The sequence below is a fragment of the Apteryx mantelli genome, chromosome 7 (genome assembly GCF_036417845.1).
Source record: "Apteryx mantelli isolate bAptMan1 chromosome 7, bAptMan1.hap1, whole genome shotgun sequence".
NCBI classification, from domain to species: Eukaryota; Metazoa; Chordata; class Aves; order Apterygiformes; family Apterygidae; genus Apteryx; species Apteryx mantelli.
The window spans coordinates 2,921,342-2,991,774 of NC_089984.1; the positions used below are offsets into that span (position 1 = coordinate 2,921,342).

A 70,433-nucleotide genomic window follows, 5' to 3' on the forward strand; every position below is an offset into this window, starting at 1 on the left:
TGGTGCAAGACTGTTCTTCTGAGGGGTCAGACAGGGCCCTGTGTGGGCTGTAAGGGACAGGATTTGGGAGAGGGGTCCCCCCTGCCCGGGATGGAGAGACACCTCTTGAAACTGCCATCATCTCACTCCTTGTCTCTCCTTGTTCTGCAGCATGCGATCAGGGCTGCTCCTCATCGGGAGCTGCCTGACACCGGGGGTGCCGCTGCCGGGGACCACCAACCCTGGCAAGGCGGAGGAGCCGCTGGATGCCTACGTGAGGTCCATCAGCCAGCTAGCCCAGCCGTGCTCAGTGGGCAGTGAGCCCCTGCGCCCCTGCCGAGCCCCCCAGGCCAGGGCCAGAGGGACACCGAGCTGGAGCAGTGACAAAGGCCAGCCATCTGCCACCTCGCTGCAGGACATCACAGCCCAGTTCAATGGACAGCAGAGCTCCCTGGGCCTCCCCAGTGCTGCTGACCCGCTGGCATGGCTCTACGGGCTATTGGACCCCAAGCAGCAGATGAGGACCCCTGCGTCTAGCCCCTCACAGTCAGCCCCAGAATCGGACCTACAGGCAGCCCCCAGACCGTTCAGTACTGCCCCCAAGCTGGGTGCCCCATCTGTGCCTGGAGAGAGGTCTTGTCGCTGGCAGCGGTCCCACAGGCGGGCAGCCCTGCCCAGCTCTGTCATCAAAGGCTGGCCTGGCCGGCACCAGAACTCATGCTTGCCTGTGATTTATGAATTGTGATGGACTCAAATAAAACTCTGCAGGACAGAGGCTCCCCAGTGGCTCTTTGCCAGTGATCATTTCTGCCAGGGATGGTTGTGCCTGCTGGGGCTCCCTTGGCACATGTCTCTGGTGCCGTTTAGGGATTTCTCCTGCCTCCAGTTCACCCCAGGAGACAAGCACACCCCAGCAGTGGTGGGGAGTGGGTACTGGGCTGGTGCAGAAACATCTGTAATGCCCTCTCTTTAGCCTGGTTGGGTTTGGGATGGAGCTGTAAGTGCTCTGAGGTGCTGGGCCCGTGGGGAGGGCTGGCAGGCGGCTCTGGATGAAGGGAATGCTCAGGGGACAGTCCCAGGGCCACAGCACACTGTTCCTGCTCTCATGGGGCAGCACTTCAGGCAAACAAGGGGAGGCAGCTGCTGTTGCTCCTCTCGGGCTTCCTCTCCCCGCCTTGGGGCTATCTAAGGCCAAGGGCGCCCTGCCAGGCCTTGAGCCCTGGAGTAAACAAAGGATGCAGGTGGGCAGGAAATGTGCTGGGCTCCAGCCAAGCCCACGTGCAAGCCCCAAGCTCCCAGCTGGGCTGGGGACAAACCTCTAACTCCCACCGCTTTCGCACGCTTTTGCAAGCAGGACCAATGCAGGCTGGCCTGGGCTAGAGGTGCATCAGGGCCCTGCAAACTCCTCCTTGTCCCAGGCTGTTTGGCAAGTCAGAGGAGAAGGAGAGTGCTGCACAAAGCTCCCTTGCATGTCTTAGCAGCCAGCAAATCCTTTCTCAAGCTGCCTCCTCCAGAACAGGGCCCTTTATGTCTCCCCAGTGCTGCAGACCTTGGGCCTTGAGTGGGGAGGATCACTCAGCTTTTGTGTCCTGACAACCATACCCCCAGCTGGCTCCTCCAGACGCAACCCACCTCGCTACCCTATAAAGCACCAGGTGCAGGCAGGTGTGAGCAGAGGTCATAAAGCAGAGGTGTCCTGGATTCCCCTGACCCAGACCCAGTACCTCAAGTAACCGGTGAAAATCAAATGGGTCAAGCCTGGGACTTCCCTGTGGTGAAGCCAAGGCCCTAAAGCCAAAGCCGAAGCAGAGCCCAGCTAAATCGCCAGCACACAGGGCACCTCCAGGCCCATTTGACACATAGAGCGTAGCTCAGCATTTTGTCTGCAAACCATTCTGCCACTACTTTTCCTCTTCTCCTGAAACCTAATCCCTTAAAAAGTAACCCTGCCTCCCACTTGGCTGGAAAATATTTAGCCATTGTGCAAAGAGTTCAGCTTCCAGCGGGATATGGGAGGAGATGGCTCCATGTGCTCCCCTCCCTGCCCAGTGGTGCTGTCCTGGTGGAGAAGCTATGTTTCTCCTAGCATTTGCTTGCTGCGCCAGGTGCACTGTGGGACCCTGTGCCTTTGCTGAAGAAGCAGCATAACCCGCCAGGAGGAAATTCTGATCAGGATCAGCCCATCACCTCCCACAGCTGCTTAATCCTCCTGCAGTGGGTGAGAGCTGACTCCAGGCCAGTCCGGGATGTTGAGGCTGGCAGGGGGTCTAACCCTTCGGGCTGGCACTGGGTTTCCAAGCAGCCCAGCCAGCCACAAGAGTGCAGGAAGGAGTCCATCCCCTTCTTCTGCAAGCCCACAGGACTGCAGCCATGCAGGTACCTTGCCTGTAGCTGGAGACTGTGGGAGGGCGGCTGCAACCATCCTGTGCAACTGCAGCAGGAGAAGGAGATACTCTGGCCACCAGAGCCCAGGGCCACAAGTCACACAGGGAAAAGAGGTTCAAAGGAGTCTGGGAATCAAGCAGGCTTCATGTGAGGATCTGGCAAAGACTTTTCTCACCAGATGGGGCCCATATAACAGGGCAGGGAGGTCCCTGCTTTGCTGGGACTGCGAGAGTGAAGCATACCCAGGGAGGTCTCTGCTCATCCTCCATGATGAGCACCGTCTCCTCATTGGTGCTTACTGCTGCATTGGGTGCTGTCTGGGACCAGTACTATCTGTCTGCTGAGCAGACCCTTCCTCTTCCCTGTGATGGCCCCAAACACATGCTCTGGCCAATCCCTGCAGGCCCACAGGTTCCCACACCCCTCAAACCACAGAAGAGTTCATCCCATGCAAGAAAAATCCCCTTCAAACATTTATTTGTGAGAGCTTTTCACTGCTTCTGTCATTTTCCAGTAAGTAGCAGGATGGGAGCATGAACAGAGACTGTGCGTAACAGCAGAAAAACAAGCCCACCCACAGACCAGCGCCGTGGCAGCCCTGAGGCATAGCCAATTTCATCTGGCAGCAACAGCCCTGTGACCCCAGCTGCAGGGTATCTGGGGTTTTCAGCTCCCTCAGGAAAGCACTTAACAGTGGGAATTCCCAGCATATCCACACTGACTCATTGAGTTGTCCCAAGGGATCTGTCCTGTCAGTTCAGCCCCAGGATTAAACAGTGCAGACAAACACTTGGGACTGAAGTAGGATTAGCTAAAATGCTGTCACAGGCCATGCCAGGAGTCCCTCTGGCAGTTGCCCATATCACATCAGTGTCGCTGCAAGGGATGACCAGAGAAGGGCTATGACTCCAGGGGCATCCTGGGGGGGGGGGGGGGGGGGGAGGTTGGAAGCCCTGGGAGGTTTTGCTCCACTTGTCTGTGAGGAGGTGAGAGGGATTAAGCACTGCTGATGTCCCGATCCCTGTCCCCAACAGTCCCCCAGGACAAACCAACATTAGTGAGGGGCTTCCTGGTGCCTGCTGAGCCACAACCCCTGAAATTTATCCTTGCCCCACTGATCTCTGCCTCAGTGGGGCCAGCACTGGCTCTGGGCAGTTTCCTACTCCAGAGTTCCTCTTTGCCCTGATCCTTGGGGTCCTTGGTGATCCCACAAAGAAAGGGGGCAAAGTAGTGTAGGGACTGTTTTAGATTAAGATGGAAGAGCTATATTCACAGTGTGATTGCAGTTTTGGTGGAAGAGACCTCGGGAGGACTCTAGTTCAACCACCTGTCATGAGAACTAGCTCTTAGTGGCTATGGCTTGGCCCAGCTGAGCCCTGAAACCTCCCAGAACCAAGATCTCCCACCTCCCTGGAGACCTGTCCCAGGGCTGCTCCTCTTCTGGGTGCATCCCCTCTGTCTCTCCTTGTCCCACAGTTGAGGGGTGCTTGCAACCTGCCCCAGCCTCCCAATGACCAGACCCTATGAGCCCAGCTCCCTCCCATCTCCTCCTGGGTCAAGTAATCCAGGCCCGACCAGTTTGACAGCCTCTGGGGACCTCACCAGGGTCTCCACATCCCTCTCACACAGTCCCTGATGTGGCTTAACTGTCACATCAGGGCCTTTTCAAGCCCTGCGTGTCCCGGAGCATTGGTTCATCCCACTACTACCCCAGATGCACAGTACCATCTGGACCATTCGTCCACTTGAAATCCCCCAGTCCCACCCTGCACCAATTAAGGGAATCATTGTCTTGGGTGTTGTTTTTGAGAAGCTCTCAGGAAAGAAGGGGGCAGATACTCATGGCTGAAGGATAAGCAGGAAACTGTGACAACAAGCATTTCAGGCCAGCATGACGAAGACACTAAAGGGACAAACAGGGGGAAGGGGAATGTCTCACAGCCTCCTTGTGCTGTCCCTGGCAGGGCTCCCTGGACTGTGGGAAAGGGTCCAGGCTGTCAGCATCTCCCAGCAGTGGCCTGTTCCCCACTAAGCCTAGGGAGCTGGCTTTTTGCTGGGACATCTCCATCAGCTCAATGATTTTGCTGTAGAGGTGCTCAGGGGCATTCATCCCCCACACGAAGTCCCAGTGGTTCCAGTCAGTGATGTTCCTGTAGTAAACAATGTTGGCGATGCGGGGCAGCAGCAGGCTGACGTCCCTCCAGTCAGCTGTCCAGTCCTCACCCCCGGACCACACTGCAGTTGGCACAGGCATCTTCTCTATCTTGTAGGAGGGAGGCGTCTCCTGGAGAGACATGGTCATTCCTGAGAAACCGTCAACCCTTGCAAGCCAACTGCTCCCTTCAACATGGAGGTTGGGACTCTGGGTAAGCCTGGCCATGATTTCAGAGGGACGCTGTTCATGAGCTGAATGCAGAGGCTATGGGTCGTCCCCTGGGCCCTCCACCTCCACAGCATTCACACCTCCCTCCTCTGGAAACCAGAACTGCTGCTGTGGTCTCCTATGTGGCCTCCTACCTGGTAGTACCTGGCTTGGTTTCCACTGCCATAGTCAAAAGCTTTGAAGTCTCCTGATTTCACCGCCTATGAGGAGAAGATAGATATCAAGTTAGACACACAGCTGGGCTGGTGAGCATCACTGCACGGATCTGGTGTTTCAAAGACTCCTTGAGGGACCACATCACAGATAGGGTGCTTGCATGAGATGTTTCAGGCCTAGGTACCACCTCCCACACACTCTGAAGCCAGATTTTCTGCCTTTTTTACAGAGCGACCATTTGATTTCCAGCTCTATGGCTATCCCTAGCTATAAATTTACAAACCAAGGAGTTACATGTGATTTTTAAGTTGCCTCAGTGCTAACTCGCACCAGTGAAAACCTGCTCACTGTCAGCATTTTGGATGTAGGATGCTGTCAGAAAACTTCATGTTAACAAGTTTTTATTCAACACAATTAACATCCTTTCTGCTCTCTTGACACTTCAGGCTCAGAGCATACAGCCAGCAGTGAACCTGTTTCTTTTCAGAATTGCCTTCTGTGCTAGGGGAGAAAACTCAGATACCTACATGATAGTTGCTTTGATTAAGAAGACTTTTTTCCACCTTCCCATTACCTATAATTTGGCTCTGCAAGGAAGCACACCTGGGGTGGGGGGGACTTTTGTGCAACCCTGGCTCACAACAGGGCCAGCATCACAACAGGTTGCTCAGGGTCATGTCTGGGCAGTCCCTGTGGACGGAGATCCCCCACCGCTTTGGGCCTGTCTTAGGGAAGCACCACTTGCATGGAGAAGGATTGTTATGTGCAACTGGGATTTCCCATGTTGCAGCTTCTGCCATGGGCTCTGGTGCTTTCACTGTGCTCCCCTGAGCAGAATCTGGCCCTGTCATGTCTGTAGCACCTTTGGGCAGTGGAAGATGCATTTGGATCTCCTGTCACCTTCTCATCTCTCGGTTGAACTAGCCTAGCTCCTGCAGCCTCTTCTTGTATGCCCTGACCTCCAGCCCCACCATTGTCATAGCCCTGCACTGGACTTGCTCCAATTTGTCAGCATTTCTCTTACAGTGGAGACCCCAGAGCTGGACACAGTGTCCAGATGTGGCCTCCCCAGTGCTGAGCATAGGAGAGTAATCCCTTCCCTTGTCCTGCTGGTTATGCTCTGGCCAATGCATAACGCAGTGTGCGTAACGCAGTGCAATGCAGAAGGACCAAATAACAGGGAACAGGGTAGCTTTTCCTGCATCTGATAGGTATTCTGTAGACTTAATTTCTTAGTTTTCTTTTCTCATAAACTGCTAATGCCAAAGAGTATTGACCTTTCACATCTATCCTGAACACACAAGACTGTTAGTGGAGAGATCAGCCAAGGGGGAAAGCATGTGCATTTAAGCATTTCAAGGAACCTACCTGGACCCAGTGTATTATATTTTTAACAGATGTCCCATCAGGATAGTGGGCTGTATACACATCCAGTCGGCTCTGCAAGGAAACATAATCAAAATATCATTGCTTTTGAAAGGAAGAGGAACAGGAGAAGGACTGTTCACAGACTATATCTTTTCCAAACCAGTAGCTGCTAAATCACACTGTCTAGAGGATTAGATCAGCTTCAAAAGTATAACTTCCGTTAAAAATCAATTGCTCTGACACAGCTCCAGAAAAAGAAATAGTCCATGAGCAAACTCTATCATCTTTAATTCTGATCAAAGTTCCCTGAGCTCTGCCAAACCTCCCTTCTTCCGGGGGTGGGAGACAACTACTGGCAGGTCAGCAGAGTTTGACTCCCTACTTTTGAGTGCAGACAACCTCCCTGAAATCAAAAGGGCTTGGAAGCTGATCTCCTCCTCTCAGCCAAGGAAGGATGTTGGCTAACACTGTAAATGAATTTCTGCAAAGCCTGTGCTCAGTGCTGTAACAGGTCCCTGGGGACTGTAACTGTAGCTGAGCTGTGGGAACCATGTCCTGGCACAGTGGCTGTGTTCAGGACCTTAGTGACTATCCATGGTCATCTAGATTCTGCTTGGGTGGTACTGAGAGCACTGATTTAGAATCTATAGGCAGGTAATGGTGGGGCTGCACATCAGGTGCTCTATAATGCTGCTGGGACATGCAGCTGGTCTCTTGATGATAGGTAGCTCAATCATAGAAATGCTAAGAAGCTAGCTAATAATTCATATTCACTTGGAGTCTGGAGTCCTTTCTTATCTGGGGAGAAATTTATGCAGGAGAAATAGAGAGAGGGAGATCTGGCAGAGAGACACACTTTGCTTTTGCTTCATATGTTTGTCCTTGATCATTTGAGGCAAACAGCCGTGCTAGGCTGGGTAGGCTGTTTCATAGGGAAGAGACAGCCGATACGCAAGCAGAGCTGCAGGGGCAGATGTTGGTGTTGGGCACTCTTGGTTGCTGAGCCTCTGAGGTTTGGCTTCCTCCCAGACCAAAATTGAAGACAGCGGAGGAAAATGTGCATGCATACACACCATATTGAGATTCTTCTCATTGTAGCCACCCAGAAGGAAAAACATGTTAGCGCAGGACTTGTGAAAGAATGAGTAGCTGCACAATTCAGGAAGAAATTTCCACATCTTTGTCATTCTCAAGGACACATCTGTTTTGCCAAGCAGAAGCTGTAAATACAAAAGGCAAAATTAACTTCTCGTATTTCCCTTCCTGCAGCCTAACTCACAAATGGCCTTCCTTTACCTGTGGCTGGCCAGAGATGTGCTTGTGCCCCCATGAGCTGTCCCATGAGCTACACAGTGAGTTGATGTGCTTCCCAGGATACCCACGGCAGTGAAACCACTTCCCATTTACCCTTCTGCCCCTGGTGAGATGTGTACAACTCACTCAGGGATGCACTGCTCATGCTGTATTGATGTGCTCACTGAAGGTACACTAGGAAAATGAATGTGCATCTCTTCTTTCTCCTGCCTCTCCCAAGCTTTGGATTTGTTTTTCGCTGTCATTGAAATCAGCAATTTTATACACAATAAAGCTGATCATTACAAGGTGGCCTGGCCAAGAATTCATTAAGTGCCCCCAGAGAAGGACTGGTTTCAACACCTGAAGAGACTACAGATAGCAGGAAGACATATATTTAACAAAGTGATCATGCAGAAACATGCCTGCACCTGAAATTGTGCCTTATAAATCAGTGGGAACTAATTGCTTTCTGCTGCATCAGATAACTCAGGGATTGTGTCTGGGCACAATACCTTTTCTAACATTCATGTGTTCAGTGGGGTAGAATGTAGAGTAATCTCATACCTTAAGTATCTTGCACTGTCTGTCAAGAAGGAACGACATTTTCATGATAGGACTTTTGGTGTACTTAATTGTTGTTACAGGAGCCAGGGCAAAAAATATTTTGATTTTCTGAGCCAGTTCTGGCATGGACGAAAATGCTATGAATGCTGAGAAAGCAGAAGAGCAAATTTAACAGAAAAACAATCTGTGACTTGCCAATCTGTGTTCAGATGCTTAATCCAAGGGTTCATCTGGAACTTTGAATTAGAAATCTGGGATGTATGACTCTTCCCTCCTTTCTGTTTAATGTCAGTGTAAGAGATGTTCAAAAGGAGACAACCTCTTTACTTCTACAGTTAGATGTGACTGATAAAATTCTTTAATGACCATCACTACCCCCTGCCACATTAGCGAGATGAAGAGAACAGTACTGTCATCTTCCATTACTTGCTGCTAATGGGCACCATGAACGTGAAGGTTGTCTTATACCTATGCTGGCCTGGCTGGTGAAAAGAAGCAGCCTGTGTTTCATCTGAAAGTAGAAGCTGTGACCTTCAATGCAAAATTCCTTTCCTTTTGGTGTGGAGCACTGGCAATTAAGTTTTCTAGGCTGAAGTATAGTAAAATGTCCTAGCTGCAACAGCACCCAGGAGTTTACTAGAAGTGGAGCTGTTCAGAAGTCACCAAGAACTTTTCTATTGTCCTAGGAACATGGTAATCCACCCAGATTTCTTATGGAAACCATGGCTACAGTGGGACTTCTCATTGCAAGAGACGTTCTGATGTTGTCTTAGAGTGTAGGCTCAATGGCCCACAAAGATGGGGATGTTCTACACCTGCTGCTTACAAATTCCAAAATGCAAGTTTTCAAGGTTGTCCTTGAAAAAGGACCTTGAAAAAGGCAGTCTCCTGTGCTATGGAGAGAAAGGTGATGTGCAGTCCTTCCTAACACACCGATAGTGGAGCCCTGTGAATAGCCGACGTAATATATTTGCTTCTGTCCAGTCTTCTGCAGAACAAAGTCGATCATTGCTGGGAGGTCATACATAGCCATTTCATGAAAACTGAAATACAGTAATTGTGCATTAGTTACATGGTAACACCGTAAGACCAAAATCTGTGAATTTTGACCAGTTTGCATTGCTTACATACTTAAGAGCTTAATGTCTGAGGCTAATTTTCCAAAAGAAAAATCTCATTAGCAAGGGGAACTCTGTGCTTGGTGAAACTAAAAAGGATCCAAGGGTATTATTCCTACAATGGCCTCATCCCTCCTTGAAAAGCTTTAGTTTTCCCCTTAACAATGGTTAGCTTCAGGGAAATTGTGCAGACCGTGACCAGCAGTGCAATATACCATTTCAATTGCAATATACAACTCTGAAGACCCAGAGCTGGCTCCCATCAGGGTGCCAAAATCAGCTCTGCTCCTAGAAGATGCTCTTTCTCAGAAGGGGTTGGAGTGCCAGTTCCTGCCCATGTACCTTTCAGCATGATGTGGTGAACCACAGTCCTGTAATAAAACGGGCCAAATTGACCACATGCCATAGCTGCTCATCCGCATTTCTAGTCATCTCTCTATTTCACAATGCACCTATTTTACTAACTTTTCTACTTCAAGCATATTTATTAGCCTGGGAAATCAAGGACTGTTCTTACAATCAGCTCTGGATAGGCAGTGGCAGTTTAAAACTAACCCCCTTGTCTCCTTGAACTGTGTTACTGAGCAGAAAGAAAAATCATTTCCTAGGTGTAGTCACAGTGCATCTCTAAAGAGAGGTGTGAGAGATGATGCATGGAGCCTGAACGGGAAGGAGCCAGTCCACCAGAGAGCTTCTGGTGGTGTGAGTGGACTGGGGCCAGGTATGCTCCATTCACTGTGTAACCCACCCTGCCCATTTTTGGGGACATATTTTCTGTGGCATATGGGTGGCCTCGACAAGATCTAGGAGATGGGGATCTTGCATCACTGCTTGTGGGCACTTTGCTGGAAGGTTTGGCCTGGGAGGTCCTTGCAGAGTCCTGGAGAGAGGGGCAGGTGTCTCCACAGGATGGGTCTCTGCACACAGGCAGCAGCGCTCTGCACTTTGGCAGGGCTGGGCACTTGCAGAGAGATGCTGGCACTATGTCAGAAGGCAGGTCTGCACAGGTACCTCCAATCTCTGTGGGCACATCACTGTGAGATTTGGAGGAGGCCACAGCTAGGGAATTAGATATGCTGACTTGCCTGCTAGGAGGCACCCGCCTCTGCCTAGAGGTTAGTGACAGGCAGAAAAGTTTGCTAGCTTTTGTAATCCTCTCCAGCCTACCTGAAATCCCAGAATTCTTCCTGGTCAGATGAAAGATACTTGTGTCTTCGGGACCAGGTGGTCCCACGACTGTTTCCCAGCCAGACGTCATAGTCAGAGTCTGCTAGTATGAAGCCAAGGCTGTTGTTAGCCAGATTTTGAACCCAGTTGCTACCTTCTCCAAATATCCCATGCTGAAGAAACACAGCTGGTTTGGGGTCTGGATATGAAAGAAACAGCATATTTCATTAAACCAGAATTTCTCTATTGTACTCATGCCAAATTCAGGCCAGTAAAACCTCTGTCTTATTACGGGAAAGCGTCCAATACCCTTACTAATACAATATCTCCTGTTGAACAGAAAATCTGGAGAGAGGGGATCAAAAGAGAGATGTTAAGAAATCTTTCCTGTAGTTGTCTCGTGGTTGTTCCCCTAGTTATCTCAGGCTGATGAGCTGCTAACATTTCAGATCCCACGTGCTCATTCCCATGTGCTCAACACCAAGGCCCCCAGCTGGTCATGGCAATCACGTGAAAGCTCAAAAGCACAGCCTTGTCCCTGAGACAGTTAAATTGCAACAGTCACAAATTTATGGGGAAAAAATTAAATGAGGACCTCTCTTAAGATACTTCTGCACCCTCTGAGCCTCAGAACCAAGTCAATGCTTGTTATCAAAGGTGGTTTCTGTGTTGCAGGCACATTTTTCTCTGCTGGCTGATAAAGCCTTGATTGTAAATCAGAGAAATGCTATGGGTTTGGGATTTTTGCTTTAACAATAAATATTCCTCTGGCCTGATAAGGTTCATCCCTTCCCTCAGATCTCAGGTGGTTGCTTGATATGCTCTGGGGTTTTGCTGGCTTGCTTGTCAAATAGAGCCATACCTCTGTTTCCAGGATTTTCTCTCCCATGAGGAATTCTGTTCAGTCTTACATAATAACCATCATGAGTCAGAACTTCATATTCCTCACTGGGGTACCCTCTGTAGCGGATCATTTGACTCTGAGAGAAGAAAAACAAAGTTGGAAAACTTTACATAGCTGAGATGTTTGTTTGATTTGGAGCGCATTCCTCATCAGTTGGGATATCTTTTTAAACTGTTCGTATGAAACAGAAGTACTGCAGGAGCTGGGCCTTCTGCTTTGTCCGGTGTGTCTGACCCAGCTGATGACCTCTTTGAGATCTTGCTAGACAGAGTGCGCTCCATCCAAATTCCCCACCCAGCTCCAAACAAAGAGAGCTGAGAGGGCAGAATCAGCTGTGGAGAGGCACAGAAATGTCTCCACACCAAATATCACTTTCTGCACTCTTCACCTGACAGAATGGACTGAACACTCAAGAACCTCCAGTTAGGAAAAAAGTATTTCACACAAGGTGTGCTTTCAAAAATTCACAATAATTAAGCATCTCTTCTGCAGAAAAAGATCAAACAATGCGAACTACAAGGAAAAAGGAGACATTCACTTTTGAACTCATGCCAGTGAGCAGTTACTTAAAGAGGACAGAACTGGGCATGGGACCAAAAGGTAGCAGGACTCAGATGTGACATGTGGCACATGAATATGCGTTCTGGAAAATGCTCCAAAAATGAAGATTGAAAGCAGAGGGATTACTGACATCTGACATTAGTAGCAAAACACGTTATGTCTTGCTCAGAGCCAATTTACAGAGCAGATAAGATCACAAGTTTATGTAACTCGCAGAGCTGGGCTGACTGGAAGAACCTCTTGTGGCAATAAGAGAAGTTGTATAGGATTTAGCAGGACTCCTGCAGTTCTACCTAAACTTTTTTAATGTTTAAAATTCAACAGATTGGAAAGTTCCAGTCTGGTGAAATCAAGTTGTGATCCTGCCTACATACAGCTATGCTTGTTTTTTCACATGGTTGGCAGGAGAGATTAATGTTGGCAGTTTTATGCCAAACTCTTCAGTCTGTCTAAATACATCTTCAGAGACTTTCAAGACCTTCCAAGACACCTGACACAGCCCTGAGCAACCTGCTGTAGCTGTGACCTTGGCCCTGCTATTAGCTGGGGTCAGACTGGAGACCACCACCCAGGGTGCCTCCAGCCTAAGCCTGGCTGTGATTGTATGTTCATGCCTTGTAAAGCACTACTTATACTTTGTTCTTTTTAGGATAACTTGTTGGGTTCGTAATTCCTGACTGAGATCCTGCCTTACCAAGGGACACAGAAGAATGCCAAACTGTTTGAACACAGAGGAGAGGAGCATTCAAAATTTTCTGCCCTCAAGGAAGATGTCTGATCAAATACACACATGGGATTACTTCCTTTTCTAACTGATCTACTTATAATTACACTTATTGCTGGGAGGAAGAAGACTCATTCAGGAAGCAGGACTTGTTAATAAAGGTATGGAGACGACATAACATTTTACAGCTCAACAAAGCCAGCACACATGGTGATGACCACAGCAGCCCAAGCCACATACCCTCCATGCCCTTTGCAACCCTCTGTCCCCCAGCTACACATCTGTAAATTTTCAGACTTAGTGGAAAAGCAAACTTCTCCTGACTTACAACATTCATGAATGCCTCTGGATTTACACCCTTTTTCTTCCTGATGATATCCTCTGAGTTCGCAGATGCTTGTATCAAAAGCAGGATTGCAATAAACATCCACATCTTGCATCTGAGTAAAACAGTATGTTTTTTAATAACATTGTTATGAAAGCCTGTCTCTTCTTGGTCAAGCTGGCATAAGTTCCGTTTGTATCCAAACACCATAAATCATAAGCTGGAGGTGGGGAGGAGTTCCCAAATCCAGCTTCTATTGCAGTCCGTGCAAGGCTCTTTTTAATCCTCCACACACACTGAATCTGGTACTATGTAAGACACATTTTTACAATTTTAATGGTAAAAAGAAGACAAACAGCTTTATAATACCAGAATGAAAATGTTGGAAAATGTCAGTAGGTTAAATGTCATATACGTAAGAACGATACTTAAGAATGATACATAGGAATACGTAAGAATGATATGTAAGTATTTAAACTATGCAAGGAACACATTTAGGTTGGCTCAGTTATGACTTTGTCTATACTTTTGCTGTTTTTTTTATTGCTTAACTGCTGCACTCAAAAACCACAATTCACACAAGCATCCTATGTACTGAAACTTATAGAGACTTGTAGGAGACTTGTAGAATTATAAATGTAGCTAGAAAACATCAGAAAGCTTTTGATCTCCTCAGACCTTCCTGTCCTGAGCAGAGATGTATTCTTAATGTACAATTAATATATTACTATATGTGATTTATAATGCTTAGCCAGGCTCTTAAAAGTTAGACCCTAAGTTCTACTCAGTTGCATTAGTTGCAAATTTTTTCACCAGCCAGCTGGTTACCTTCCTTCTTCCTCTTTCTATTTGCTCTCCCATGCCACAAGATGCACCTTCCATCCGAGGGAATAATCCCAGTGTTCACAGTAACTCCCTCTACAGTATTAACGAGAAGCAATTTGCTGAGAAAAGAGCAATCAATGCTTTTTTTACCCACAGAAGGGTAACTCCAATGCAAATCTAGATGAGGAGGAAGAAAATACATTACCAGGCAGAGCCCACTGTCGTATCTGGTCTGGTTGGAGGTATGAATGACAGTGGCTCTATCTACACCAGCATTAAAAAGAGTATGCTGTGTCAGAGCCCTGCTACGTCAGTGGCACGCTGGACCACATCATGAATCCTCCAATTAAACGATGTGCACACTGGTCATATCTTGGGTAACTTCCTCTGCTTCACCTTGCGGTCATGACTTTCATGCTTGCAAAGGATTATATTTCTGAAAGCAGCCAGAGTGGTGCTGCAGTCAGGAATCTCAGCTATGGATTTGCATCTTAAGCTCATGATAACTATAGTCAATGCCACCAACATATTTTCTCTTTAAAGGGTCATTTCTTAACTCCCAGTGACCTTCGAAAATGCCCCGTGAAAGGACTCCTGTGGCAAGGAAAGGATTAGGGCTGCTCTCACTGCCTGTGTAGCCAGCTCTGAGTCCCTGAAAAATAGCAAGGGAGAACAGCATTTATATCTGACTCTCTGTAAGCTTCACAAGGCCTCAAGAACATGCTGATCTCTCTATAGACACACCCAGGACAGATCAGGTTTTATTGGCTGTCTGGGTGGGCAACACTGAGCGATTATACCATACTTTAAAAGCAGCACAGAAAATCTCCACATCCCCCTTAAACTCAGGGGATGGTATCTGCAAATTGCAATTTGCAAAATCTCTGCAATGGTTTCTAGCAAAGCACCAAGGTTAGCATCCTGCCGATGAATTGCAGAGCAGAGCAAAGTTTATACAATGCCTCTATTTTGCTGAAGCTACATGTATTGCACAGAGCAAACGTGTTTGTTCTCCACCCCCATCATGTGATGTTATAACTGCTGCCATTCTGTAGGTATTCAGTAGCCACCTAAAAGACCTGGCTAAGCTTACGGCTGCCTGGTACACTGTTTGATTATACAGTTCCTGAAAGTGGATTAGGCTGATTTCAAATATTCATACCAGCTATAGTCTATGTGCGGTATGTGAGTTATGAAACACGCTCAGCTGTCTCACTTCTACAAAACATGTGTGTCTCTCCATTCACCAGACTGTAATTTTCTATCATCGCCACAACCACTGCCATAAAGGGACTGCGTGTGTGGGCGTAACCTTCCCTATGATGGGTGCGGCCAGACCCTTCCCTGTTTCGTTAGTTTACTTTTGTCCCTACCTCTACTTTAGGCTTTTGAAAATGTCTTCCCGCTCATGTGAGTACAAAAATCCCACTAGATACAAGCTAAGATGGACTTTACTTCTTATCTAAAGGAGGACAATTCCAGTGCCCATCTTAAGAGGACTGAAAAATGCCCTATGGATGGAGAAACCAGTATTCAGTGTGTGTTTTTCTACTTTACCATCAAGTTCCCCTCAACAGCATAGAGACAGACCAATCCTAAGCGGGTCCTATCCCCTTACATCCTCCTTCAGTGGACCTGGAAACAATTACAATCTGCAGTTCACAGTTTCTCAGCTACAGTGAGAAATGAGGAAATGTATCAAATGATCTGTCTTGTATCCATCTTCCAAGTTCTTCATGGTACCAGACTGGTAACCAAGATCAGCTACTGGTGGTACTCACCGCTGCTCATCTCTGGCCATCAGCGCCATGTCTCACTGTGGCCTGAGTACAGGCTGCCACCAAAATACAGGAGGTTCAAGACAGGGTGGAGCTGTCTTGTCACCATATCCTCAAAATGGGTCTGCGATGTATGGATGTATGCCGTGGCAGGGACTGCTAGGTATCCAACATCTCTAAAAAGCAGGATGAAAAGAGAGGTGCCAAGACATGGATTTAACCACTGAAGTTCAAATCTGGGACTGTCAGTTCAAAGCATTTCTCCCATCATTAGCGAGTCTAGTTTCCATCTGCAGAAGTGGCCTCTTTTCTGTGACTCTTTTTCGATGCAGCCGGGCAATAGCATGCAAATTTTTACCAATTATATGAATTTTGTTCCAGGAATGTCTCCAAAGCAGGCACTGTGGGAACCCCCTCCGCACTTCAAATATGCTCTCCCTATATGGTCAGCTACTTCTTCAGCCACTGTCATGTCTGTCATCTTCTACCTCTGCTAGGTACTAGTTTCTGAGTTTGGAAAGGCATCTGAGAATTCTCCAGCATCCTCAGGCCATGGGCTTTCATAGCAATATATCAGCACTGTGGCTAGTGTGACATTTAGCGCCGGCACTTATATTTGTGGTAAGAGCCAGAGAAGCTACTGACAAAGATCAGCTAGCTTTTTACCTAGAAGTTCTTGCGCAGCTTAGTCAAAAGAAGAAATAAAGATGTTAGAGGCTTGTCTAGTTCAAATAGACATTGTAACACACAGGTGCAAGTTTAGGGGGAAAGAGTAATAGTACTGTGATACTGCTGTGAATGTACATTTGACAGAATTGTAAATAAGCACTAGTATTAACCTACAGGGTCAGGATCCCATAATACATAGAAGGGCACATAACTAAATATTAGGGAGACTATCATAGGTACCTGAAAAATTAAACTATATAACCACACTTATGGCATGGTTCTTCAGTACTGCTGTGGGAACTAATGTAAAAAAATCAAGACCATTTAGAAAGGGGAAGATATTTTATTTAACTTTCTAAGCAAGTAGACCGTATCCGTCAGCACTTGCATGCACACTTTGTCAGAAGCACCAAAATGTGTGTATCCAAACAGTCTGGCCAGGGTCACATGGAAGACAAGGGATGCCAGCTACTGAGTCCTCAGTATGCCTTCTGGATTCCTCTTGATTGCAATGACAAACTCTTTCTTGGACAGGTCTCCAATATCCTTTAGGAGTCAAAAGTTATTGTGATGCCATCATTTGCTTCGGCATCTTGTTTACTTCACCCTTCATAAATCTTAGGCAACATTGCTGCCAGGTGTCTTTTGGTTTTGTGTTTGGGAAATCATAAGACTATAATCCATCTTCCTGTTGGGATAACAGGAGGAGAAACAGCCCATAAAATATGCTGTATTTTCATTGCTGTCCTCCTTTTATTAGGTTCAGGTCTCTGCTGAAGAGTCACGGGCTTTGCAGTGCATCATGGTACAAGTAACACATTCCTCAGTGCTTACCAGTTTGACTGCTGTTAATCAAGCCCTTGGCTATCAATGCATACCATTCTTATAACTCTTGCTCTGGTGTTTTTTTCTGGTGTTTTCACACATATATAGGTCTCTAGACCATATGCACAGGATAACAGTAGTTACATTCTATCTTCTACCCAAGCAAAAGGGTAAGAAAGTCACAGGTAGGGAGATGCTTAACTAGCTGTCATCTGGTCTTTGCATCCTCACCAGGGAAAGAGAATATCATTCCGATTTTAGCAGTAAGAGAATATTAACTCTTGTGTAATCCCTGCCAGACAAATATGATTTTCTTTGCAGTAATGTTAGAGAGCCTTGCTCAAGTAAAAAAACTGATAAAGAAAGTTGTGCTGAACTGGTTGCACCTCTCCTAGTTTAAAGCCCCTCAGCTGGGCTGGGATATCTCCAGCATCTCTGATTATGCAGTTAGTAGGGATTTACGCATGGTAGAGTTGCATAGTCAAGCTTGATGAACCAGTGAATTATTTTTACAACACCTTGCTAGAATTATTCATGTAATAACTTTATACACAGTAGTAAAACTGAGTCAAGCAAAGTATAAATATTTCCTAACATGTTGATTGTGAAGTGAGATGTGGTGACCAATGGTTTGTCTCAGCTATTCCTTCTCCTGGGTCTTCATTCAGATGACCCTAGAACAACCCTGAGCTTCTTGTACTTGTCCTCTGAGCTTTATCAAAAAAGTAGTTTGCGCAATAGATTTTTAAGTGTTTTTAAAAACTAAAATGGTTTGTTCTGTTCATGAACAGACCTGGGCCAACTCCCACAAGCTTTCTCTGTAAGTAAAAACTAATATTAATCAAATCTGTTGTAATATTTTTCTTGGGCCATTTTTTCAAAGTGTTAGGGAAAGACTGATTTGGCTCAGCTCAGCCAATGCACTGGTCACAGCTGTAAGACATCTTCATGGAGCAGTAATCTGTTTCACACAACATGGTCCTTGGCTCAGCTAGGAGAGTTGCAGCTGTCAGGAATGGAGACCAACACAGACCTGTAGAAAGTGCTGGAGGTAGTTATACCTAATGATGATTTTGGCTAACCATAATTTTCCATGGCCTTATATCATTCCCATCTGCCTAAAGTACCAATAGATGAACATACAAGTCTCAAGGATCATTTACTTAATCTCTCTTTCAAGCTTTCATCTAACATTCTCAAAAGAGGATTTGGAAATAACATAGGAACTAGCACAGAAATTGTCCATAGTTACTAAAATAAGAGAACTACATGTCGCCGATTCAGTAAAACTCTGGATCTACTCAGCAATGCCAGACTGTTGGAAACTTTTGTCATGCTTACTGTTAAGGATCAAAAAACACGAAAAGGCAGTATATCATCTGACATAACTAAATGAAACCTTATCCTAAATTAACTCTGGTACAAATCAGATTCTAAATGACAATGTAGGCCAGTAAGTTGCTTAAAGCAGACACCAAAGCAATCTCAGTTTTACTTACAAAAATGCAATTTCATTTTTATACATGTGCCTTTGCATAGTCCCCCTGCAGTAAAGACACCACAGAAGAAGTGCTCACCACCTCTCCTGTGCAGAGACAGCCCTGTAAGCTGAGTGTACGCTTCATAAAAAAGGTTGTTCATGCCTATGCTACATTTTTGCATTTGACTGTGACAATAATAGAAAATTATAGGCCAGCAAACATGGTGCAATTACCATATTTTGAATGGGATGTGACACTTTCAAGCCCTTCTCGCCTTGTGCCCCATATGCATGTAGATCAACAATTGCTTTGCATGCGCACATCTGGAGAAGGTTAAGTAAGTGGCTGAATGAGCAATACCCTGCACACCTGTGGGAATATGAACGAGGTTGCTTCCCTCGCTTACATGTGGAGAATAAAGAGAAAGCATTGCTGTACCATGAATACATCCACTGGGATGGTGGAGGCCTGGATGCTGGGCTGTGAAGTCTAAGGGTGGGAGATTGAGCTGATCCAGACCCTGACCTGCAGACTGATGTCCCAGCCCAGCCTTGGCCCATCCCCAACCCCACTGAAGCGCCTGATTCCTGGACTGGGGCTGCCCCCAACCTGCCCTGCTCCCTCATGGGGGCAGTGGGACAGGCCCTGGCTGCAAGGAACTGTCCTGCCAACATGGAGAGTGCCCTCAGCTCCAGGCCCCAGCCGTCGTCCCCTGCGGCACCCTGACATCCTTGTTCTATCAAGAGAAAGCTCAGATCCCAAAGTGACAGGCTTCAGACAATGAAGGATTCCAGTCCTTGCAAGATCAACACAGCTTTGAGAGCATCTCTTAGCCTGGATCCTTTAGGGGACCAGCAGCACCTTGCTTCTTGATCCAAGGGTCGGGGAAGCAGAACAGTACCAATATATTCACTTTTGTCTCTTCCAGAAGTTGCAGAAGGGTAAAGGTGAGCTTCTACCTCCAACAGAGAGATGCCTCATGGAAGTTACATCAATCCCAGGGGTGTCAACAGCTGCATGCGAGAGTTCAGGTCATAGTTTTAGGCTTAGTCCACTTAAGTCCTCTTAAATCTTACTTAGTGAAGATCCTAAGTTGTTTACAGGTCTTAGCCTTGCGTGAGTTGTGGGCTTGGCATTATATAACTACACAGCAATTGACTTTGTGACTTAATGTCACATACAAAGAACCACTATTAACCATCAAAGGTTAATTAATATCTAAAAGTCCCTGTATAACTCAATCAGTTTACTTATTGAGGCTATCTTAGATGATAGCCAATGAACACCACAATATTTATGCTACAAACACCTAGATTAGTTACCATGCTATTTCCTTTCAAGATGCACCAGTTCAAACATCATTGATCCTCTAACATGAGATGGAAAACAAGAGTGTCTAAGGAACCTGTTCCAGAAAAAATTTAGTACTCCCAAAAACTGATTTGGAAAGAACTTCACTAAAACTGTCAGCCGTGGGAAACAGCCAATGAATTAAAATAATGCGATACAAAAACTACACCAAAGAAGCACAGAAATGTCAAAAACATTATAAACCGAAGAGGAAGAAAAGAATGTAAGCACTGTGTTTCTTATAAACTTTCAGAAGTTAAAAAGTTAGTACTTTTCACGAAAAATAATAAATTCTTACAGGCTTTTAGAAGCCTGTTGGGGAAAGGTCTTGCAAAGCTTCGGATGTTTATTTACAAAGATATGAGAGTCTTCTTGCATTTGACATTCATGGCACGAACGCAATACAGTGCCAGAGGAATGCTGCTGTAGTGCAGAGCCCTGCAGTGAGTAGTTAATCCCATGGAAAAATGTCATTACAAAGATACCAAGTGAGGTACCTAATCACCCTATTTCCAGATAGATCATATCTAACCTATAGCCTAATTTTTATACCCAACGATTATCTAACCCAGGCTGATTTTTTTCTTTGGTCAGTTCTTGCTGTAAGGGTGGAAAGAGTGCCTTTTATGACCTGTCTTCCTTCGTGATTCCCTTTGACTCAGACACTGCTTACTTCTGTCCTCCCACATGGATGTGTACCAAAAGTTCCTTCCTCCATCTCCAGATGCCTGGATGACACAGTCTGCCACTAAGACCCTCAGCCTGACTTTGCAGAACAGCCGTGCTAATCTCAACCCCCCTCCTCACCTTCCAGCCTGCCCTCCAGAAGCTGATGTCTTCCCCATAGAGCATGGGATGAGGGCTGTTGGTCACATCATGGGACAGGGGGCACAGTGGCTACTACACTGGGGGCTGTGGGAGTCTTGAGATCCTGAACGAAGGGACACTTCTTGGAGACTCTCTCTTAAATTTCAGCCAGCCTTCATGAACCATGTCTGAACTTTGATTTGTTGAGTTTGGCCCAACCTGGGCTGGGATTGAGAGGATAACAAAATTAACATCTCTGCCACAAAGGTCACTGGGATGAATTTCAAGTCGCAGCTCCAAAGCCTGAAGTTTTCCCAGGCAAGCACCACCAGAGTGTTATTTAATATACTGCAGTACAGTGCATTTCCCCCCAGCCTTGCTCTCAGAAACAGCTGAGCCATTTTGGTGGGCATTTGCAAGCATTACAATCCGCTGAAAGCTGTCCCTGAGCACAGGAAATGTTGGACAAGCAGCTTCCTCTTGCTTGTACACAGCAAAAGATCTGTGCTGAAAATCACCGTGTTCCTCAAGAGGTTTAAGGCAGTACAGACACAAAGAGCTCAGTGGATCTTATTTTACTTTATTATTATTTGTACAATTTTGTGGAAAGAGGGCCTTATCCTTTGCCCTGCTCCTAGACATACTTTAAAAATAAAGTTATGCAAACAGGCAAATTCATAATTCCTCCTCTGAACAATATATTACTATGAAGCATAATCCAAAAGCTGAAATAGAGTTAGACTTCTTACTGGCTTCCACCAGACTCTTCTTCTCTCTCACATATATAGAAAACAAAAGCTTTTCCTGAAAGTCAGTAAAAGGTGACCTTTTCTACATGGTTTGCGCCTTGGGAATATTCCTTAAAATGGTGCAAAATGACGTTTCTTAGTAGAACTTACTGAAAAACCTGTTGTGCATGAGCAAATATTATGTGTATCAACATGTATTTTGAGAAAGGTGTTCCCTGCATTAGCAAAATGGACAGTTCTCATTGAAAAACACCTGCTCTTTTCATTGTCATTGGGCAGAAAGTTTCTAGCTACTTCAAACCACAAAAGAAAGTAATGAACTTCAGATTCTTGGGTTTCTTGATGTAGAAGAGTCACCAGATAACAGGTAAAGCTATACTGGCAGGATTGACCACTTGGCGCACCATGTGGTCTTGTCTGAGCATACCTACTCTCATAAAACCACAGCATCCAAGACAGAGCTGAGCTACCATGCCAATGTTGCAGCTGGAAACTGAAGCATAGGGAGGCCAGAGCCCCACAACAGTGATCAGGTGCCAGACTCCACTGAAATCACTTGTCCCTGGACATCCACGTGTGTTAGGTTCCTGGGAAATTCAGGGTCAAAGGGCCATGCCAAACTTCCACAGGGACCCCAACCTATTTAATACAAATCCTACATGATTTCCCTACCAGTGGTTTGGCATGTATACCTCAGTTGCCAGAGTAATATAAATGCAAACCAAGCGTAGCAGTTTAATGAACCTTTTTCCCCTCTTTTTTTTTTCCTCATTTAAAAAAAAAATAGATGAAGCCCCAGAAGATAAATGAGAAGTCAACAACTATTGCCACTGTTCCAACTCTAGAGTTTCTTCTTCATCAGTTCAAGAATTTCTCTGTATACTTCTTGGTATGCTTTCACACCCCAAAGAAAATCAAAGTGGACAAATTCAGGAATATACTTTTTGTATGCCACATTGGTTATACGAGGTAATGTTATATTAACATCTTCAGGGGCTGAAATCCAGTCCTTGCCACCATACCATGCAGCAAGTGGTGTTTTCATATTTTCCAGCTGATAGAAGGGAGGCGTAGTCTGGAAGACAAATAAGATAGCTTGAAAAGGGAAAGGCTGCAGAGTCATGTGCAAGTCTAAAACACAATGAATTCCTGCATCACTGGATTACTACTTGGAATTTCTTGTCTATCCAGTGGGACAACACAGAGACTATCACTGGAGATCCTGCCTTGGACTCCCACAGTTTTCATTGGAGAGTCAAAAAGTCAACGCTGAAAAACATCATAGAACTCTTCTTTGTAAGAAAGGTATTAATTTGACTATGCAAGGTAGTTTCCATAAATCCAAGCCTACCCCAGTCCGAGTCACAGGAATATTTTCACTGTCATTTTCTCTCTTTTCTTTTCCTTTAAAACTGACAAATAAGAACAGTTTTCTCTTACCTGGTTATAATGGAGCATGTTGTCCTTGCCGTAATCATAATATTTGAATTCCCCTGTTAGATAGAGCTGGAAAAGAAAGAGAGATATATTTATTTTCTATGTATCACAGGGGAACATAAGAATGATAAAAGCAGATGAGAAAGAGTGGAAAACTGGTTTACCCTTGCATATTTTGCAAGATCAGAATGAAAAACAATTTCTGATTGTTTAATCTATTCTATTAAGAGCAAAAAAACTGGACAAATTTAGTGTGCTAACTGATGCCTTAGAAATTATGTATTTCTCTTAAAAATTGTAATAAATTGACAGACTAATTGGACAGAAATGTTTTAGGATGTTTTTTTTGAAATGTCGGATGTGTCATTTCAAATGTAGATAGAAGACCAGGTTTCATATTCCTCTGGGATTGAGGAGGAGGAATTTTGTCCATAAAAATGATGTCACTATCAAACAGTGATTTGTTTTCACTTAATTGATCAGAACAACACTTGCGATATCTACAGGAATCAAATTCCCATCTTGTATTGGGCAGACTGCACTACTGCAGGCAGCCAACTTGTCCTTTCTCTATGCATATGTGGGTCTCTGCAGTGTAGTGCAGTAAGAGGAGACCTGGCCTCTGCAGTGTAACAAGCTCCTTTCCTCCTCATGGTCCAGTGGAGGCTGGGCAGCTGGAGCCTGGACCCTGGGCCAGCAGGGAGCTTGCTGCCAGCTGTCAGAGGCAGGAGCTGGAGATGGCCAGGGAACCGTGCTGCTCCTGTGGAACAATTCTGCCCAGATGACTTGGTGACACTAATTGTCACACATGTGCTAGCACCTTTCAGGAGGAGAGCTTGACCATCAGGAGGAACTCAGCACAGCCTGCAAATTTGCCTGGCATGGGTCACATCTCTCCTGTGCACACACAGCCTACCTACAGCAACCTGCTGCTCCCAACCCTCCTCCTCTCTGGGGTGACTGGAGAGCCTCAGAGTGTAAATGTCTGGAGGCTGAGGTCTGTCCACCACCTGAGGTGGTATCTAGAGTACAACCAAGAGCTAGCTTCAAAGAAGATGCAATTCAGGCCTTTGGGCAAATTTCCTTTGACTGTCATAGTCAATGTCTACAACAGAAGAATATGAATCAATGTATGTTTTCAATGATTAATAGTTATTGATAATGACTCTGTTGACCCTCAGCTTTTAGCCTTTACTCTAACATCTCTTGTGTTGGTTTATTTTCAGTCTTTTGCTTCCAGCTCCAGCTCCTACCAGATCCAAAAACTCTGGCTTATTGTTTGCTGAAAGTCATGGTCAAAAGAGCTGCATCCGCACCACCATTTCATGTCAGATTTTCACTTTCTGTCTAACATAACTCTGCAGGGAGAGCAGTGCAGAAATTATACCTAAGTATTGAGAAAAGGGCCTTGGTAGCTGAGAGAAGAAAACATGGGTCCTGGTTGCATGTTATCTTATTCTGCAGCAGGAAATATTACCTGGCGCCAATGTAGCATGTTTTTCAGGGATGTTGAATCTGGGTAGCGGGACAGATAGACATCTATGCGGCTCTGCAAGAACACGTTGGAGAGATTTATTCTCTGCGTGGAGGGGAATCCCATTTGAACTAAATTTGATCCAGTTCAGTAGCCACAAAATGGATCTTTCACTCACTCAGGCTAGCTGGATCTTTTATTCACACAAACTGCTTCATTTTAGCTCTGTGAAGGCATCGCTCAGCCATGCTCCATGTGAACACACACTGCAGACAGCAGCAGAAAGGGTGCCAGAGAGCTCCCTCCAGTAAGCCTAGCAATTTTCATGAGATACTGGGTCGTGATAGGAGAAGATATGTTTTTCAAACAAAAGCAGAACTCTGTATTTTGAGCTCAGGGTCCTTTTGCAAAGACGATGTGCAGCATATCACAACAGCTTACACATTAACACATTCCATCCTTGGAAAACTAAACAATGGCATCGATGCTTTCCTTCAGAAATAGTGGCCCAGCTCTGCTTGGGCCCAGCCCTGGCCAAGTTGTTATTGTTTGGTACTCTCAATGGATCTGTCACCACTTTTACTCGCAGAAGCTGTCTCTGAGAGGATCTAGCACTTGATATTCCAGTTGGACCTAAAGAAACAGTCCTTCCCCCTGTGACTGGTGCCATCCAGGACAGGCCCCAAATGGTGGGGGATCTCCATCCTCAGGGATTGCCCAGACTTGCCTGGACACAACCTGAGCAACCTGCTCTAGCTGCAATGTTGGCTCTGCTAGAGCTGGGGTTGGACCGGAGCCCTCCACCCAGGGGTGCTTCCAGCCTGAATTATTCTATGACTCTGTGTTCAGTGTAGTGGAGCACAGGGAAAAGCTTATATTAGTGGTCAAATATGTTTTAAAGGATCATAGTCTGAAGAATCTGAGGGCCTACCTCTCTCAGCAGTCAACTGTAGGGGAGTTCATTTCGTAATAACACATTTTTGCTGTTAAAACATCTGTGAACTAACAACTTGCTTAGTGAAAAAGAAACCACAAAAGTCCCAGGAATACTGAATTAATTCCTGCTTTCTCCCCTTCTGCACCATCCACTTTAGCAGGACAACAAGCTCAGTGAATCTATGACTTTATGAACACTCCAGGCTTCCCTCTTCACATTGCTATGGTGTCAATGCAAAAGCATCCAGCCTTTCAGGGCAGGTGTCAAAGGCCAGATTTTTTTGCCAGAATGAAAGATGTAACAGGTCAGGAGAACGCAGCTAATTTACAGCACTGTTTTAGCTGCATTTGATGCACTACATCGTTCAAGTCTTTGAGTCTTTTGCCTGACTCACAAACCACTAGGTCCCGGAGCATCCCATCCCATCTCTCTTCTGGGATGCCTGCAGTACAAAGTTAGCGGTATAGCCAGCCCAGAAGTCTGTCCCACTTTCAAAAGTGAATGCAAACAGGATACTTACTCTTTTTCTGAAGTTAATTGCACATCCATATCAGGCTCAAACAATGCAAGACTAGGTCACTTAAGAAGGAATCTGGAGTGTACATACCACATTTAAGCTGTTGGTAAACCCACCAGGCAAGTAAAGGACCAAGGAGCAAAGGCTTTTAAAGATCGAATAGCCGCACAGTCGGGAAGTCACCTGCTGCAATATCTCACCATTATCGAAGACCACTGTGCGTCCTAAAATGAGCTGTGAAATTCAAAGGCATCAGTGTGGTTCATATAACTCTTACACGGCACTCAGAAGAGGGCCCACAAAGAGAGGACAAATCTCTGGAGACGACTTCCCAAGACAGGAACCTAGGCCCTGGCACCATGTGGCCGACCCCGACACAGGGTGTTCTGGGACATGCACTGAGCCTTGTGGATCAGGAAAGCTGTGGCTGCAGCTCTGTCTACAGGGGCATCTCAGACCACCTGAACTCGCTCTGCATCTGCCTTTGATTGGTGTCTGCATGGTATGCTGTGCCATCAAGGTGTAACACAGAGACAGCCATGAGCACTGAGTACACTCACTCCCACGCCTTCTGTATGAGCATGAATGTTGGCCTGGAGGCAAGACTGGCAGGTCCCTCTCCACCCTTTGTATGGACTCATGCTCTTACTCAGCTTCCAGGTGTTTCCCTGCTCTCTGCTCATCCCTGAAAACTGCTGTCTGCCTTCCTATAGCTTTGCCATGCTTCATAATTCTGTCTTTTGTGACTTTTCAAAAATGATCAGGACCCTGGAAGAGGATGGTTTCTCCTAGGAAGAAGGATACAGAATTAATATCTAGAAATAGCTCTTTGGCCAGGCCTGGACAGCAAGAGGTTTCACATGGTTTAATGCATCATAGTCTCAAGCGTATAGGTACAAATTTAACCTTTTCAGAACAAATGAACTCAAAGCAAAGGGAATACAGAGGGCAAAGAAATGGAAGTGACATATAAATACTGTGCATCTTGGGTGCTGAGACCTTCACATTCCCACCTTAGTCCATTTGTTTCATCAGCTTCTGCAAACCCTTTTTTCTGCTGAGACCTTTCTGAAGTGCTAACTCAAGAACTGACCACCAGCCCAAGCTTTCAGCCCCTTCTGCTTTCTTCTGCCCAAAAGAGATTGCTGGCAATAAAGGGTAATGCTGGTCTTCGTTCTCCTTCACTGATGATCTCCAAGACCTTTCCTGCCTGACCTTGTACTATAGGCCCAAAGGAGCAGCAGAGGCAGTGAATGTGTGAGGAGGACATACCTTAACCAGTGTCTCAGGAAGGTTTAACAACTTTACCAAGGGTGACTTCATATTTGCGTTTGTAGTAATAGGAGCCAACGCAAAGAACATCTTGATTTTGCGATCCAGCTCAGGAATGGAAGAAAATGCAACGAAACCTGCAAGAGTGGGAAGGAGTCAGACCTTGCCCTGTTATTTCTGAATGAGTTATTGACTCCTAGATGTATGTGCTGGTTGGAAGTACCACTGGAGGCTGCTGTGCTTTGCCAGTGCTACGGCTGGTTGGTGATGTGACCTGAAGCCTTTGTTGCCAACTCATTTCAGCTCCCAGCTTGATAGTTTACTCCAGCTGCAGCTCTCACAGGTCCTCTTAACTGGCAGAAAGCAGGTATCTGACAGCAGTGTTTTATATCAGAAACCTTTGCTGCAATTACTTTTAAAATGTCTCCATCAAAACTGCTCTGTTAATACAAACCAGGATTTTTACCTGCTCTTCCCCCCTCATTGTTATGATGTGCTTTAGTTTATCTTCCCCTTCTATGCTCTCAGGGAAAATACTGCCATTCATGAGGTGCACAGCTTACATGATTCTGCCAGTGCAGATTGCCAGTGATTTCCTCATAAATACCTGTGGTGGTGCCTTGAGAGTAAGCCACATAGTATAATTGCTCCTGTCCAGTTTTCTGCAGAATGTAGTTGATTGTTGCTGGAAGGTCATACATGGCCATTTCATGAAAACTGCAATGAAGACGGGCACATAAAAACATCATTGTTGCTGGCCTTGGGTGCTGAGATCACCAGGCACTACATGACAAATAGTGTTGCTGAGCATTCCCACCAGCATGAATACTGGATCTGTGCTTTGTCCCTCTGGATTGCAAAATCGATTTGCTATTTGTCTTAGAAGATTTACACATTTACACGGGAAAGTGCCATTTGCTCCCATCTCCTGGAGGAACCCTGGAGGCTGGATGAACACCATTTGAACATGAATCTGTATTCTGTTTGCAGAAAAAGGTAAAATTCTTGTCTATACCGTTCACAGCTGCATTAGGGAAAGAATATTTGGGGAGCTGGCTAGGGCTCTAGCACATATGGGCACCCATATCTTGTCATGGAGATGTAAGTGTATGCCCACTGGTAGATCCCACAGCTCTGTCAGTGGAGCTCCAGCCTATGAACGTGCTACCTTATGAAACAAAACAGGCAGATCTACTGGCATTTCTGCTGCTTCCTTGAAAATACCTGTAAGCTGAATATTCCTCCTGGTAAAATGAAAACTCTTTGTGTTTTCTTGACCAGCTGTTCCCTCTGCTGTTTCCTATCCAGACATCATAGCCAGCATCTGCGAGGATGAAGCCGAGGCTGCTGTTGGGCAAGTTAGTAACCCAGTTGCTTCCCTCCAACACTAGGCCATGCTGCAGGAGCACCACAGGTTTTGGAGCTGAAGAAAGAAGAAATGGATCTTTTTTTCTCTCAGCTAACATAATTGACCATTGACACTCCAGATATCACTTTGGCAGCACCCCACTTGGGTTCATCTGCACTGTATACTCAGCTTTTTCGGAAAGGTGTTTTCTTTTTGGTGAGTGAGTAGGCTGTTTGGTAATCCCAGGGCAGAGAAAAATGATAAGCTGGAGTTGAAAAATAAGGTGGAACTGAATGGAGCATGGTGAATCATGCTCGCAGGAAAGCAACTGTGCCCCATGTCTGTCTGGACATTGTGTGTGCCTTCTCCGTGGAAATTGCTCTCCTCATGGTGCCCTTTCTCTGGCCATGGTACTCTTGGGTCTGACCAAGAGATGTTGAAAAGCCAGCACACTCTAGGCTTGCCTCCCTCATGCGTGTTTCTCTCATGGCACAGCAAATATCATCCTGCTCCACTGAAAGAGACACAGATCTGGAGGGGTCATTTCTTCCACCCACTTCTGCCCACTTCAAGACATATGGCCAGATCTCAGCACCTCAGAACAAAATTAAGACCTTTTCTACAAAAGACTAAAAAGTCTGATGTGCCATAGGAAGAGAGTGGAAGCGATTTAGTGGTTAGTGGACTGGAAGAGAGAGTGGAGAAAGACTTAGGTTGGAAAGGACCCCTGAAGGTCTGTATTCCAACCCCATACTCAAAGTAGATAGATTCCCAGTTACAGTAGGGTCATCCTAAGGATATCTGAATTCATATGTTGGAGCTGCAACCAGGTTGCAGCATAAAAAAGTTGGATTAAAAGTCCTTTTTTTCTGCTCTTCCTTTGGTCTCTCTGTTTTGTTGTTCTAAGACTCTCAGCTTAAGACTTAAATTTCCACCCTGGAGAGCTGAAGACAAAGAAGTGTCCTAAACAGAAGTCTGGATTATTATGCTTATTTATCACATTAATATGCCAGCCCTCAAATTTCACAGGAGAGTGAGGTCCTGCCAAGTATGCATCACCCTCTCCACTTTGAAACAGTGGTTCAATGCAAGAGCCAGAAGCAGCAGAAATGGCGAGATGACATTAGATTTGACAGGTGATTTATTTTTACTAACAAATGGCTCTTAGCTGCTCCACAAGGAATTCCTTACAGATGCATAGGCCCATGACCTTAGGTCATGGATTTGGTTGTCTTTGAGCAGGTATAAAATTTGGGGCGAGATTTCTCTGTTATGTTCATTCTCCTTATCTTTTTCCTCTTGTGAAGAATATCCTCTTAGAACAACAAAGCTGGTATGATGCATACATACATTTCTTCTGCTCCTGAGGTTAATCCAACAGGGAAGGATGTCTCCTTGAGTACCCAGCCTCCCCTGGATCTCTGAATCCCATGACAAGGCAGCCCTGCCAATGGCCTACTCTAGCCAAGCAAAGCTTTCAGGGCTCTGGGACCAAGCAGACTTTCTTCTGGCACTTACTGGGGCAGAACATGCTGGAGCCTTGTGACTCTGCTTCATGGGAGGTACCTGTACTTCCCAAGTTGTCTCTGCCATGAGGAATTCTCTGCATGATGAGGTAATAGCCGTCAACTGTCACGACTTCGTGTTCCTCGTAGGGGTACCCATGGTAGCGAACAATTTCACCCTGAAGGAAAGAAAATAAAGAGTGGGACAAGTCACCAGGCAGGTGAAGGATCTCCATCCTGGGGGCTTTCAGTGTTCAGCTGGGCCAAGCCACAGCCATTCTGATCCAGTGCTGGTGACTCCTGCTGTGAGCAGGAGGTGAAGTAGGGACCTCCCAAGGCCCCTTTCTCCAATGCTGTTGTGATGTTGTGACTTCAGCTAAAATTCTTGGCAGGTATGAGTTTCCTTCATTCCCTGAGCATGATTCATAAAGAAAAGCACACAGTAGATTCGTATTCTGTGACCAATGTTTCTGAAGAGCTGGGCAGCAATGAGAGGGAACGTCCAAACCTGAAACAGCTGTTTTGGCCTAACACTCCCTGGATGAACTATCCCATAAGTCTCTGCTCCATATATAAGCACAGGGAGAAAAAAGCTCTAATAAATCCTTAGCCAAACCCTGGTAAAGATATATAAATGGAGACTGTGGGTTTTGGCCAGACTGGAAAGCTGGTGTTGATATGCTGATATATATTACAGCAGCATAAATAACTTGTATGCCCAAGCTTTGAGCTTTTTGGGGTGGACAAGAGAATGTTCACATAACGTGAAAAAGAATGCACAGAAAACACAACTTACAACATCCATGAATGCCTCGGGGCTTGCATCTGTCTTTCCAGTCAGTCCTTCTGACTTTTCAGTACTGCACATTAAATAAGCAATGGTAACAAACAGCCACATCATGGTTCTCTGCAAAACATGTTAACATGGTGAGCATTTTAGAGATTGATTTTACTGAAACAGAAGCTGGGGATTACATGTATTTCATTTGACATGCACCATGCTTTTGTTAATATGTTAGCCTGACCACATGACCAGTGGAATAATTTTTAATTTGAAATCTTGCAGTCTTTTGGTTTTTTAATTGCTCATATTGCTCATTTTGTAAAATGCCAGACTCCATTACATTTTAACAACACATTCTCCATCAGATTCTCATATTCAGAAAAAGAATTTATGTGCCTGTATACATATGCACCCATACCAATACATACACCAATACATCTACACCACACCAACCTGTGCACATTTGATCTCTGAGGAGGTGATTATAGACTATTCATTTAAAGTGATAGCTAGGATAGTCAGAAGAATAGATCACTTGGTTAAATTGTTACCTGGATGAGTCAGAAGTAAATCATCCCAATTTCATCATCTGAATGTTTAGGGTTTTGTTCTTAATATGAAATCAAATAATGCATTTTGTTTGGGCTGTCATTATGGCTGAAAGTAAGATTGTAGTGACTTCAGAATGCATCTGAGCTATTTTTGCAAACCAACGTAAACTTCTGTCCCAGAAGACCTGCTGTTCTTCCTGAGAAGGGTTTGTTTTAGCATGGTCCTACCACAAACCCCCTTATTATCATTCTAGTTGTTGGAGAAAACCCTAGAAATAAAAATTTGTAATAGAAATATAGTCAGAGTCTTTATGCTTAACTACAACCGTTCTCCACAAACACAGTACACTTCTTCTTATCCAGTTTATCAGGTGAGTGGAATAAAGAAGACAAGGAGGGTGGGTTGAGCCTTGAGCCAGGCCCTTCAGGGGTGACTGCATGGGGGTCCCAGTGCTCCTGGGTTTGGGTGGCTTTTATAGTGCAGGCATAACTTCTGTGTGTCCAGAGCTGGAAAGGAACTTAGACCATGTCATGGTCAAACCGGGAAGGCGCAGAGCCCACAGCCATGAGCCAAATTCCAGCCAGATCCATGTGTCTGTGCTGGTCTGCATGTGAAGCAGTGACCACAGTCAGGTGCCAATGGCTTGTATTAAAGCCAGTGCAGGTAACTTGCAATCACCTCTTTGCAAAATATCTTCCTGGTGGATGGAAGGAAGACTGTGTTTCTGTGGTTTCCTAGCTAACCCTAATTTTTCCCTCTCTCTTCTGCTTGAGGAATCAGCTTTCCTTGCTGTAGGAGGTTGGTTTCACGGCCAGGGAGAAGGCAACCTACTCCCTCTGCTGTTCCTGGAGTGCATGCATGGAGGATCATACAGTCACCTCAACACCGGTGGAAAGGATCTCAGGGAGTCCCTACTCAACCTCCCAATTACAGCAGGAGTCACCATCGCCAGGGTCAGGGTGGCCATGGTTTGGCCCAGCTAAGCCCCAACCCCCCCCCAGGATGGAGATCCCCAGCTTCCTGGTGACCAGGGCTGCTCCCCCTCGGGGGGAAAAAAATGTTTCCTCACATCCAACTTGAACCCCCAGGGCTGCAATCTGTGGCCGTTGCCCCTTGTTATATCTCCTGTTGCTGCCGAGAAGGGTTCGGATCCTTGCAGTGCAGTGCGGCTCTCCTCTCCCACAGAAAGGTAGATGGGAGGTCATTCTTGTGATACTCCTAAGGAGCACATGAGTCACTGAGACACCCTGGAAGAGATGGGAGACACAGCGGGGCAGCAGCTGTATGTGGTTCAGTCAGTTCTCAGTGCAGCATTCCTGCAGCTGCCGGGCCCTGGCAGACTTTGGTTTCACTTCTCCTAAGACTATGAGTCTTAACAAAGCAGGATGAGATAAAAAGAGACAAAAAACATTTTTGTGGTGTAATGTCATGAGAATAGTATGCAAAATTAAGGGACGATCCTTGCTTGGGATAACTCTTTCCTCACAACAGCCAACCTGGAAAAATAATCCCTTTGTGAGGTCCCAGGCAATGGATACTCAGCTCAGCAAATGGGCTGATTTAAAGCTCCTGATGATCTTTTGAGGGTTTCAACAGGTTAAAACCTCTTGAAATAACAGCACATTTCCTGATTCCTGAGCGTTCCCACCCCTCCCGAAAGCAGCAACAACTTTCCTTCAGACAGAATATTCCCTGAAGCAGTCTCACCATCTCATCTGTGGGACTCTTCAAACTATCTACAGTTCTCTCCTGGTATCCCTGGGGACAGCCTATCTCCAGGCAGCCCGTGCAAAGACAACTCACATGCTGTGTTGGCACAAAAAGGAGGAAGAGGTTACCAGTTGCAGTCCAGCTGCAGCGGCAGAAGGGGCTCAGATGCCTTCCTTCCCAAGGTCCGTGGAGGAGGAGGGAGCAGAGCGCTGTCCCTGCTGCCAGAGCACACCACTCGCTCCTATCACGCAATGGGCTATTATTCCTTCTGCTCCACGCATTCGGGAGTGTCACAGATTGCCACTCCCTCTAGTCCATTATCCTGCTAACATGTAATTTACCTGAGGGCTGGAATCTGCTCTGAAAGGAGACACCTGTCCTACCTAGGCTCACTTGTGAATATTTTTGTGGTGCTACAGAACAGCTGAGAGTCAGAAAAAATTATTTCTATCTGGTGCAGCAGAGTGTGAGCTGATATTGCCAGTGACTTCCATAGTCTGAAGGATGTACTGCATATGGACTGCTCTCGACCTCCCTTGGGGCTGGCGGTGCACTGGGGCACTGTGCAGAGCGGGGTTTGTAGTCACACTCTGCCTGATTCACTCCAACGAGCTTGTGCAGGAAATCCACCTGTCTCTCTCCTGCTCTTCTCATAGCTTCCCAGTGTGTAACCAACAGTGGTCTGGAAAAGGAAAACCTCTCCTTTAGCAGTCCCCGAAATGAATGTTGGAGTCTTCTTTAAAAAAATTAAAAAAAAAAAAAAATCCAACCCCAGGGGATGGAAGAAACTGGGGACAAAACTGTGTTTCACTCTCGCTAGCCATGGGGTTCAGTTTCAGAGGGAAGTTGTGTCTTTTCTTACTCTTCTCTAAGGATGCCTGTCTGGACCACAGCAAAATGTTACTTTTTCTGCTAGGTGACTGTACACGCCTGACTTTCAATTACTTCCATCTAGCCAATTATCTCCAGGTATCTGTATGCAGTTACCACAGCCCCCCTCAGTCAATTTTAGCATGCCCTGTAGTTCTCCCTTGGACTTCATCACTTTCCGGTTGGTAATGTTTCTGGCCAAGCACTTGCCACCTGCTCCGCAGTGACTATGGAGCTCTCTGCTGAGAGGTGGGCAAGCAGCGAGCACAGACTGTGGGTGTATTTTCTGCAACATCGCCTTCCAAGACTCCTCTCAGCTCTTTGCAACATGCCCACGCACTTGCAAGTTCCAGCGACCTAGAGCTTACTTTGCTGAAGCAGCACAGTTTGTGCCTTGGTCTGATTCCTGTCTTCTTTCCTGATGTTAATATCTGCCAGATCTGACTAAGCAATGTTAGCTAAAAAGCAAACGTGTTCTTTGGAAAATCTAAATAAGACCTCCTTGATTCAAAGCTATAAGAATTGGCCTTTACTAAAGACTAGCTTGAGGCAGCTTGAAGTCCTGGCTCAAGTCTGGCTCACCCTCTCATGAGCAGTGACTCAGACCTGAGTCTGACTCTTCACCCGGAGGGAGAAGAGGAAATGCGGAAAAACAGGATCAAATATGGCGAGACAAGAAACCACATCCCCCTTTTTCCAGCATACACAGACACCAATATAACTTGCCTTCCTTTTAAGGAGAGGCCATCAGAGAGACTGGTTTCCTTCTCATCTAGCTATGGCCACTCCTGATCTCTTTACACCAAGTAGTAATAGTAATTCCCCCAAGCTGAGCTTGATGGAGAGAGGTGCAGAGTGGGAGCTGAGCATTAGGTATGCTCTTCTCCAGTGACTTTCAGTCCTCCATTGCAGCTTGGAGAGGGCTCTTGCTGAAAGAAGGAGATTTTGCAGAAAGAATCCAGCACCTCTGCAGAGGCTTCATATACCACCAGGATGAAGCGATTTCCTGCTGTCCCCTCAATCTGTCTCTGCAGTGGTCTCAGCTGGTATCTCACTATTGCCAGTATTTCAGCCCCATGGATACTCCCTGCCCCTCCCAAAGCTCTGATAAAATCGAGCTGGGAGGCCGCCAGAATGACCTCAATTCACAATGAACTATTGCACAGAATGTTAAGCCACAAATGAGCCAGTATAAACAGCCATAATCAGATCTCTGGAAGCATCAGCATTTCTGCCTTGGAGGCTTATCCGCCATCAGCTGAAATGAGATCTGTGCATGCTGCAGCCTGTAGTTCATGGAACATCTGGGCTATGTTTGTATCCCCAGTCACTCAGAGAGTTGTAGAAGAGTTTTATACTAGAGGACTGATAGCTTTGGCCAGCATCGGACAGTGAATGGGGATCTTTGGCATTCAGTAGGTATCAAATATCACCTAAGGAGGGAGTTGGTGTAGAGACCTTCTTGGGCTCAGTACCACAGCACAGAATCCACATTTCCAGGCTTAAAAATGAAGATCCTTAGTTTCCGATTGGCAGAAATGAATATGGGTCAATTAAGATCTATTTTTATGAGGGAAGAATGTGTCCTATGATTTTTAACTTGGTTTATGAAGAGACGTCTGAATATTTTCAATGACCTTTGCTCCTCTCTGGGTATTAACGGGGAAGCACTGAGGTGAAAATTTACATTTCCATGGTGTTAACTGTCTGATGCCTCCTGATATAGCAGCACCAGGTCAGCCGCACATTCAAGAGGACTTGGCTCTCTAACGTCAGGTGAATGATTAGCCCTGTCAGATTATAGCTCAGATTTGCAATCTCTCCATCTGCCAAGACCACTGACAGGAAACATGCAAAGACTATAACCCACCGGTTGAGCCCAGCCTTCCTCTTAATACATTTTCAGTATGGCAACATCTTTGGCACACTGAGTTGGTGGGACTCCGCTATCTTGAATGGCCAACGAAATGTTGCGCTCCTTGTGACAATCTTGCAGGTTCCTGATAAAAAGGCATGGGATCTGCACAGACCAGGTGAAAAAGGGGAGAGGGCATGGCCTTGTTTACAACCTACCCTCCATGCACAAGCAAAAGTAAAATGATTCAAATCGTAACATTGAAATTCAGCCCCACAGTTGTTCCCACACAAGCAAAATTCAGTAAAAAGATGCTTCTGGGATGAACCTTCTCTTTTGACAACTGTGACTGAGAGAGTATATCCTAAAATATTCCCTCCACTGGTTTTAGGAAGAAGGGACTCACCCAGACATCCTTCTCACAATCTTCACTTTACCCACTTGTTGAGATCTTGATTTTTTCCTTTCCTTTCATTCTCCTAAAAATATTTTACCTTATTTTTCCTACTGGCTATATTTGCCACTGTAGAAATAATGCATTTCTATTATCTGTCTGAAAAAGGAAGGAAAGACAATTAAAAATCCAGCTACAAAATTAGGATAAAAATGAAGAATTCTCAACATAAAAATCAAGGTTATTTCATATATTTTTGAAATGATTTTCCTCTTATAATGACAAAAACTCAATGAAGGGGAGAGGGAGGAGGGGATTACTCAATAATAATCACACTACTGTTCATCCACAAAGTAAAACATTGGACTGCTTTATCATTGATGCTGATATTGATATTGGATCCCAGCAGAACTGACTTGAACATAGTTTAAGTCACAGGTAAGAATGTCCCAAACATTTAGATTTTATCTGGAGATAGTGTCAGAGGATACAGCTTCTGTCTAGTTGTAAATTAGTGAACAAGAGCCACCAAAGTAGAATAAAAATATTCCTCTACTTTGCAGGCACTCAGAGGTCAAATAAAAGTCTGAAACAGTTGCTGACCACTAGCCCACGTGATAGTCACAGAGGAAAGACGAAATTTTGGACTTTTCTGAACTTTGAAGTAGAGTTTTTGTGGAATTTTAAATTTCTAAATTTTTATTTTTCAAAATTTCATTTTTTGAGTCTTTCTTTTTTCAAATTTTTGTTGCCATTTGAAATTGTTTTTGAATGAGTTTTTTGCAAGATATATGATGTTAGAGGAAATCCCTAATGCCAGGTTCTATTTGTTTTAGTAAAAACCAAGTCACATCAATACAACAGCAACTTTAACAAGGCCCCCTGCTCTCAGAGGGGCTTCCTGCAAAGGCATCAGCACCAGAAGGCAGTAGGGGGAGTCACAAGAGTTTGGAGAGGGAAGGCAACCGAGCAGTCTCACTACAAATGAAGTCGTAAGACCAGCTTGCAAGTTATAACCCACCCATTGTGCTTTCAAGGTACAGTTTGGGAGCATCCTTGGGGGGCTGCATGTCCTTGGACCATGCTCCTGTGGCACGTGACAGTGTAGTAGCTGTGCGCCTTGCGACTCCTGCCCACTCCTTTCTGTAAGTCTCCTCAGGCAGTGATGGTTCCATGCAGGGACCTGAGGGTCTGCCCCAGAGGATAATGCCTGTCGGAAGCCAAGAGTGCTTCCCTTAATGCTTGCCAACATCTTTCCCACTGTTTACAGCTTCTCCAAGATGGGCATGAGAGTGGGGATCCCCTCTGAGCTCCTCTGGCCCTTGACAAGGCACTCCCTTCGTGGGCAGGTGGGTGCAGGTCGCTGGGGGAGCAAGGGAGGTGGTGTACCCTGCACTCGCACCCCAAGCCCCCCTTGCTCCCCACCTGTTTTACCTGGGCCATATCACCTCCCTGCTGCAGTGAGGGAACACAACAGGCTCTTTTTTTCCTATTATCTCCCCTGTTGTGAGGAGAGATGTCCCACCCTCCCATAACAACATCAGCCCAAGCATTTGATAAAGGGGGAAGAAGGTCTGGGTTGGCGGCAGGATGCTAAGGGTCTATGATATGAACAGTGTTCATCAGTGAGAATATAAATCCTGGAATACTGTGAAAAGGAGTTACAACTCCATGTCTGCTCAGGAGGTTATCTGAGAGCACAGGATATTTCACGGGGAGGCATGAACTGCTTTCTCTTTTCATTTTTTTGTAGCATAGCTACAGCCAGAAGGCTAGTACCTGTGGCAATGCAGGGAACAGGCTCAGATTTTAATTGCAGTTACTCTTTCCTAAATTGCTCTTTGTTACGTGACCTTTAGCTAGCTACTCTCTGGTTATATAAGTGTGGACATCTGAGATGGAATACTGTGTGTGGGACAGTGCTCCCCTGCAAGAAAAAGGGAAAGTCTGGGCAGCAGAGGGTGCTGTGAAAGCGTTTGTGAGCTAAAGAATCTCCTGAACTCTCAAGGTAGCATTTTTGTATATTTAAAAAGGTTGTGCACCTCCCCTCAGATATGAAGTCTAGTCACGTAGAGCTCTACTGATCCCCAGCAGGGCTGTGGTCTTTACATCCAGAGCACAGCCCTCTGGCACTGCAGGTAAGACAGTGATGGAGAGCAGCAGTACATGGTCATCCCCTCTGTGGTCCAGTTGTGTTTTGGCCATGAGTCCCGCAGAGAGTGGAGGAGCTTGGTGCTCTGGAGACCAGCTCAGACTCCTGAGGAGACTAGGCACTCTTGGTTATGTCTCCTCCTGGTCTTTGTGGTGTCCCAGGGAGTTCAGCGCCCATGTTTGGAGAGTGCCCAGGGACATGCTCACCTGCATGAGAAACCACCAGTGGAGTTTGTGCCCCCATGTCTGCCATTCACGCTGTGATCGTAATGACAGGGCAGGGAGGCGCTCAGCACAATATGCACGAGGGTTGTGAGCTAGGTATGGTCCAGGGAGCCCACAGAAGCACAGCCTGCTCTCCAACCTACTGATGCCCAGAAGTGGAAGGGAACTGGCGATTTGGGGAGGCTGATTGCCCCTGCCCGTGCAGGGGATGTGAACCCCAGGACAGAAGCACTGCAGTGATGGAGCCCTCTCTGCTGGAAGGATGGGGAAATGCCAGCTCTGCTTGGGTTCAGCCCTTTCACAATCCATATTATTAACTGCAACTCCACCAACCGTGTTTATGCTGCTTTGTCTGGATTAAGCGTGTTTTCTTTGCATTCATTCCAATGCACTGATAAGTTATCCTAATATTTCAATACCATTAACCAGCACTGGATGTGAATGAGCGTTCAGGCTCATTCTCCAGGTTCCCATGTGGTGGTCTCGGGTTTCACTTGGAAGTTAAGCTCCGCAGATATGCAGGAGATGTTTCCAATGTGAGCAAGAAGATTTTTTAACTCCAGGGATAATAAGCCTGCCTAACAGCCTTAATTTGCTCTGGGATTTCTGTTCCAAAAGATTTGTTGCAAGAGATTTTCTAGTTCTAGGGAAAATGAGAGTTTGAAGCATCTTCATTTGCAGGGAAGTAAGCAGTTCTGTTTCACTCACACCAGCACAAAACATGAGCACTGTGTGCTGGGAAGCTCTATGCAGAGTGGTAGAGCAGTGTCTTATCAGGCTCCTGCTTAGATGGCAGGGTGTATGGCATGTGGATGTGCTGCATTGGCCAAGGGGCAGGTACAGCCCTGGTGCTTCATGTTCCCACACTCCATCCTCAGGTCCCACCACATTTCTCAACTCCTGCTTGGTAAGAGAAAGTGCACCCCTGGGCTGGGGCCTCTGGTCTGACCCCAGCTCTAGCAGGGCCAACATCGCAGCTACAGCAGGTTGCTCAAGGCCCTGTCCAGGCAAGTCTGGACAATCCTCAAAAATGGAGAGCACCCACTGCTTGGGGACCTGCCCCAGGGCAGCACCAGGCACATGGAGAAGGACTGTGTCCTAGGGCCAGCCGGGATTTCCCATATTGCAGTTTGTGCCATAGTCTCATGCTTTCACTGTGCCCCTCTGAGCAGAGTCTGGCCTCGTCTCTGTAACCCCTTTGGGCAGTGGAGGATGCAGTTGGATCCCCCTTCACCTTCTTGTTTCCCAGGTGAACAAGCCTGGCTTCCACAGCCTCTTTTCGTGCGCCCTGGCCTCCAGCCCCACCATCGCTGTGGCCCTGCGCTGGACTCATTCCAGTTTGTGGATGTCTGTCTTGCATGAGGGAACCCAAAACTGGATAGTGTCCTGATTTGGCCTTGCCAGTGTCAAACAGAGGGAATAATCCCTTCCCTGGGCTTGCTGGATGTGGTCTGGCCAGTTTGTCCATTATCCTTTGCAGATCTACCATCTGTGGCATGGAGGAGACTTATCAAATTGTCCTTGGCTGTCAGGCTGTGGGCCCAGATGTTAAAATGCCTTAAACAAGATCAGGAAAGCAACTGTCATTCTCTGTCTTGCTGGACACCTGAGTAGTCCTTGCTGTGGGCTCTCTGTGAGTATAGCTGTCTGCTCACCATGTGCATTTCCTTTCCTTTTAAGAGAATGGCAGGACTAGGTGAGGAATCATCCTTCCTTTGGAGCAGCTGAGCCTGTCCAGGGAGAGAGGTTAAGGAGGTGGGGCAGAGGCTGGAGAAATAATGGGGTAGGTGTAGGGAGAGCTGCGGGCTCATAGCTTGTGCAGAGAGACACCGAGAGGAGCAGGTATTTCTGAAGAGGGCATGAAAGGAAGCACTTCTGAAGGACAAAGGAATACTAGGTGGGCTTCACTGCAACTCACAAAGACACTGAGTTAGCTGAAGGTGAGTCTGGAAGCAAGAACCTGCCTGTGAGGGATCAGTGAGTATGGGCAGAAGTGGATCTAACTCCTTTTTATCGGTAGCTCTTGGGGTGGACTGTCTCTTCCAGCCCCCTGGTGGAAGCTAGCTCTGCTAAACCTGGAGGCTTTCTGGAGAGCTCCCTGTAAGGAACAGTCTCTTCATAGCTCTGCCTCAAAGCTCTGTGCCTCTCTGGGCACTTTTCTAAGGGTTTTAAGAGTCTCTTCTGTCTAAGCCAGTTCTGGTGATAGCAGATAACTCTGAGGATGGTCTGGAGAGACCTGCAGCTTGAGAGATGTAAGGAGGACTGGGCTGGGGAGAAGTAGAGGTGTTAAAGCTTTGAGGTATAGTAGGATTAGTACCAGATCCTTGAGCTGTGGTGGCGGCAAGCTGAGGGAGAAGACTCTGATGTCACCTCTGCTGCATGGTGGCTGTCCCTGATGCTGGACATGAAGCAGGAAAGGCTTCCTGTGTTGGGTCATTGCTAGGAGCAGTGCAATCACTAATGATGCACTGTTTCAAGCCTGACAGTGTGCTCAGCAAACCAGACCAGAAAAGCCTCCGAGGAGGCTGACAGTGGCCTGTGCTGTCCTTTGAGAAGAGTTTACTCCCTTCAAGGGACCCAGGGTGAAGGAAGGGGCACTAGAAGTTTGCCATGCAATCCCTGTCCTTGCTGAACCCCTTGAAGCATCTGTATGGCAGCAATGTGAAGGACAGCATCACTGCTTGTTGCACAGCAGCCACCCCCCCTGTCCCTGGCTGTCCCCTTCCCCCTGGCTGTGGCAGGCCCAGCATCTTCCCCCAGGGCTAGTTTAGACCTGCTAGACAGAAACACCCCAGAGAGATGTGTGCAGTGTGTGGGGCTGAGCTGCAGGCCAGGTGCTGCCAGAGGTTGGGTGAGATGGCAAAGGCCCAGGTCTGGCGAAGGCTTTCTGAAAGGTGTGATGCAGAATAGGAAGATTTGATCCTAGGCAGGGACCTGCAGCCAAGACTGGTACAAATACATGCACCTAAGACATGACTGAAGGGAGTATTAAAAGCGAAAGCTCAGAGTTTGAGCTTGTGTTTAGGGGAGGAAGGTGCATCCTGGCTCGGACACTTCCATAGGCCAAGAGCTGTGGGACAGCTGAAGTAAGCTGGGTCATGGCTGTCTGCTCACACCCAAGCAAAGAGGGTCAGAAGTTAAACTTAACTTTAATCAGCCATAAAGCGCAGAACCCTGGCTGTTCTTGTACTGCTGAGTGGCTTGTTGCACCTGGACCTAACATGTCTGACCCAACACTGGCAGCTCTCTGGTGGATCCTCAAACCAGGACCTTACCGGGGCCAGTCAGTCAGTTTAGGACCTCAGCAAGCAAGGTCAGACTGGGTGCCTTAGTCTATGAACAGTGACCAAAATGCAAAAGGTCTTTTCAGCCCTTTGGTATGAAGTGGGCAAGGTAATTCCCACGTTTGGGTCTCTTCTACTCTCATTGCTTGTGATGTTTGCCTTGGAGGAAACAGCGCATCTTTTGGCTCTTACTGATGTTCCTCAAACGCAGTCTTTCATCACACCACAGCCACAGCCCTGTGTCTTCGAGCAATTCACGGTGGCTTGAGTCCATGGCTGATTCTGAGCATACAGCCAACAGCGGGCTCAGAAATCTCCAGTCATCACCACTTGCTAGGAAATGTGCTCAGAGCGTTTCCTCTCTTGGGACGCAACTCATCCTCTGCTCCAGGAAATATCACAGGAAGTGCTATAGCATAGTGCCAAGGAACCAAGGAACCCCAGCAGCTCTGAGGAACTCATATTCGTGCATACCAGAGCAAGAAATAGCTTATAGTCTGGCATAGCCAGTTTGAGCTGGGAAAGCAATCCCCCTCCAGACTTTGCCCCAGGTCGCTTGGAGTCACCGCAGAATTACTGGCCCACATGGACAACGCACTACTTGCTCAACAGGCTTCACCAGGGTCTCTCCCATCTCACATAACTTCCTCAGTGACTGTGTTCATACAACACTGCTGTCCCAACACTGTCATAGCAAGTGAGGAGGGAAGCAATGTGGGCCCACAGACACATATAACCTGCCCCACCAAGTCAGTGGCAGTGTTGGTGTAATCCAAAAGGGAGAAACAGTATCATAACTAAAGGCTATTTTGGACCTCTTTCTTCTGCCAATGTTAAGCTGTGTCACTTCTACTTTTACTGTTCTTCCTTCTGTTTAGGGCCATAATTTTGGTCCATTCTGTTCAGCCAGGAGGGATCCCTCTGTAAATAGCTAGGGGGATGGGTTCCAGTGCCTTGCTTTGGTAGTGAGAAAATCCTATGACTAGCAACCCTCTAAATGTGGTAGGGATGAGCTGGTGTCAGTCCCACTCTGCAACTTGCCCTGCCTCTTGCTTGCATGCCCTGTGGCATCTTTCAGCATAAAACAGCTTGCAGTGCCATCCACTACCACTTTCCTCACAACCTATTGGCTGATATGCAAGTGGCTGTCAGTGTTTATGAACATGTTCCTAAATAAAAGGACTCCAAATACACTTCTGCTGCAGGGCTCACGGGCTCCTGGAAGAGCAAGTCACAGCCTGCTGGCTTGAAAATGAACTGAGCTGCTGCTGCAGCACTCACCTTGGATGGTGTGCTAAAAGTCTTGAGGTCCCAGGGGAAGAAGATGGAGGGTTGTGTAAGCCTCTGACGGGGAGAGGGAACCATGGGTGTTATGAGAGGGCTAGTCTCTGCACCAGTCTCTCCTCATTGCTGGGTGTGGGTGGAATGGTCCTGCTGGTCTCTCCAGCTCCTCTATGCCTGGACACTGTGACTCCAATCTCTGGGCAGAAACCAGTCTTTCAGGCCAGAGAGCCATGCTCCTGCTGGCCTGTTTCTTCTGGCCTTGCAGATCTCGCTTTCTCTCTGCCCCACATGGACAAGCAGGATGGAGAGTGCCCTGCTCAGCACTGCTGGGATAGGAGTACACAGTCTTGGATGTGCTCATGCGGAGGACATCCTGATCTTGACATGCTCTGACCACTATGTCCTGGGTGCCCTCTTGGCTGCGTTGCAGCCGTGGGCTGAGGTGCCCAGAGCTGGCCATGTACCAAGGAGAGCCGTGGGCACTGGGGCAGCTTTCCAGGTGCATAGAGGTGCACAACAAGTTCAGGTACACAATGTTTTGAGGTGTTGGGGAAGCTGCACTACCACTCTGGAATGAGGTGGCCCACTCCACTGTAGCCCTATCTTGGTTCCTGAAGTCTTTCTTATACCTAGCCCTCTTCCCTCCAAGCTGGATGTGTTCACTTCTTCTTCTGCAGGCCAGAAAAACAGGGGCTAGCCATAGTTTCTGGCTACAGGGAGCAGGAGCAGTGAAAGCAAACAACTCTTTCAAGAAGGACAAGACGTTTGACCTGCTATTTGATAACATAACTTCTGTTCTGCAGGCAACAGCTCCAGGGTCATCAGAGGTCATTTGTGTCATGATGGCCAAGTAGCCAAGGTTTACCCACTCCCTTTAGGTGGGAGTTACCAGCTGTGCCTTACCAGCATCTCTCCCAAAGGCTTAACTGGAGAATGAACTGATCCTTTGTAGATGCCAAGTCACTGTGAACAGCTTTTTCTTGGATGCTACTTTTGTTCCTTCTGGAACTTTTGTTCCTTCTGGAACAGGAGAAGGAACAGTATTTGAACCTGGTGTTACAGTATCTTACTGGACTAGATGAGTTTTAACACTCCCTTGCTGTACCAGTTGGTTACTGAAAAGGGCCTCCCTGCTGTGCACAGACTCCTGGAGACACCTGAAGGCTAGGCTTTGGACTGAAGTGCAGCCAGCGCTGCTGGCTCTAGCTCTAGGAAAGCTGTAATATGGATGATGTGCTGGAGGGGAGCACGTCCCACAGGACTCATCATTACTGTTGGACTTCGGTGCTAAGTCTTGCAAGGTTTCATCATGAGTCAGCATGGGAGCTGGACTGTGGGCAGAAAGGAGCAGGATTCATGGTGTTTGCTATATCCTCCAGCCCTGCAGGTGAGGTGATAGCAAAAGCACTGGCATCTCAGTAGCCTGAGCTCTCCATCTCTGAGTCCTTCTGCTGTTTCTCAGTTTCCTCAAAGTCTTTCACAACCTCCTCATCCCCATGAACAGTTACCTGCCTGGCTCCATGCTGGGTTGATGCTCCTTCGGGGTCCTGCTCTCTCATCAGCCCTGTTTCCCCTCAGGCTGCTGTGAGGGTTTGCATAGCCACATGCAGACACGCCCAGTGTTACTCATGTTGCATATTTGATGGGACCAATGCCTGAAATTTATGGAGTGATTTTCCCTGCTGCAGAGTACTTTACACTACACAGACACAATTGGAGGTTAGGTATCATCAGAAAGCCAAGCTCTGTACCAGGGAATTAGTCATAAATGCTTCCTTACAGAGATCTGTCTGTTGATGCTGTACCTTACAGGAGGCCTTGTAAGCTCAGAAGGTCTCAGGAGAAGAGGTGAATGTGAAGCCCAAACAATTCAAAGACAATGTGAGTGATCCTCCCCACTCCCCATTTAGCTTAGCAGTTCTTGCTTTGGCTTCATTTTGCCAGGCCTGCTCAGGGAAAAAGCAACATTCCTGGTCCTGTCCTTGCAACCAACAACTAATAATTAACCAGGCCAAATCCACCACACACTTAGAGCTGCTTTGATCCCTTACTACCAGTGAGGAGTCCTGGGGCACCAGCTGTGGGTCAACTCCTACATCCTAACACAAGAGTAGGGGCTCCAAGGGCGCCTATGCAGGAAGCTCTTGAGGGTCCAGGGGACAGCACAAGGAAGGCAGGATCTGAACTGTGACTCTGTGCAGCTCCCACGCTTCCTGTCCTTCCTTCCCCAGCTGGCAGAAAGGGGACAGGTCAAATATCTCACCTATGACCCTGGCAGAAATATACCCAAGTGGGTCGCAAGTGTTTTGTTCTTGGTGAACACTGGAAGGGAGCTACAAAACAATGCAGACTAGAAATGCATTAATTGCTGGCCCAGAGATGATTTTTCCATGTGCCCAGATGGTTATGCTTGTTTTCCTGGCTTCTGCCTGGATGCAGCTCTGCAGTCAGAAAGGTCTGTCTAAGAGCCGTGGTAGCCCTGGCCTGGCACTGGTGATAGTCCTGCTGTAAGCTAGAGGCTGGACTGCAGACTCTGGAGGTCCCTTCCCATCACCATTGCTCTTCAAGGAGTGCTGGCAGGTCTGTGACTTTCCTGGAAGACATGCAACTGGATGCAGAGCCATTGCTGAGGGCTGGTTGCCATGTCTGCCCATAAGATTTGCATTGCACTCTTTGGATTTCCACACCAATAGAAGTCATGCTGTCAGTGTTGCATGAAACTGGTGTTTCTGCCTCCTTTCCTGGGTGAGCTCTACCTTTTCCCTTTTAACCCAGACAGGGTTGTGTCACCATCTCTATGCATTAAAGTTTACAAAAGTGTGGTCATCCCTGTGTCTGCTGACATGCATTGCCAATGGGTACCTACAACAGAAAAGCCAAGTGTGAGCAGCCTGAGCATGCCTGGCTGCCTCAGAGCACCTTGCACTTTGTATTACAAAAGGAAAGGGAGGCTGCAGTCACTGTGCTGAGGTATTCCATAAAAGCACCTCCCAGTACCACATATGCCACAAGGCCTGGGTGTTCCTGATGACGCGAACATTGCCCAGCAGCACATTATTGAGCTTAAAGATGAATGGTAGTGTTTTGCTCCTGTACTCCCTGAGGTTCAGGACACCACGTCTGAATTATAGGGCTGATGAGGAAGAGCAGATGGTGTGACTGGAGAGAGATCAGGTTGTCAGATGTTTGATGGACAAGTGTCAGCCTCTTTGTGGCCTCTCTTTATAAGCCAAGAGGACTCGCTCACTCACTCCCACTGCCCTTCTTGACTGCATGGACAGGCCCGGAGCAACAGGTCAGGTCTGCTTGTAATGTGTACTCTCCTTCTAACTCACGCTGTTGCTGAAAGAAAGGTTACCGACTACTTCAGAGGCTTTAATATTGCTCTGATCATTCACTTTGTGCTTCTAGAGAAAAGCATGGAGAATTCAGGCATTTTGCTTGCCATCACAGTTAAAATTTTCTCTGAAGATTCTGCCTTGCAGTTCTGCACCTGCAGTCTTTGTTGTTTGTGAGTGTTGGTGCTTCCCAGTGAGGTTAGGGGATGCTGCAAATTCATGGCTTTGGTTAAACATTTCTGGGGGTCTGGTGATCTTCCTTCCAGTTTGGCCATGTGGAGGGGACAAGGGCATCCCCCCACCTATAGCTTTGTCCTGGTTGGATTGCCCAGAGCCAACGCTTGAAGAAAACCGTCTCCGAGAGGGGACAGTGACCATCTTTGCTGTCCTCTGCCCTGCTTGCCTGTGCACAGGGACTTGTAGCAGAGCAACAGTTTGCTGCTACATACAGCAATTCAGGGTCTAGATATTGAGACGTGTTATCACATCTCCTCTGAGAAAGGCACTGGCACAGTCTTGGACACTTCTCAGTTCGCTGGTGTGCTCTGGTACATACTTTGGCTGGACGCCAGATGCAAATGCTGTGAGGACCCACAGCTGAGTTGGAGGGTCCAAAACACACTGGGTCTGAGATGAAGGCTACGGTCAGGAAGTGCTGATGCTCCAGCTGTGTCCGAAGCATGGCATTGTGCAGGTGTGCCTGCCAGCCAGAGGGGGGCAGCCAGGTGCAGGGGAGGATTTCATTTCGGGGAGGTGCAGGAGATTGCTTTGCTCTGGAAGAGCTCTGCAGAAGCAAGGCAGCCGTGCTTGCGCTGGGCTAATGTGGGAACCTCCCCTGCAAGGCAGTGAGCATAATTCCCAGCACAGCGCTGAGATCCCATCTCCTGAGCCTTTCCCTTCTGGTCACACCCTTCCCCGGTGTTGGTGCATCTTCAGAAAAAGGACAGAGAGCAGGTAGGGATGGGAGCACTGAATTGTCGTTTTGGCTGGTCTTTATGTGATCTTAGCCCGTTTTTATATCAAAACCTCAGAGTCTGTTAGTGCTTCCTGAATGTCACAGGTATGCATGGTGACTAACCTCTTTGCTTCCTCCTTTGCCAGCAGAACCTTTATTCTATTGGGATACAGGAGGAATTCACTTCTGCAAGTGGTTTGTGAGTGTTTGTTAGTGCTGTCACTGACCTAGGAACATATATCTTACATGGGCTTTGTGGCATAGATTGTCAAAGGTCCTGGCTACCATAATATATGGATGATACTGGCATGGGCAGTGGAGCCTTCAGCCATGGTGGGGGCATCCTGGGGTGCATCAGAAAGAGTGTTGCCAGCAGGTCGAGGGAGGTGATTCTCCCCCTCTACTCAGCCCTGGTGAGGCCACATCTAGAGTACTGCGTCCAGTTCTGGGCTCCCCAGTACAAGAGGGATGTGGCACTACTGGAGCAAGTCCAGCGAAGGGCCACAAAGATGATTAGGGGACTGGAGCATCTCTCTTATGAGGAAAGGCTGAGAGAGCTTGGCCTGTTTAGCTTGGAGAAGAGAAGGCTGAGAGGAGATCTTATCAATGTGTACAAGTATCTGAAGGGAGGGTGTCGAGAGGATGGGGCCAGACTCTTTTCAGTGGTGACGAGCGACAGGACGCGAGGCAATGGGCACAAACTGAAACACAGACACTTCCATCTTAACATGAGGAAAAACTTTTTCACTGTGAGGGTGACAGAGCACTGGAACAGGCTGCCCAGAGAGGTTGTGGAGTCTCCTTCTCTGGAGATATTCAAAATGCGCCTGGATGCAATCCTGTGCAATGTGCTCTAGGTGACCCTGCTTGAGCAGGGGGGTTGGACTAGATGATCTCCAGAGGTCCCTTCCAACCTCAGTGATTCTGTGATTCTGTGATTCTGTGATCCAAGATGTATAGGAAATCTTAGTGATTCTTACTGCGGCCACTTCTCAGGAGTTGGATGAGGGGACACTGGGTGGAGGAATCCTCATCACAAAGTGTACAGGAGTTGTGAGATAGGTATGATCCACAGAAACCACAGGTCTATGGCCTATTTGTCAGTCTTCTGAAAACCAGTAATAATGGGGAAATGATGGGGAAGCTAAAGGTCTTCTTGAATACCATGATTTGCAGGAATGGCTGCAAAGGCAGGGGAGATGAACCCTGGGGACAGAAGCACTGCAGAGGTGGAGTCCTTTCTGCCCTGAGCATGGGGAAAGGCCGGTCTGGCTGGGTTCATCCCAGCCCAGTGGCCTGTTTGGAGGGGACCTCTGCAGGACTTTGGTGCAGCTTCCTATTCAGAGCAATGCTCTCACCAGTCCTAGATCAGACCAATCCTGGCTTTGTCCAGTCAAGCCTTGAAAACCAAGGTGTATATCCCCCCTCTCTAGTGACCTGTCCCAGGGCAGCAGTCTCCTCTGGCTTCCTGATGTCCAAGCTGAACCTCCCAAGCTGCAGTTTGTGCCTTTTGCTCTTTGTTATAACATCTGCCTCTGCTGAGAGGAGTTTGCCAGAGCAAACAGAGAAACCTCAAACTAGTTGGCTGAAAGTAGTACTGGGCTCATAGCTCCACTGGCTCACCTAGGGACAACTTCTGACAAATATGGGAAAGTAGATTATCTTGGCATGGCATTTTGAAGCAGCTTTGATGGTCTTTGGCAGCTTTTGTCATCTCAGTTGTTTGTGGCTAGGACCAGAACACCATTATTTAAAGATAAGTCAAGGGATGTCACAGAACATGAAACCCACCAGCCAAGGAATATACACTGGCTTTCAGTCACTGTCAAACTCAAGAGATTTTTTTATTGTTAAAAAAAAAAAAACACTTCATGAAAAATGGAATATAAACATAGTCATTTGCTTCAGCTAGGATAGAAGGTATTTTCTAAGTGACATGTGCATCAGCTCTACAAGAAAATATAATCAGTATGAAAACTCAGGGTGAGTTTTGCAATAGGAAAATAGCAGTGAAAAGCATCTAGTTATAACTTGAGTAGAGAAGGCCTGTCTGGCATCTATTAATTCCTGTGCGGGCCTTGCTTCTCAGTCCCTTGTAATCCATGCTACTCATTGAGGCAGTTATTTTGGTAATTTGGTCTGTCTCTGATCCCCACAGGCACAGCCTGCACTGTCTTGCCTACATACACATGCACTTGAGCCTGCCTGCCTGCCTTCCTTCCCTCCTACCACATGCTTTCAGGCAGTTCAGAGGGGCTTTAGACTAAAAACATCTTAAAACAAGGACTTGAACAAATGAATCCAACCTATAATTGTGTGTCACTTGTGTTCAGCAACAGGAAAGAATAAGTGTTAGTAGAGATGATGCAGGTTTAGCAATGCTGTCTGTCTAAATGGATTGCGTAGTAATCCGCCCTCTCCTCCCAGTCATCCTAGGACGTCTTCCCCTGCACAAAGACATGTAAGCACCAAGATATTGTTGGTGGACTTGAACACAGAGCAAGATTTGTATTGACTCTCTGGTATAATGTGACATAATAAGCTTTTTGTGTTGCCCACATGGTGCTATGCAGTGGGTAGATGTTCCTGTTTCTCTCAGAAGCTCAAGAAGGCCTTTCTTTCAAGGCTGTAACACTCCTGGGAGACATGCTTAGGCACCTCCTCTGGGAGCAGGAGACTCTGTTTTATGAACTGCAACAGCATGGTTAGTGGAAAGGTCCCTTCCAGACCTGCCCTAAACTGCAGGCCTCCTTGGGCTGTGGTGCACAAGAGGATTTTGTGGGCCATGGGGAGGGAAGGGCAGCCCAGGACCACATGGAAAAAAGTTATAAACCACTGAAGGCAGGGATGGAGAAGGGGACCTCCTCCACTTTTTGGAAGAGGGGAGCAGATCAGCACATGGATGATCCAGGGAGCTGTGCGTGGCACGTCACTGTTTCCTGCTTTGCCCTTTTCTTCCTCCCCAAGAAGTCCTAGCACAGGACTGGCTTTTTTGAGCACTGATGGACACCAAGCTGATTCCTGCAAAAGGACCTGTCATAAGCCCAGGACCTGGCTCCCAAGTGGCAATGGTCGTCTTTCAACCGCAGGTTTAGCAGATCCCACGATCACCCTTTCCCATATGCACCTCCAGCCCTTTCTCTGCATTGAACGTTCTCTGCTGTTTTCTTGCCCAGGTACACAGGCTCAAACAGTTCCTCTGCAGATCGGCACAGGAGGCCACAGCCTTTCTACCTGGAGGAAGCTGGTACATCAGCACACGTTGTGCCCTCACAGCTCAGGCCTCTCTACTGTGCACCAGGGACTGTGCTGAATGGCAGAAGTGCTAGTCCAAGGTGCTGCAGCCCTCTCAAGCCCTCCCTCCACCCCGAGAGATGACTGGTTATACGCTGATGCCTTTAAACCTCTATGTAGTACCTTCCATCTCTGTCTTTGTCTCATGCAGCTGGGATCTCACCTGCTTCCTGCCCTTCGCATCCCCATGGGGACCGCATCAGCCCTTGCTACCAGCACGCCCTGCCTGGCACTTCAGCTCAGCTGGCTGTTGGCCTGGAGCTGCGAGGCTGCTGCCAAACCACCCTTTGGCAGAACAAAATATCCTAGACTAAAATGCCTGCACTACTTTGCAGCATGACGTGGTGGAGGCACTGCCAACCATCCTTGAACTTAGTGAAGTTCTTTATTGCATTCAGTGTATTTACCACCCTGGGCAACTGGATGAACAGGCGAGGGAGGGTGCAGGGAGGTGACTGTAAGCATGTCCTCCTCTCACCAGCTCTGTCCTCCTCTGAGCCCACCACAGTTCATGTCCTTCTCTCCACCAAGTGGCTCAGCCTGCTCACTGTGACCCCTTTATCTCCCAGGCTTTGTTACAGGGACACAAGATGTGGCTGTGCCTTGTGGCCCTGTGTCTGGCCCTGGGAGTGAGCGATGCTATCGTGCTTGAAAGAGCGAGCCGTGAGAACCCGGAGCAGTTCATGAACATTGTAAGTTCCTCTGCATGAAGCTGACCCTCCAGCATGGCATAGTTCAACTGAGCAATAGAGGCGTGTTCTTTATCCTGGACTTTCTCAATTGTTTGTGTGAGGATGAGGGATGTTAGTGCAAAGTCCTCTCCTGTGTGATCTCAAGGCCCTTCACCTGTGCAGTGCCTCTGGCATCTCTGCTAGTGAGGGTTCCTTGAGGAGGGAAGGCATGGCCCCCAGCTTGCACCGGGCCATCAAGCAGGCCATCGTGCTCCTATTTTTGCAGTAGTGTAACACACTTCATGCCCTCAGCCTGAAACAGGGTCAGTCTCCAGCCCTCCTGTAGTACTGCTGAGGCTTCATATATCATGTGCATGTGAAGATGGCACAAGACAGCACAGATGGCATAGTGTAGGTGTTATTGTGTCAGTCTCAGAGCAGATATGGTATGATGGAAACCACAAGGTCATCCTTTCCCATCTATCTTTTCTCCTGGCAGAGCCAGAAGATCTATTTCCAAGGGTATCCCAATGAGGAGTATGAAGTATTGACAGAGGACAGCTATTTTCTCACTATGAACCGCATTCCTCATGGCAAAGGGGAAGCTGGGAACACAGGTGGGTTAAGTTTCAGCTCACAAACAACTAAATGTGAAGTAAAGTTACGACCTTACAAGGGGATGAGGAAGAATGTTACAGGAAAACAGTTCAAATTCCTATGCCTTTAAGCAAGGTTTCTAAAGTTGGAAGAGTGATAAGAGGTTTTCATCACTTTCATCTTTGTGTTATGGATCTTTTAGTTTGGGAAAGTCAATGAATGAGATGCAGCTCCTCCTGGGAATCAAACACACTTTTTTCTCTGTGCTGCTGGTGGGGAGGGAACAGATCTTGAGCTGGCCCAGGGAACACAGGAGCTCACGAGCATGTTTTGCTGAAAGCTGAGCAGACCCAGGATGGGGCAGCATGATGTTACAGAGTCCCAGCACCTAGTGAAGAAGGGGCTTTGATTGCTCCTTCCTTGGAGCAAACCCACCTCTGTACGCCAAGGTTTTCTGAAGGTGCAAGGCCAGGAAATGCAAAATGTTTCAAAGCGGAGAAGAAGCACCAGCAGAGTGAGGAAAATTATGAGATAAGGAAATATTTAAAATGCAACTTGCAGAAAAAAGAAATTACTAGGATAGAAGAGACCATTTTTTCCATACTGTTCTGTTGTTGTTGTTGGTGGTGGTGGTGGTTTTTGTATGACAAACTCAGTTTCTTCTCTTTCAGGACCCAGGTCCCCAGTGTTGATAGTACATGGCTTTAGTTTAGATGGTGGTGACTGGGTGGACAATCTCCCCAGTACCAGCCTGGCATTCATCCTCGCAGATGCAGGATATGACGTTTGGTTAGGGAACAACAGAGGGAACAGCTGGTCCCGACGACACCTGAACCTTTCGACTGAACAAGAGGAATTTTGGGATTTCAGGTAAGGTGGCTCATGAGCCCAAGGGTTTGGGGATGCTGGGCTCTCAAAGCTGCCCACGTGTCCTCACAAGGGTCCATGGACGTATCTGGGTGGCCAGGTCTTTCTGCTCCATGCAGGCAGGTGCTGGCTCCAGAAGAGCATGTGGCCCTCACGCATGGGCCATGCCAGCGAACCCCGGGCACTGTGCCTGCAGGGAGAGCAGGAGAGCAACCCCTGCACTGGGCAGCTTGGGCGATGCTCTAGGGAGTGACAGCTCCAGGAGGTACAAGGTACAAGGTACAAGGAGGAACAAGGTAGGAGGTGTGGGAGTGCCTCTGCTAAGCGGAGATGCATCTTGTGGCCCTGATCTGTAGAGGCACCATGAGGCAGCCTGCAAAAGCAGTGTGTGGTGAGGATGTTGTTGCCGTACACAAAGGGCAGGAAGTAGGCAGCACATCCAGCTTCTCTCCTTGCCTTCCAGTTTCCACGAGATGGCCATGTACGACCTCCCAGCAATGGTAGACTTCATTCTGCAGAAGACCAGGCAGTGGAAACTGTACTACATTGGCCATGCTCAGGGCAGCTCCCTTGGTGAGTGAGAAGGAGGAACAGGGCAGTGCTTGGGAGCAGGGTGCTGGGATGCCGGGCGAGAAGGGGCAGCTCTGCCTGTGGCATTCCCCAGGGACTTAATGTCTAGACTGAACCGGGGACTAGTCAGGGCAGAGACTTCCCCAAGGGTTGTGCTCTGAGCTGTGTCGGCCCATGGCAAAGCCAACCCCAGGCCTTGTGTGGGTTTGTATTGTATCCATCTCTGCCTGAGGACCTTTTGGTCAGCAGCATCTGTTCTGCTCAGGTACTGCAGGATCATGGGCAGGCTCAGGCTGGAGGCACCCCTGAGTGGGAGTCTCCAGACCAACACAGTTCACCACACAGCCAGCGCCCCAGTTACAGCAGGCTGTGCCACTTGCGGAACAGTGTCTGTCATACTCAGGTGTTCCATGTGACTTCAAGAGGTTTAGCTTTGGCCACACTTGAGGAGGGTTAGGGTGACCTTCACCAAACCTCTCTCAGCAAAGGAGAAATGTTAATGGCAAACTACAGCCAGCAAAGAAGTTTGTGCATTTTTATGTCTTATCCCTGCTCAGGATGCACTCCACTTACCCCATTTCCACTCAAGAAATTCACTTTACAGAGGAAGAGATTTTCTTTTCCCCTCTGCCCTGGTTCTAAGCTGCTAATCAAAACAAGGAGCCAGCTACTTCCAGCTCTAGGCTCCTTTTCTAGCAACAAAGGATGTTCAGTCAGGACCCAGATCTGTGATTTCCTTATCAGACCAGGTGTTGGGACTTATGCTGGATTGGTGTCATCACTGTTTGGGTTATTGTTGTGATCTCTTGTTGTTTTTCAGGTTTCATAGCATTTTCAAGCATGCCACAGCTGGCTGAAAAAATCAAATTGTTCTTTGGTTTGGCTCCTCTGTACACCTTTCATCAAGTTAGAGGTCCTGTCTTAAAACTGGCATTTTTACCAGACACACTACTGAAGGTATGTTATTTGTTTATGTTTTATTAACATATCTATTCCCACTGAATTAGCAAAATCCAGGAGAAATCTGAAACTGGTGTTCTCTATATTGCTACTGCTAACCTGTTCTTGTGCACTGAATCCCTGCCTGCAGCAGGTGTTGGAGAGCTGTGTAAGGAGATGAGAGAGAGGATCCCAAACAGCAGAGATGTCTCCCTCCTTCCAGTTGAGCATGGCCAGATTTCAGAGTTTGAAATACCCAGATCTCTCTGTCATTAACATTTATGTTTTTACTCATTGAACTCACTCTTGACTCCAGGCCTGCAGCCCAGGAAGTGCATGCAACAGCCCCATGCCACCCTTGTTTCACCCTTTGCTCCCAGCAGCCAGAAACAGATTTGAAAGGGGAGCTGGCATTCTTCATAGACATGTTCCACCTGAGGAGCATCTATAAATGGAGATTATACACTAGGACAAAGAAGTCTCTGCAAAATGCAGATCTTCCGACTGTACCAAAATACTGTCTCAACCTTAACAAAACAAAAGTTGGGATACCTTTCTTGAAGTGTGAGACAAAATGTTTGTCTTCCCACTGAATGTTCTGTAGGCAGCCTTTTCCAAAGGAAAAGTGCTTGATAAAAACATTTCCATTTGGGATTGCTACAAAACCCCTTTCCTCCTCTGCCTGTAGCAACACCATTTGCTCTTTCCAATTGCATATCCTTCTCTCTGACATCCGGGCACTTCTTCATTGACAGTTGTTCCCTGAGGTCTGGCTCCCAGAGCAGGTGCTCGTGCATCCACCGAGAACTAATGAAGTCCCACCTGGAGCTGGAGCAGCCTCTGTCCCTGTCACTGCTGAATGTTACACAAGCCATGAGGGGTGCCTAGCCATCTTGGCTAGACACTGCTCAGCCGCCTCAGCTGAGCCGAGCTTTAAATGTTGGTACATTTAACGTCATATACCAAAATGCACAAGGAAGATGGGGACAAAGACATGCCTTGGAAAGGAAGATTGTGGTTCTTTACTGGTCTGGCACTCAGGTGCAACCATAAATAAGTCTCATGAGGCTGGTTAGCCAGACAAAGTCAGACCCTCCGATATCAGGAATTACATATCAGACTTGTTTGGAGACAAGTGGTTCCATATCCAGCCTCTGAAAAGGGAAAGCATATTGCAGGACCCACAGTGACCAGTGCTCTTGTGCTTTTACAGGCAATATTTGGAACAAAACAGCTGACTCTGGTGGGAAGAAAAGAGAGAGCCGCTCTTGCCAAGACATGCAGCAATCTGCTAACTGCTGAAGTTTGTGAAAATGAGGTTTTCCTTATTGGTGGATATAATAAGAAGAACTTGAATGTGGTAGGTGTATTAGCCTTTCCAGTTCACAGCAATCCACACATGCCCATTTCCAAATTTCCTCGTGCTTTCCCTAGATATCTAGAAATAGCTAATAAGACACAAAAATTAGTCTTTCTTCACTCTTGCAGAGCTCTTCTAGGTGCTTCTCCCCAGCCTGCCCTGTGTACATGCATTTTATCTGGTTGCTATGGAATAATTATGTCCTGAATGGCAGAATTAAAAGTTCGTTGTGGCATAGGAAAGTGGAATCAGTTATGTGACTTTTGAAAGCCAGACAGAAGCAAATGCCTTAATTCTGTAGCAGTTAAATAGTGAACTAGAATACTGTGCTATGCCTGTGTTTGGGGTGAATTTCCAATGTAAAGAGCACTTGCTTCAACAGTCAGGGCTACATTTACTTTGTATTTCCTGCAGCTGTGTGGAACTCCCATAATAACTGGATAACTAAAGGTGCCACATTCTTTAATCTAATATGTTGTGCATAAAGAATCTGAACAATAATGTGCATAAATGTCATCTAAAGAATCCCCGGAGAATTAATTCAAATTCACTGCAGCCTTTTCTCTAACATCAGGTTTCCCTCTTGAATTTCATGTAGAATTTCATTGAGAAATAATTGACAACTGGTTACTGAGTGATTAGTTGAGGTTATAAGCATGACATAAACAGACATAAAAAATACACCTTTGTAAGTGTATAGTTTTCTCACTAGATGATATTTCATTCAGTTACAACCTCTGCTTACAAACTAGCTTTTGAGATGTTAATCACTTTCCAGTCAATAACGACTACTCATTTCTGAAAACATCCACAAGGAACGAGCCAATTCCATAAAGATAAGTTCAATAAAGCTTGCTGGAAAATATGCAAGTCTATTAAAACAAGGCAAGACTGGAGGATGCAATGTACAAATGGCAGTAAGAACAGAGATAGTATACAGATCAGGATATACAAAATAATATGCATCATGATGATATGATGATATATAGAAATGATATACAGATACAAGCCGTGCAGGTAACAAGATTTACAATGAAGTATTTAAGGCTGTTGGCTCTAGGGAGATGTGCTAGCCTTGTGAAATGCAAGCAGAGGAAACGGGCTTGAACGTGACAAAAGAGTGTTGAACTGTGGCTATGCTGATAAATAGACTCTCTCCTTTTGGATGATTTCTGGGACTCTTTGCAGTCAGCCATCATCTTTCCTATATGGAATAATTAAACAACATCTCCAAAGTTTGCCACCTTGCTGTCAACTCTTTTTCTAGATCAGTAATGAATAGAATCAACATTTTGGGCCCCAGCACAGATCCCTGTGGCACTATGTTGACCCCACCTCCACGGAGCAAACCGACCATCCTAACCTTTTTCTCTTATCCTTTATTTAAGCCATTGGACACCCTTCTCTCTCCACCTATGGCAGAGTAACATCTCTCAGAGCCTTTTGGTAGCAACCTTAATGAAGTCTGCTTCAATGGGTGCTCCCTTATCCACATGCTCATGAGATATGACTCACTTTGCAAAAGCCATGTGAACTCTTTCCCCAGTTGTACACCTCTTCTATAACTTTATTCTTTGGGAGAGGTGGTATTAATTTTCTGAGTGTGGATGTGAGGTTTACTAATCTATACTTCATCTTTTCCTCTATGGGACTGCTTTAAAAAATAGGCTTCACATTGTTCACCTTCCAGTGTTACCAAGGCAGGGTTAAGTAGGAAGTTATACTGCATACTTTGTGGTTCATACACTTCATCACCAAGTGCCTTTACAGTGCTGGAGTGAGCACCTTCGGGGGAGGAATTTTATTACAGTTCACTGATTTAAACATCTTTCTTACTGTAAGATGATTTTATATTAAATGTATGATTTGTGTAGCTAGTAGGAGAGGGATAAGAAATGAGAATAAAAAGCAAATAAGTAAGACATAAAAACATTGTTCAAGGCAGTGGTTATTTGGAGATTTCTTTCAGTGATGTTCACTATGTCAAGGTTTGAATTATTCCCAAGTATTACAGCTAAAGGATGCTTGAGTAGAAAAGATAGATTTTCATCATTCTCAAATCACTTAGAAAATACTTTCTTTTTTACTGCAGAACCGACTGGATGTATACTTAGCACATTTTCCAGACTATACTTCAGTAAAAACTCTTCTCCACTGGGGACAGGTATAGACTCTGATTTTATAATGACTGGAAACCAATGCTTTGTCTTTTAATTTGTGAATATGATATTTTATCATGCTGCTTCATTCATACTGGAGACAGAAAAGAAGGTAAAATCAGCTAAGGCCTATAAAAGTGATTTTAAAAATGCTACACCAAGGGGTCTCAAAAGCCACAGCTGTCTCTGGCTGACCAAGGCAAAGCCACCAAAATGCCTGCTTCTGTCCCAGGTGAGGATCCCAGGCAGATGTTTTGGGGAATTTTTCTTTGCTCTGGCTACTTCTCAGCTTGGTCCTCTGCCACATGTCTCTCAGATCATTGAACCCCTTGAAGGAGGTCTCTCCCATCCCCTCGCTGACCCCAGGAGCTCCAGGTCTTTGATCCTGGCTGTGGCTCACCACCATTTCTGGTGTTCGGAGTGTTCATGCTCACCCACATTGCAGGCTGAGCACCCTGTCTCTGGTTCCTCAGACCCCCTGAATGTGGCCACTGCCAAGCTGCCCCACTGACCCATGGTGGGACCCGAGGGGAAGGCCCAGGGCTTTCAGAACTGGCAACAGCAAGCACCAGCCCCAGCATCGGGGCTGTGCTGGGGCAGAGACTGCTCTCCTCAGCCTTGCAGTTGGTCCTTTCCTCATGGTGGGGCTGATCCAAGCCATTACCCTTACGGCGTTAATTCTTTGCCTCTGCCTTTCAGACTGCCAAAACGGGGGAGTTCAAGCAGTTTGACTACAGAGAGAAGAACCAGGAGAAATACAATCAGGTGAGCTGGGGACTTGTGAGGGTGAACTAGGTAGAGAAAAGGGAAGAAGAGGGTGAGGTTGACTGAGACTGGGAGAGAGGCCCTCCCATGGTCTAGCACACTTGTTATTCTCTCAGTGCCTGGGTTCCTCCATCAGAGCACAGCCATTCTGCTCATCCCAACCCACTGCTGTGGGCACAGGGAAGCCTCCTCCATGAGGGTGAACGTCTGGAGCAGCTGGGAGCCCATCGTGACTGGCCTTTCCTCCAGGACGCTGAAAGACAGTACCTTCAGTTCAATGGCATTATTAGTGTTACAGCCCTTGAATAACCTGATGGTTTTTCTCCCCAGTCCACCCCTCCCTTTTACAGGATAGAAAACATGACTGTTCCAACCGCCCTGTGGAGTGGCGGACAGGACTGGATCAATCCCCCTCCAGAGACCGAACGCTTGCTCCCTCGCATTACTAACCTCATTCATCATGAGCATTTCCCTGACTGGAATCACTTTGACCACCACTGGGGCAAGGATGCCCCTCAGCGCATGTACAGGAAGATTGTCGATCTGATGGAGAAAAATCCATGACAGCCCCACATGCTGCCATATGGAAGATCCACTCATTCCCACACCCTTGGGGAGACTAGCTTTTTGTGAGAACTGTCAGTCTGCTTTTTCCTTTCTTGATATATCTCTTATGAATCTATTCCACACTGATTTAATGGGTTAAATGTAATTAGGTAATTTCCGCCTGCCCTCTGTGACTATATTTAAAATAAACATCTGCATCACAGCCTGACTCCGACTCTTCACTTGGTCGACATCATGGTTGTGCTTGTACACTGTTGCCAGAGGCAAAGTGTGCCGGAGCCCTAGGCTGGGGGTGGTGACTTTTTTCTGTTCCTGGCTCAGGGCATTACAACCACCTTTCCAAGCGCCATCTCATGTCCAAACCTTTCGGGCAGTGGAAACCACAGGCTGGCTCTTCTGCTGCCCTGAGCCTTCTTGCCAACACCTGAACAGCTCCTCCTGTGAATTTGGGTGTCTCCCTCCTGAAGACTGTACTTCAAGAAAAAACTTGAAGAACACATCTGCATTGATGAACACCCCTCCTTGTCACCCTCAGAAACTGCCCAGAAACATCTTCCTTTTCTGAATTCCTTCATAAGCACTTCTTCTAATTGGGAAGTGTCTTCAACTGTAAAGTTACAGTCTCCCTTCAGCTGTGATGCATTGCCATTACCATGATTTGATAAGAAGACTTCTGGGACTGAAATTTACTCCAGAAATTCAGCATATGCTCTGGGGTGTGAGTTCAGTTGAAGAAGGGGTGGAAAGTGACTTTGTCTATGGCCCTGGAACGACTGGAGGCAATAAGCACTGACTTCGGAAGAGAAATAGTTCATCTGAGTGGAAGGAAACCAGAAAGGTAGATGCATGCCGTATGTCTAAGAGGTTGTGAAAGGGCAGCTTTGGGGCTTCTGCATTTGGATAAGTTTTTCTTGGAGAGAAAAGTGACTCAGAATTCTGTTTCCTGGTCACCTCCTGGGTTATGTCTTAAGACAAAAAATCCAGAAATGTTTTCAAAGAAGTTAAATTAAAATTGCCAGCAACATTACCTATGAATAATGCTCTGTACTGAGCATGTGTGTTTGAAAAATCTTTTCTCTCTCAACCTCCAAAAGATGTGAAATGCGCAGCTGTGAGGTCTATCTAAGCTTAAGCTGTGTGGGAGAAATAGGCGGGGGTTGAAAAGAGAATTTCTTTTCACACAGGGAAGAATTGGACATCAGAGTTTCCCCAGAGATTTTAGCTGATGTGTTTACTGGGCACTGCTGCTGCCCCAGCTTTGGCTGTGGGGCCATGAGGAAATGGACCAAGAAGGAAGGACTTGCCATTTCACAGGGTTCAGGGCAAGGGATACCCCAAAACACTGGTGATTTCAATGAGACACTCCCAAACTGGCAGCTCCGGGTCCCTGGAGATTTGACAGGGCAGCATGTGGAAACACCATCCCAGGCAAGGGGACCTTCCCTCCATCCCTGACCTAACTCCCAGAGGCTGTTGCAGATATGCCTGTCCATCCTCCACAAGAATGTACACCATGTGGCTGTGAGGAGCAGGGGACAAGCTGTCCCTCCATGTGCATCATGGGGCTTTCAGTTCCCCTCTGGGTGCACCCTGGAGCCCTCAGTCCCATCTATCTGAAGCCTGGGGCCCTTGGATGCCTCTGAGTCATCGCTTAGTGGTTTGTCTTGATAGGACCCAAGCTATAAGAAAATTGTCAGTCATGAGCCAGAAATAGCACCACTTTATGTTCCTTCCTCTCCTTGACAGATCCTCGATGGCACCAGCTTTTAGGCCTCTTAGAAGCGTGGGTGGCATTTGCTGCAATTGCAGACTGCCATCTTTCAGGTACTGTGCGTGACCTGAGCTGTGATCTTCTGGCCCCACCTGGCTCCTGAAGAGAGCCTGCTGCTCAGATGATGTGCCACTTGCTTTTACTGCTCCCTTCCTACAGCCCAGGGGCGGCCGCGAAGGCCAGTGTTCACTTCCCAGAAGAGGGTAGTGCTTTGCCACTCCTAGGAAGGACTCTGGTATGACCAGGAGGCTTTAAGGCTGATTCACACAGAGGTGTGTGTGTGCATCCTGGTGTGGCCAGGAGCATCATTTCAAGGCAAGCTCAGGTTGCATGTGGGCCACTGGAACCTACCGAGGTGTGAGGACATGGACTGAGCTTGTGCAGTAGGTAAATAAGCCAGAACCTACCTGTGCACACCCTTTCCCTCCTAAGCATGGGGACAAAGCAGCTTTGCTGATATAGCAAACACCACAGTGGACACCAGGTTTTGCAGGGATTGGATAGGAGGTGAGTTGCCAGCCCTCCCCAGCTCCCTGCTCCATTGTCACATCTCCTTGGGATCCTTTAGCCCTGTGAGCAGGATGCTGTGCTTCTAGGCCAAGCAAAGGAAGGGGCGTGCAGTGGCAGGGACAACTGTGTGGGCTCAGGGCAAGGTTCTGTCGGTTTGGAGCTTCTGCCTGAGCCTCCTGAGACAAGGCCACAGGACTCAAGCTGGTTGTGGTGGGAGCATCCCAGGGCTCTTCTTAACCTCGTCCCCTATAGCATACCGCTAAATCCAAAGTAACCCCATTATGGATTTAACATTGGTGAAGAGCAGACGTGCCATGGACTGATGAAAACAGCATGTGTAAAAAATGGAGGTAAAAAACCCCATAGTCACGATTCAAGTTATTTTCTAGGGAAGAAGTGTTTTCCCTGAAGCAGGTTCCCATGTGGTCTAACTGGTCTTCTCCTGATTAACCAGGCTAAGGCGAAGGATCAAATGCAAAGTTGTCAGGATCTGTGAGCTGAGCTGTCCATGTGTCTTATGGCATGCTGCTTTCATGGTCTGCTGTCCTTGAAAGTAAAGGTTCATTTCAAGAGCATTATGCTCTCTCCATTTGCTGCCTATTCCTTCCTTGCCAGCAGCGATGGATTTACTGGCAGGGAAACTAGACTGCGCATGGCCACAACTGGCTGGGGAGTCATTGGCCTTGAACAGGGCACTCTGCAGGGCACCATCATGCATGGCCATGACTCTGCAAGGACAGGGTTTCTAGGCCAGGGTACACCACTGGGAAAGGAAAGAGCAAAGCTGCATGTGCTGGCACAAAGGCTCAGTGCAGTTTGGAAGTGCCCTGTCTACCACTTCCAATGTCCCAAAGGGTTAGATATGAGATGACTGCATGGAAAGGTGCTTGTAATGTCAAGAGCTGGGATCCCAGGCAGCTCTTAAACATCTAGCCTGCAGTAATGGGTTGCAAGCACAACCATAGTGATGCCCACCAAGAGTCAGACCTTGGCTGTAATGCAGAAGTTTATTATTTAAATATTTCAGAAAATCAAGGGAAGGGAATATCACTGCACACTGGGAAGAAGCAGGATAGATAAAACAGCAGGGACAGGCAAAAATTAAATGATTGTGTTTAACACACTAAATCAGCATGGAATAGACTGATAGGAGATGATTCTAGGAAGAAAAAGTTAGAGTGACAGCCCTCACCCAAAGCCAGTTGCCTCCAGGGGATGGGAATGAGTGGCTTCTCCATCACAGGGCAAAACATGGAGGTTTCATGGATTTTTTTCTCCATCAGATCAACAATCTTCCTGTACATGTGCTGAGGGGCATCTAGACTCCAGATGTGATCCCAGTGACTCCAGTCAGGGAAGCTCTCATGGTGAATGAGGTTAGTAACGTGAGGGAGCAAGCGTTCGTTCTCTGAAGCAGAGGTAACCCAATCCTCCCTGTCACTCCACAGGGCAGTTGGCATGGTCATGTCTTCTATCCCGTAAAAGGGAGGTGAGGGCTGGGGAAAAAAGGTCAGGTTATTCAAAGTCAGTAAAAATAATAAGGTATCAGCCGGATTTTAGTCATCACAGCTGCTGAGAGCCTGTCTCTTTCTCTGTCAGGAGAGGTGGGAAGCCACCACAGAGTATTCAAGTCTTTGGACATATCTTTAGGAAACCTGAACAAAAGTGACACGGGGCAAGTAAGTTCTGTAAGATCTGCTTGGGATTTTTCCCAACAGGGACAGACAAGGTCCCAAAAGATTCGGCTGGGACGAGCAGGCCAAAACAGGGAGTAGAACGGCTGTCCTCTGGTGGAGGAACCCAGTCACTGAGGGAGCAACAAGTGTGCTAGATGTGTAATGCATAGGGTGCCTTCATCCCTGTCTCATCAACCTCACCCTCTTCTTCCCTTTTCTCTACCTAGTTCACCCTCACAAGTCCTCAGCCCACCTGGTTGTATTTCTCCTGGTTCTTCTCTCCATAGTCAAACTGCTTGAACTCCCCTGTTTTGGCAGTCTGAAAGGCAGAGGCAAAGAATTAACGCCATAAGGGTAATGGCCTGGATCAGCCCCACCATGAAGAAAGGACCAACTGCAGGGCCTAGGTGTCTTGGGCTGGTGCTTGCGGGGCAGCTAGTCAGCTGGCCCAGTCAGGGTTTCTGGGGAACCAGAGGGAGGGTGCTCATCCTATGGCATGGGTGAGCATGCCTCACCTCAGGAGGTGAGTCGAAGACAGCTGTGCTTACTCAGGCTGTCTTTCTCACACCTAGTGTCTACCCTGGCAGGAAGGAGAAAGACTTCTCCACTCCCCTGTGGATTGCTGTGGACAATCTCAACAGTTTAGGATGGACTGACAGAGTGAAAAACATGTGGTTGGGTGATGCAGTGGGGAGTTTCTCTTGGGCATTGATTGGGAAATTAGCCCTATTAGGTCTTTTCTGAATGGCCAGGTCTGAACAGCTCATCAGCCATTCCCATGGCAGCATGACCATGTCTGGGAATGGCTAACCTGCTGGCTGTGATGAACCCTTGTTGAGCTCTTTCTAATCAGCAGGAACTGTAAAGTGCATCTACTCTCAAGACACCCACCATGACTATTCAGACCCTTCTTGTTCTATACTAGAATTAAAATCAATTTGATGGTCTTATTCTCTGAAGGAAGGGATGATCCAATGAGGATTTATCCATGTGGACTTGACATAACTTCTGCCACTCTAGGACCATCCTCCTGGCTTATGAGCAACCTTCACTTCCAAATTAGGGTCTCCTTGACATGTTCTTTCCCTAATAGGTTATACTGAAGTGTCTTTGTCTTGGAGGAGGAAGCAGATGGACATTGGACAAATGCAGCTGAAAATATTGGCTTTTTCCCTCACTCTGGTTCACTTTGTGATTGGCAATGCATTGTCATGTGCTCTTGTAGTGGTGGTCACACACTTATTTACACCTCAGCCTTTTCCAGGGGTCCCTGAAATCTTCATGTCCCCTTCCTCAGACCACTGATAGGGTTGGTAGAAATGTGCAGGTGTCAAGACAGGTGAGGGTTGGCTTGGGTGGGGATTGTTGCACGGGGGAATTAGCATGGTTAGCACATCCCCCAAGACTTGGCTTCCAGTGCTCAATGAGTCACTTTCAAGGGAGAGAGGTGTCCATAGCCTTTGAGAGACACCTGCTTGCAAAGGATAGTCTGGCCCAGTGGTACCTGCCCAAAGGAACAGCAGGTGCTTTGGGGAGGCCAAGAGGCAGATGGGAGATTGCTGGGCGAGTGAGTCTCAGAGACAGTGCAGCTGAACAGGCCAACGTGCAAGTGCAGAGTGGAAAATCAGGCTGACAGCAGAGATGTCTGTGGGCTCAAAAGGAACTGCAGAGAGGGTGCATTTCACCACTTTTGCTACCTTGCCTGTCCATACAGTGAAATGAGCTACTTGGTGGACCAACTGATTCAGGAATAATCACAGGGTTGTCAGGCATGACAAACAGGAGAGTTCCTACCTGGCCTCAGTGGAGAAGATTTTTGATGGATATGTAGTCTGGGAAATGTGATGTATACATATCTGTTTGGCTCTGCCAGGAAAAAAAAGTTTTACTCAGGCAGGAATTAACACTTGTTTACTGCTGCAGTCAAAAGCACTTGATATAATTCAGTCTGTTACTTGTTGGCTTTTTCTAGGCTGCCCAAATGCAGGATGCAGTGAACCTTACCTTGGGAAAAGCACCAAAGAACAAGATAAATATACTCCCAATGCTTTGTGCTGCCTGATTGGCCTTGTGGCCTCTCAGTTGCAGATGCTAATACATTAGGGCACCTTCAGGTAATTGGAAGCAAAATTCCCCCTTTGTCTTTAGGTCAAGCTGACACCAACAACAATGCAAGGATCTTGTCACATCAGAACTTGGCTGCTGGTATCTAAATATCCTCACCTTCCACTGATGCCCACTTCAAGAAAATGCAAATGAATAAACCACTCTCACATACCTATAGAGATACTTAGTTTCTTTCTCACAAACCATCAAGATCTCTGTGAGCTTCATAGATGAGATCTGAGCTTTGAGTTGTCAGCATATGGATAGCCCTGTGAATGTTTGTCATAAAAGCTTCTGACCTATGTTATACATCCAGGTAGCTCTTCAAAGCTAAAACAACACATTGCAGTGAATAGCCCTGAGAATGGTTCTTTGATTTTCAATATTATGACCTGAGAGCAAAATAACTCTTCATAATTAGTTTGCACAACATTTCAGATAAGACATTTTCTCTTATGATTTGTTTGAACTGTCAATAAAAATAATAGGGCCCTGAAAAAACACCATTTTCTATCTCTTTCCTCATCATTTTCATCCTCAGTGCCTCTGCCCCATGACAGAATTGCTGCTAAGTTACTCAGACACTTATGACATTTGTTCCATATTATAACATTATGACATGTGTTATTTGGTCAGCCCAAGTCAAAGGGTAATGTACCTACCGCATTCAAGTTCTTCTTGTTAAATCCACCGATGAGGAAAAGTCCATCTGCACAGAGTTTGTTGAGCAGTTGACAGCTACAAGCCTTGGTGAGCATAGCTCTCTGCTTTCTTCACAGCAGACCTCCCTCTTTTGCACCATGATCACCTGCAACAAGGCACAGACACTGCAGGTCAGTCCCTGCCCACCATGGGCTCCGCACTGATGCAGCCCAGAGAGGACACCTGTCCATGGCAGACCAGAAGGCTGAGGGAAGAGTCATTTTGGGAGGATCAGTGTTTTTTTTTTCCCTCTGTCCTCTGAAGGAACTGCATGTGTGCTCATGAATGAGCCACATTTTTCCGAAGGTTCAGGGTAGGAAAAATTCAGCATCAAGGCATACAGTCCTCTCTGCACCAGTGTCTGGAAAATGAACAAGGCAAGAAGCACACTCTTACCACAGCTTTCTTGTTTCCATCCTTCTATCTTTCTTTTCTTCCGAAAAACCTTCTGATTAGGATTTCTGTGACGGGATAGGCTGTCTTCCTGGAGATTCATTGTTCTCCTCTGTCCTTTTTTTCCTTTCAAAGCCTTGCCATTTACCATGAGACAGAAATTTGATGTTGTTGATTACTTTTCTTCACCCCACTTATTGCCACTCCAGTCTTCAAAAAGGTCAAGAAGGAGGACCCAGGCAACTACAGGCCAGTCAGCCTCACCTCCATCCCTGGAAAGGTGATGGAGCAGCTCATCCTGGAGGCCATCTCTAAGCATGTGAAGGATGAGAAGGTGATCAGGAGTAGTCAGCATGGCTTCACCAAGGGGAAATCATGCTTAACCAACCTGAGAGCCTTCTATGATGGGATGACTCCCTGAGTAGATGAGGGGAGAACAGTGGATGTTGTCTACCTTGACTTCAGCAAGGCTTTGGACCCTGTCTCTCATAACATCCTCATAGACAAGCTCAGGAAGTGTGGGCTAGATGAGTGGACAGTGAGGTGGATTGAAAATTGGCTGAACTGCAGAGCTCAGAGGGTTGTGATGAGTGGTGCAGTCTAGTTGGAGGCCTACAACCAATGGTGTCCCCCAGGGGTCAGTACTGAGTCTTGTTCAACTTCTTCATCAGTGACCTGGATGAAGGGACAGAGTGCACCCTCAGCAAGTTTGCTGATGATGCAAAACTGGGAGGAGTGGCTGATACACCAGAGGGCTCTGCTGCCATTCAGAGGGACCTTGACAGACTTGAGAGCTGGGTTTCAGGGCTCGGCTTGGCCAAGCCACAGCCACCCTGACCCAGTGCAGATGACTCCTGCTGCGAGCAGGAGGTGGTGTAGGGACCGTGAGATTCCCCTCAAGCCAAGACTTTCTTGATTCTGTGTGTTTTTATAAAACCTGTCATGAATTTAGATAAACACCATGCTCTTTACTGTGAAGATCTACCTCCATATGCTCCTTCTGCTTATAAATACCACTCCTTTCCAGTACAAAGATCAACTACCTTTTCCTGCACTATCTTGTTTAAAAATAAATGAAGATCAAACTCATTTTCAGGAGTTGCAGCAGAATAAGAACCTCCTGGTACATTTCTGCTTGGAGAAAAATCTCCCCAAAATGTTTTTGTGTGCTTCTATCTCCTGCCACTGAGGTAGGAGTTTAATATGTTATGAAGCCATAGCCATGCTAACAGTTTTTACTTAGCCCTGAGAAATTCCATACATGCAAAGCTAACAGCCATCAGTCATCACAAACTTATAATCTTCATAAGGGTGTGTGGGACATGGGATCATCCCACACTGCTGACAACAGTCCCACTTTAAGCAGGAGGATGGAATAGACACCTGAAGAAGCAATAATTCAATGATCCTATTAAAAGTGCACTGAGAAAATAATGATCTAATCGTTGTGATAGGCCTCTCCAAAATAAGTGACTTATTTTGGAGAGCGACCGTTGCAGGCCATCACCAGGGCAGGGGTCCTGGTGACAAAGGATGTGGAAAAGGTCAAGATACTGAATGTCTTCTTCACCTAAGTCTTTACTGGTAAGACCAGCCTTCAGGAATGACCAGGCCTCTGAGATCAGAGGGGAGGTCTGGAGCAGTGAAGACTTACCCTCGGTGGAGGAGGATCAGGTTAGGGAACACTTAAACAAACTGGACAAACAAGTCCATGGGACCTGATGGGGTGCACAAGTGCTGAGGAGCTGGACAATGTCATTAGGAAGTCACTCTCACTTATCATGGCTATCAGGAGAGGTGCCTGAAGACCAGAAGAAAGCACATGTCACTCCAATCTTCAAAAAAGTCAAGAAGGAGGACCCAGGGAACTACAGGCCAGTCAGCCTCACCTCAGGCCCTGGAAAGGTGATGGAGCAGCTCATCCTGGATACTATTTCCAGACACGTGAAGGACAGAGAGGTGATCAGGAGTAGTCAACATGGGTTCAAAAGGGGAAGTCATGTTTAACCTACCTGGTAGCCTTCTATGATGAGATGAATGGCTTAGTGGATGAGGAGAAAGCAGTGGATGTTGCTTATGTTGACTTTAGTAAGGCTTCCAACACTGTCTCCCCTAATATCCTTGTAGACAAGCTGATGAAGTATGGCCTAGAGAAGTGGACAGTGAGGAACTGGGAGGATTGACTTATACACCAGATGGTTGTGCTGCCATTCAGAGGGACCTTGACAGGTTAGACAGATTTACAGCTTCTTGTTAGCCACTCAGGCCTATCACAACGATTAGATCATTATTTTCTCAGTGCACTTTTAATAGGATCATTGAATTATTGCTTCTTCAGGCGTCTATTCCATCCTCCTGCTTAAAGTGGGACTGTTGTCAGCAGTGTGGGATGATCCCATGTCCCACACACCCTTATGAAGATTATAAGTTTGTGATGACTGATGGCTGTTAGCTTTGCATGTATGGAATTTCTCAGGGCTAAGTAAAAACTGTTAGCATGGCTATGGCTTCATAACATATTAAACTCCTACCTCAGTGGCAGGAGATAGAAGCACACAAAAACATTTTGGGGAGATTTTTCTCCAAGCAGAAATGTTAGCCACTCAGGAGAAAAATCTCAACATGAAAACTTGACTAAAAAGGTGGAGAGTCAAAAAACAGCAACTCAGGAAGAGCAAGGATCAGCTTGTTCCATGGAACAGAGGCCAGTGTTTTCACATCTAACTGATAATTGCCTGGGCAGCAGAGAGACTCATCTGCCTGCATCGGGTGTGGTGAGCATATTCATGCTTAGCTTAATAGTATGGTAGTCCCATCTATTTATTACATGTGCTAGCCAGTAAGTAAAATAATTGTTTGCCTGTAAGATTGTGCATGATTCTGCTTGCAAGTCCCTGTACACAGAAAAAGACACCCAGTGATCCAAAGAATGGAAGGTTTTAGGAGATTCTAATCTAGAATTAGTTTATTTATTTTTTGAAATAGAAAAGGGTTTAGTCATGCCAACAGTAGCTCGAAGTACAGTGAAAAATGGTTACAATTTTTCCGGGTTCGATGTTCATTTTCAAACAGACAGAGTTAAAGAATCCCAACCTCCAAAAATTCTGAGCACCTCCAGTTCAAAGAAAACAAAACTTCTGACACTATACATGGAATTAAGATTCAGTGAGATAAATTTACAACTTCTGAATCCCTTGTCATTTAACAGAGAGAAAACTTCTTAGCAATTAAAAAAATGCATAGCATCATATACTTAAAGAATGAAATATATTTTTTTCACCAAAACTTAAACCAGCCAAGCAGCCTGTGAGAGTGGAAAGCTGTTTTCAAAGCATCAGTTGCAACCACCACCATCAGGCACATCATGGATCTATGTAAAACACTGCTCTTATTACTAATTCCTAATCTGGAGAGCACAACTCAACGTTCATGAAGGTGCACCAAACCATAACCTGTATCTGAAAAGTATAATGAGAAAAAAATCAGTTCAGGGAACATCAATAAAAGTTAATCTGGCAATAGATTGCCCAATAGAAGATCAGTAACAGTATGTTATAAATTGGTATGCAGGCTTGGGAGCTGTTGCTACCAGTGTGCAAAGTAATACTGAGGTTAATGTGGACTAATCATATCTATAATTAAGAGTGCAGCTTCAAATAATACACTTTAGGTTCTTCTTTCAAGTGAAATGAAGACATACTCATTTCATTGATAAGATGATAAGAACTCTGAGAAAGTTTTAACCATAATTGTATATTGCTTTTGAAATTGGAAGTTTTCACACAGAATGAATTATAAAGTGCTATAGCCTCTCCTACCCCACTGAACACCAGTGTGGTCATGTATCAGGGAATCAACTAGGTGTGAAATCATCTACATGATTGCAAATATTTACCTTATTACTGCATCTAGATCTGAAACAAAAGATCACAGGATAAGTTGGGTTGGAAGGGACCTCTGGAGTTTATCTCATCCAACTTCCTGCTCAAAGCAGGGCTCATATGGCATAGCTGCAGGTTCAAAGGCCCTTGCTCCATAACTGAAGTCTTCTGGCCTCCCCTAGGAAGCAGAACTGAAAAACAAAATCTTTGCTGCCAACCTTTAACAAAACTGTCAGCAAAACTGAGCAGGTGATGCTCCACTAAGACCGTGTTTGAAACTCCAGGCTTTGGCACCTTTC

At 46.7% G+C, this 70,433-nt stretch overlaps 3 protein-coding genes across 3 annotated transcripts; 1 reads left to right on the forward strand and 2 right to left on the reverse strand.

Moving 5' to 3' along the window:
- Window positions 1-4,267: 4,267 nt before the first annotated feature.
- Window positions 4,268-13,038, reverse strand: LOC106495292 (putative lysosomal acid lipase/cholesteryl ester hydrolase). The gene is made up of 9 exons (XM_013955744.2): window positions 12,934-13,038; window positions 11,279-11,396; window positions 10,417-10,615; window positions 9,065-9,174; window positions 8,132-8,277; window positions 7,345-7,491; window positions 6,272-6,343; window positions 4,882-4,947; window positions 4,268-4,648 (listed from the first exon to the last, which is right to left on the reverse strand). Exons 1-9 carry the CDS (start codon window positions 13,036-13,038, stop codon window positions 4,268-4,270), a joined length of 1,344 nt encoding a protein of 447 aa, XP_013811198.2.
- Window positions 13,039-21,273: 8,235 nt separating this feature from the next.
- Window positions 21,274-30,802, reverse strand: LOC106495298 (lipase member M-like). The gene is made up of 9 exons (XM_013955749.2): window positions 30,701-30,802; window positions 29,918-30,083; window positions 28,276-28,474; window positions 27,659-27,768; window positions 27,052-27,188; window positions 25,870-26,013; window positions 24,329-24,400; window positions 22,855-22,920; window positions 21,274-22,489 (listed from the first exon to the last, which is right to left on the reverse strand). The coding sequence occupies exons 1-9, from the start codon at window positions 30,800-30,802 to the stop codon at window positions 22,256-22,258; spliced, it is 1,230 nt and encodes a 409-aa protein (XP_013811203.2). The 3' UTR covers window positions 21,274-22,255.
- Window positions 30,803-51,190: 20,388 nt separating this feature from the next.
- On the forward strand, window positions 51,191-59,092 carry LOC106495302 (lipase member M-like). Its single transcript, XM_013955756.2, has 9 exons — window positions 51,191-51,292; window positions 51,771-51,888; window positions 52,540-52,738; window positions 53,199-53,308; window positions 54,126-54,262; window positions 55,458-55,604; window positions 57,697-57,768; window positions 58,463-58,528; window positions 58,859-59,092. Exons 1-9 carry the CDS (start codon window positions 51,191-51,193, stop codon window positions 59,090-59,092), a joined length of 1,185 nt encoding a protein of 394 aa, XP_013811210.2.
- Window positions 59,093-70,433: the final 11,341 nt, after the last annotated feature.

What these genes read in the sequence shown, in the direction of transcription:
- LOC106495292 (XM_013955744.2), bottom strand. Translation starts at nt 13,038, where the DNA reads ATGTGGATGTTTATTGCAATCCTGCTTTTGATACAAGCATCTGCGAAC. An exon ending in GACAGTGCAAGATACTTAAG is followed by an intron (nt 7,492 to 8,131) that starts GTATGAGATTAC and finishes TTGTATTTACAG; the next exon opens with CTTCTGCTTGGCAAAACAGA. An exon ending in ATGAGAAGAATCTCAATATG is followed by an intron (nt 6,344 to 7,344) that starts GTGTGTATGCAT and finishes GTTTCCTTGCAG; the next exon opens with AGCCGACTGGATGTGTATAC.
- LOC106495298 (XM_013955749.2), bottom strand. Translation starts at nt 30,802, where the DNA reads ATGTGGCTGTTTGTTACCATTGCTTATTTAATGTGCAGTACTGAAAAG. An exon ending in CCGAGGCATTCATGGATGTT is followed by an intron (nt 30,084 to 30,700) that starts GTAAGTTGTGTT and finishes TCTTTCCTTCAG; the next exon opens with GGTGAAATTGTTCGCTACCA. An exon ending in CTCTCAAGGCACCACCACAG is followed by an intron (nt 27,189 to 27,658) that starts GTATTTATGAGG and finishes CCACTCTTGCAG; the next exon opens with GTTTCGTTGCATTTTCTTCC.
- LOC106495302 (XM_013955756.2), top strand. Translation starts at nt 51,191, where the DNA reads ATGTGGCTGTGCCTTGTGGCCCTGTGTCTGGCCCTGGGAGTGAGCGAT. An exon ending in AGGGGAAGCTGGGAACACAG is followed by an intron (nt 51,889 to 52,539) that starts GTGGGTTAAGTT and finishes CTTCTCTTTCAG; the next exon opens with GACCCAGGTCCCCAGTGTTG. An exon ending in ACCAGGAGAAATACAATCAG is followed by an intron (nt 58,529 to 58,858) that starts GTGAGCTGGGGA and finishes TTTTCTCCCCAG; the next exon opens with TCCACCCCTCCCTTTTACAG.